We start from the raw sequence: 67,896 nt of genomic DNA on the forward strand, positions 1-67,896 counted from the left end.
GGGCCCAGCTGGACTCCAGGAAATGGGGTTTTAAGGTAACAGGAAACCAGAAATTCATTTCCACTGTCCTCATGGAGGTGAGATGAGCGTTGCTGAAGTTCAGACATTCTTCCACAGAGAACCTTCCCACAGGGAAGTCAAAACCACCGTAGTCAAAATTCACATCTCCCGGGTTCTGCTTCTGCAGGTCTTGGATTTCTTTCTAGCCTGTATCACTGTGTGCCTTACGGCGCCTGGTTGCTTTTGAAGAGCTTTGTAAGGATTTCTGTGTCTGTGGATGTAGTTTGGGCAATGCCTGGTGAGTGCAGCTGGTTCAACACAACCACTAGCAGCATTCTTGGTGACAGGTCAACTGTGGGATGAGATAGTCCCAAAGCGAGGACCGCAGAAGTCAGTCTCCTGTCTGTATCAGGTTTTGTAAATAACAGAGGATGATAGGAGGAAAACAAAACTTAATGTTCATGAAGGTAATCAAACACTTGTTTTTAATGAACACTTAAAAAAATGAAGACTTGCATACAGTTGTCTCATTGAAATAGAAACGTATGCTGTAAAAAACGAAACAATTATTCTTCTCCCCTGCTCCACCCCACCATCCAGCTCTTTTGTTAAGGAATCTTATTTTTTTTTGTCTCTGAAGCCCTATTAGGTATAAGTATTTCTGAGTGATCCAATAAAACTGTCATTCTTTGGTTATTGTTTCTAGGACTAGAAAGGAAATAATACAGCCAGCACACACACATACAAAAAAAAAAAAAAAAAAAAAAAAAAGAAATTGTTAATTTTTTACTGGTGTAATCTCTCTCTTCTATTCGATCTGTATCTGCACCAAAGGGAGGTATAGAACATCACCCTGAAGGTATCTCTTGCTGTCAGTGGATCATGAATGTCAGCCTTGACAAGCATCCTCTGGTGCTGTTATAAAGCATCTATGGCTTCCTGTAAGCAAAGCTGTCCGTACTTTTGTCTTGTTGGAGTATTCCTACTTTTTCCATAGCATCTCTCACTTGTCATCCTTACGCTGAGAAATGTCTTGTAAAATCTCATTAGCTGGTTTTAATTGTCTGCCCTCCTGCTAACTTTTAAAAGCCATTGCGTCTGCCTTAAAAGATACATGGTATTTTTACTCGTACTGTAGAAGAAAAGACTTTTTTTGTGATATGGTTCATAAATTCCAGTTCTTGCAGACTTTGCACTTTGGGTTTCGTGTATCTTTGTCTACATTGAGCCTGTACCTGGGGCTAAGCTGTAACAGTCACTCTGTCACCTGGTGAACCCTCACCAGCCAGGGAGGGGAATTGGGAAAAGGAGAGCAGACCTGGGGTAGAAGTGCAGCAGATTTAGTGAAAACACCACCAATACCAACAGAGACGTGCTTAGCCAAGGGAATATGCAGCTGTCCCCATTGGCCAGAGGGCAGTCCTGAGGAGAAGCCAGAGGAACCCCTCAGGAGCTCCCTCTCCTCAGCAAACCTTCCCCCTTTAGAATGACCATGCCATCATGGTGTGGGCTACCCCTGGAGCTAACTCGGGTCGGCTGCCCTGGCTGCCCTGGAACTGCACAGCCAAACCGGGACAAGCTTCTATACTTTTAAGCCCCAAATCCTGCAAAGACTGTGACTTTCCAGGGAACTATTTGATGGCCAAGCTTAAACCCATGCTTCGGTTCTGGTACAGTCCAGGTCCAGCTCTCTTTCCAAAAGCCTGCTGCTAGGGATGCTTGCCAGCACTCAGGGATTCCTGAGAGGGAGAGCAGGAGTCAGTATTTTGGCTTGCTTCTGTCTGCCAGCTTCCCATCTCCCGTACAAAACAAGCAACTAACATGGTACTGATGATGTGTTGAGGGGAAAAAAAATCAGGTAAATAAATAGAATCTGAAAAGTCCTCTAAATGGATTCCACTGATGTTTTGCCATTCAAAAAGTAAATAATGCCAGTAAAACTTGTGCTGTCATATAATCATATGTGCATTCACGTGACCATGGAGTGCCTTGTCTAAGTAGTTACGCTGTGTCTTGCCAAAATCTTCCATACAAAAAAAATGAATGAAAGTGTCCATGTTAGCTGTGTTTTGCATTTGATTTGATTTATTTTTTTTTTGATGGGACAGCTTCTCTCATAATTATATTAATAGTATGTGAATATATCAACAATTATGACAGAAGTGCCCATGAAGTGTGGTAGCAATATGGTAGATGAAGCAATCCAAAGGAAAACAAGTTCATCACACTATGTCAGCATCCCTTTTTTAAGAGGAAAAGACCTATGTGATGTAATAGAGAATCAGAACATTTTTCATTATGCCAATCCTACATTTGACTGAGAGAGGCATCAGCAACAAATGAATCCCCAAAAAGTCTCTGAAATGCAGGTCAAAACTTAGGAGAACTTGAATAAGTAAAAATGGGGGGAAAAGATTTGGAAACACAGATTTATTAAAATACAGGGGCTGAAATATTTTACCTGTTCATGTTATGAACGACCCCCTATATTATAGGAGAGAAGAGAGGGCACAGAGGATAGATTATGTAGCTCGACATACTTAAGGGGCTGGGGGCTTCCAGGCCATGCTGCAAAGGTGAAGTGTGAAGTCAGTCTGTGGCCTCAGTCCTTCCATCAGTGGGGCTAAATCCTGAGGATTTTTGTGGTTGACCATTGCAGAGATTCACTCCAAAGTTGAAGCAAAGAGCGACCGTGTGTCTTCCTGTAGTAAGTGGTGCCTGTGTAACAGCCAAGATCTGACTTACTCTGTGTCTCGGATCTCCTAAATGTGTGTTCATCCTAGAGGATGATGACCCATCTTGCTAAAAAGCCTCTTTAGAGTAGAACTGCTGCTTCAGGGTGATGACTCAGGTTAAATGGTTCACAATTTAAGAAAACAACCTCCTGAACACCACTTAAATTCTTGGAGCTGAGCATACATTTTTATTTCCGCACTAATGTGCAGTAAGCTTTGGTTCATTTATTTTAAGGGAGAGAGCGGCTTTGCAATGGCATCCGCCAGTTCCCTCAACACTTGTGGGTGCATCCCATCAGGGCCCATGGATTTGTGAGTGTCTAGTTTACCTAGAAGATCCCTAACCCAATCCTCCTCGACCAAGGGGTAGTCTTCCTTTCTTCTGACTTCTTCCCCTAGTGCCAGGGTCAGGGACTCCTGAGGGTCAGCTTTAGTAGTAAAGACTGAGGCAAAGGCAGCACTTAACAACTCCACCTTCTCCATATCCTCCGTCACCAGGGCACCCGCCTCATTCAGCAATGCGCCCACAGTTTCCCTCGTCTTTCTTTTACTGCCAATGTATTTGAAGAAGCCCTTCTTGTTGTTTTTGACATCTTTGGCTAGCTTTAATTCCAAGTGGGCCTTAGCTTTCCTGGTTGCATCCCTGCGTTCTCTGGCAGTGTTTCTATATCCCTTCCAAGTGACTCCTGTTTGCTCCCTGTGCTGCGTGCGCTGGTGTACAGGCATTTTGGGGAGGTAACTGAGCACGCAGGTTTCCCTGGAGGGACAGAGGAGGATCTACCATAGCTAGACATGCCCTGGAGGGAGCTGGCCTTCCGGTTTTCTTCTGGAGAGGCAGCTGTGGGACACTTGTTGCTGCTCTGCTTCGCCTGGTCTATTCCCCAGTCAAATGAAACTGCAAGGGCGTTGCCACCCTGGACCCCACTCCTGGGCACATTCAGTTTGAAGCCCTCCTTACCAAGCTGGCCGGTCTTTTACCAAAGATACCCTTGCCTCTGCCAGACAGGTGAACTCCACCCCTCCCCAATAGGTTAATGTCAAAGGATGCCCCACTGTCATAAACCCCAAACCCCTCACGATGGCACCAGCCGCAAAACCAAGAGTTGATGTGCATTATCTGTTGATTTGCGGCTGCCTCTTTCCCCTTAACTGGTAAAATGCAGGAAAAGGTAACTCGGGCACCTGAATTTTGCACTGTTGTCCCTAGGACTTTGTAGTCTTCTTTGATTCTACACAGGTTGTGACTTGTTAGGTCATTCATGCCCACATGAAAGAGCAACAGTGGATAGCAAGCCATGCTCTTGACAAGCTGCGGTACCTCCTGAGCTCCATCTCGGATCTCAGCTCCCAGAAGGCAGCAAACCTCCCGTGACTCTCTGTCGGGTCGGCAGATGGGCCCTTCAGTGCCTTTTAACAGAGTCACCCACTGCGAGCCCTCAGTGTTTCTTCCTCTGGTACCCACTGCTGGGATGGTTTCTCCTTTCGGTGCCCACTGGGCGCTGCTGGGGCAGGTTCTCTGTGCAGGCCTTGCTCACGAGTGTCTGGATCTGTTAAAGCTTCCCATTTGTTTTTTTGCTCTGATGCCAGAGGGCAGAGACTGTACCGGAGCTCTGCTTTTATAGGTCACCAGGGTCCGAGGTGCCTCCTTGTTCTCAGGGGTGTCCGCTATAGGAGCGTGGCCGTGAACCCACTGCCCTGTCTCTCCGCAGCGCTCCGCAGCCTCGGGCTGGCCCGCGGCTCGGCCGCCGCAGCCCGCGCACGCCCTGGGCAGGGGTTGACCTGGCCGCCGGGGGAGGCTCCGGGCGGGCACCGCGACCTGCCGCCCGACCGGGGCTCTCTGTCCGCGCCGGCTCTGCCTGAGGGGACGCGGCGGGCGGCTCCGGGGCGGGCCCCGCGGGAACGCTCCTTCTGCCGCCGAGGGAGCGCTCGCCGGCCCGGCAGCCGCCCGGACTGCTGTCCCGGGCCGGGACCGCCGGGCTGCTTGGAGCGCCCTCCCCGCCCGCGCGCCCTCCCGCGCCGCGCCCCTCTGACGCGTCACGTCCCGGTCGCCGCCGCTCCCCGGGGCCCTTTAAATCTCCCGCGGTCGCTCCTGGCAACGGCCAAGCCGCGCAGCCGCACTGGCGGAACCTGCCGGATCCCGGGGCTCCTCCTCGGGCTTCCCGGTCTCGGCGGGCGCCTGGTCCGGCTGTCCGCCCCGGCCCGCCGCTCGGCCGAGCTTCCCTCCGCGCTGCCGCCATCCCCGCCGGCCCACGCGTGACGTCAGGCTGCGACGAGCTGCCAGGCCGTCCTTCACTGCTGGGGGCAGCTGCTGCTGGCGAGGGGCAGGGACTCACCCCCCCCCCCCGGCAGATGCCGTTTGATGACGTAGGTTCCCATCTCTGAACCCACTTCGGTTCAGTTCTTCCCTCCAGCAGCGGGCTCTGAAGGTCCTTCCGCTTGGTTGTGCTGCTGGAGTCTGCAGGGGCAGCAACTGCTCACACACGTTTCTGCTGCATACAAGGGCGTGTCGCCAAAAGGCCACTGAGTTAACCAGCAAGAAACACACAGAGAAGAGATCAGCCAAAACCAGAATTAGTGATCACTGAAATGGGTGGGATACGTACAGGCATGGCTGGAGCTGTACGGCTGGAGCTGCTGTGTGAGATGGTTCTGGGGAGGCGCTTGCCCCAGTGTGGCTCCAGGGCTCAGGCAGCTGGTGTAAGTACAGGGGTCACAGCTTTCCCTTCTGCTGCTGCAGGCTGAAACCCTAGTGCTCTAGTAGGCATCTTCCAGAAAGCAGCGAGGCAGCCCTGCAGTGACAAGGCTAGACCTCTTTTCATGCCCTTCTCCTGAGAATCAACCACAGAGCTGCTTCTGGCTTTGCCTGTGGGACCAGCACTTAGCCCAGCTTCTTTCTCTTGCTGGCAAGAAGCCCCTGTGAGACTTCATCCATTATTTTTTTTTTTGCTTTATAAAGATCTAGCTGGGTAACCAGTCACAGGTTCAGTTTGTTTTGATGTTTGTGCTGTTTTCTTGGCAAGCCAGCCATGCTCCCGTTAGGATTATCATTGACATTGCACAGTGTAAACAGACGGCTGTGAGGGGCCAGACTGTGTGCGGGCAGCACTTGCTTGTGCAGCCTTCGGTCCTCAGATGTGATGTGCTGGTTTTATTTATTTATGTATTTCTTTGCCCCTTACTTAGGCGGTAGATCTCTTAAGCCATCCCCTGATTTGGCAGTTTGCATGTGTTAAGCATGTATTTTTACTGAGAGGCAGTTTTGAGGCATTTTTTAGGTGAGGATGCACACACAAGGTAGGTGTGTGAGTAAACATGATTTACCTTCTGCGTGCGCTTGGTTCGGCAGATCGTTTGTTTTGTTTGCTACGCGGTGGCCTTTGTTGATGAGTACTTTGGAAGTGTCAGGGTAATGACTTCCGGTTGTTTGCTTCAAATTTGTGTGTGAAAATTCACTTCTCTTGGGCAGGGAGTCAGATTTCCCTATTGCGCCCAGCAGTCCTAGCTCATAGTGTCAAGGAGGGGTTTTGACATGTTTTTTAAAATTTTTTATTGTAGACATGAAGTTCGCCTGTGCTTGGTATCTGCTTCTAGTGGCTGCGAGGACATGCCTAGCTAATAGTTTTCTTTCTTTTTTAAAGATTAAAAAAATACAAAGATTAAAATGGAAAAAGAAGAAAAAAGATGTCAACCATTTTTACTATCTTTGCGTGTGAAATTCAACTTATCCCGCAGAATATTGAAAGCACAGGTGGAATAATCTGTCTCTGGTTTGACACTTGGTATGGTTCAATGGCACCAGCCTTACCCGTTTTCCGTAAGGACCCGACGATGTGGCACCTCACAAATGTACAGTTAGACTCATCCTCTGTAACAAGTGGGAATGTGTTACGGAGATGGGATGTTTCAGTTGTGGGGATAACATTCCTATCTGCCTCTCCTGGGCGCCTTCCTAAGGCAGGAAGGGAGAGGTCAGTGCTGAGGAGACTGCCTCGAGCCACCTACTGATAAGGAAGAGTGACCTTGACAAGAATAAGGAGCTGCAAGGAGGAGCCTGATACTCTGACAGTTTTCTGTTGACCTTACAGGCCACTGTCACCATGTGGTATAAAATCACCGTGTTGCACTTAGGTAGGAGATGGTTTTCTGTCTCATCCAGTAAGGACTCATCTCCTGTGGTGCACCCCTTGTAGGAACAATGCACTGCCCCGTAAGCACAGAGAGCATATTTTGGCAGTGTGTTCCTTCAAGATTTGCCCTCTCTCTCTGACTGGGCAGCTGTGCGGTGGCTGCACTGCAGCACAGCTCCCAGGCTGAGTAGTGAAGGGCAGGAGGTGGGGAAACCACTGTTCCCTGTGCACTTTCCTTCCTGTGCGCTCTGCAGTTGCAAACACAGGTGGTTGGGATCCAAGGTAGCTCTGCTCACCTCATCCCACTGAAATGACTTCGAGGGTGTAGGGAGGGCACAGGAAGGATCTCCTCCCTCCAGGCCCTTTAGGACTGTTGCTAGAGAATGGTCCTCAGCTTAGAAATCTGCTCCACTTGCAAGTTGGAGTTTGAGTCTTGCAGAGAGCGTGAATGAACCTTGGACAGTCAGGTGAGGAGGTCTGGTGTAGAACTCCAGGTCTTCTGGAGGGAACTGGTGGCCTTTGGAAACAGCTGTGTGTCCACACGCAGCATACACAAGACTCTCAGTCTCCAGGAGAAGCATGGATAACTAGGTTTACACCCCTTCCCTTTTGTTTCTGCTAGGTGTCACTCCTTGGCGCGGATGGTTTAGAGCGGGATGCTGATGGAACCGAAGAGAAGTCCTCAGAGCAACGAGCTCGCTGACCAGTGAATGCGTTTTTCTTGTTCTGCAAACACCATCGCGCTCTCGTGCATAAAGAACACCCTTGGCTCAATAGCCGTGATGCAACCAAGGTCCTGGCGGGTCGGTGGGCTGTTGTAGAGACAAAAGAAAAGCAGAAATACACTAACATGGCCAAGGAGGTGTGTTCTGCCGGGATGTAATGGAGTTCATTACCTATTTGCCTGTTTTCTGTTTCTCTGTGTATTCAATGTGTGCTGTGAGGTCTTTCTCTTCCCTGAGTTCCTCAGCTTCCCCAGTGGGATTACGGTGCCCAGAGCAGCTGCTGTTCTTGCTTTGGACCAGAATGAAAAGAAATTGGTCTGTGTACACAAACTAACCTGGCTCTAGTAGTCATTGGCACAAATCTACGTATTTTGTGGTAGATATCACCTGGTAATTCCTGCGGTACGAGCATTAACACGGGGATAGTGCATGGGCAGGGGCCACTGAACACAGTAACATACAGTTCAGTGTCAGCTGACCAGTGATCCTTCGCTCAGGCTGTGCATTTGCTATCGGTAATACAGGTTGCTGTTATAATACAGGTGGACAAAAGAAAAAGCGTAGTCAACAAATGTAGTTGCTTTTTACTTTTGATGCTAAAGAATTTAAAAATTCTTAGTGTTTCATGAAATACTCTCCCTATGTATTGTTCCCCAGTTTCCGACAGAGCAACGTTTCGTGAGGCAGAATCCAGTGTCTGAATCAGAGAGCAACACATTGTCAGAGTCCTTTAACTGGGAGCAAGGAAAAGAGATTTATCCCCATATTTCACAAAGTATCTTTAGGTCAACTTCAAATTTAAATGAGGCCTTTTAAGAAATAGCTTGCTTGGTAAGCTGGCCCCAAGAAGGCTGCAGATCTCAATAGCAGAGTGAGTGGGACACAGCCAGGCACTCAGGCTGATAACATCACCCCAGAACAGATCCCTGTAGTTACCCGTGTGATGTAGATTGTGGGTAACCACTGAACTCGATCTTAGGAAAAATGATGGAGGGCCAGTCAGAAGGAAGGACATCTCTCATTTGTCCAGCAACGGTGGAGCGCTACAAGAAGCACAGAGAGCTGTGAAATGATGGAGAAACCATTCTCTGTACCTGTACCTGTCACCCGAAGATGTCTGTTACTGTTAACACACGGGTACAAGGTTTGGCGGTTCAGTACTTTGTGTGAGCACGGAAGAGCCCACAGGGAAATTGAAGTGTTCTGCATGGCAGGTCATTTTTGAAGCGGGGTCTGGAATGCCTCTGTAGTTCCCTGTCTGTGACACAGTGTAGAAATACCTGAGTATCAGCTTTGTCCAGCTGTTCCTGGTTTGTTCTGCATTCCCACTCACAAATTGGTGATGCTTCCTGAAAGGTGTGGGAAAAGGGCAGTTAGGAGATCCATCACTATTTTTCTTAGCCTTTTGTCTTGAATGAAGGAAACTCATTCATTAACAAGGAAAATAATTGCAGGACTTCTGCATGAAGTGGCAGATTTGAAACTATTAATGAAATTGCTGTAGAAATCATTGCTCCTGTAGCGATTTATTTCTTTTTCTTGTCATGAAGAACAAATTGCATACTCAAAGTCAAAGCAAAACAATAAATCTAAGTTGTTTGCATCATTACAACTGGTTCCAAGAATGTGTAGAAGAGAGTTAGCATATAATTTTTATTCTTTAAACAGGTCTATGTTGCAACAATAATTAGCAGCTATAATGTGCTATTGAATATATTTGGGCCTTCTTCACCACCAACCCTGTTCGTGTGTGTGGATCGGTTGCTTTGCTTTCACACTCCCTTTTGTAGTTGGGCTGACTGCTGAGACTGTCAAAAAGTTGTCAATGTCAGCTCTAGTGCAAACCCTTTATTGGTATTTTTCCTAAGGAGAGCTCATTTAAAAGCCAAGAAGGTTAATGCCTTTGGAAGGACATAAAATTACCATAGTACCAGTAATCTTCTGTTGGAGTACCTATATGTATAAGATCACTGAGGTTTAAAATATAGTGGATGAGTTTCTGTAGCTTAAACGTAGCTTTTCAGTGCCCTTTGACTTCCAGTTTTCAGTGCACAGCCACTAGCTGCCGTCCTGTCAGGGCACACATCTCCCACAGGACCCTGTGCCATATCTGCTACCCCTACAACATGTCTTGTGTACCCTGAGCATCCGAATTGCTCTTCCAGAGATACAAATGGGCCTGACAGAAGTGGTCTCTGCTCCAGTGGCTGCAACACCTGTTGGTTTACAGTCTCGAGAACATTTTTACTACTTGAAGCCATAGCTTACAAAGCCAGTGTCCTGGTTTGGGCTAAATCAGAACTAATTCTGTTTTAGTGCTTTAACTTTTTAGTTAAGTCTCCTCTCACTAACGGCAATTTCTGAAACAGCAGCAAGTTTTTCCAGACAGTGACTTCTCCCAGCAGTGCTAAGGCCTGATGTTTACAGTCAGTAACAAGGAATGGGATGCAGAGAGGCCCGTGCTTATCCTTGTTCTTAGAGCGACCAAGGTCACTGCTAAATCTCCGTGTTGGGGTGCTGGGAGTGAAAAGGGTCGCACCTGCAGGGAGGAGCGAACCAGCCAGGTGACCCATACCTGACCAACAGAGTATTCCATCCCATAGACATCATGTTCAGTGTAAAGCTGAGGGATCACGAGGGTCTCTCTCTCTCTCTTCTTCTTCGATGGCCAACATCTGAGGAGTCTCTGTTCTTCTGTCGTCGATCCCGATCCATGCATCCCAGAATCCAGTGCCTGAGTCCAGCTCCTGCATCCCGTCCCTGTCTGCTGCCCAGTCCAGCCTGGGACTGCCCCAGTGCCAGCCCTGCAGCATGGTGGGGACGTATCATCATCAGGGTGGGGGGAGTTGGGTTCGGTATTGGTTTTGTGTGTATTTGTACATATTCTATATATTTCATTATTTCTTTATTATTATTATTATGTTTTCTTTTATTGTTATTATTTCATTAAAGGTGTTTTAGTTTTCTTTTCCAAACCATAAAGTCTCTCTCCCTTGTTCTCTCTCCTTTTCCTTTTGGGAGGGGAGAGGGTTTGACAGAGAGCGTCTGTCATTTGTTAGTGGCCGGCCCAGCCTCAACCCGACAGATTTATTGATTATCCCAGCACCAGAGCCCGCAGGGAAGGGGCAGCCTGGCATCCCTCGTCCAGAGCTGGGGGTGTGGGTGAAGCAGAGCTGTGGAGGACCACCAGCCTCAGCTGCCCCATGGTGCTTCCTCCCACCCACCTCCTGCCCCGGCGTTCCCCCCTCGGGATGCCTGGTGATGGTCTCTGTTGTGCACAGATCTCGTGCTATCTCTCCATCCCCTGCTTCATCTCCTCCTTGGGAGAGTGTCTCTGGACAGACTGGGCGATGGACAAGAGCAATGTGGATGGGTGGGACGTGAAGCGCTACACTTGCGTCAAGAGAAGCGATGGCTCGTGTGCCTGATACTGAAGCATGCCCCCCCCCAAGCAAGAGTTTCTCGACATTGGGAACCCTAAGTCAAACGAGCGCATTCCAGCAGCCAGGAGAAAAAAAAACCTAACCTGAGATGTTAGTCTGGTCCATACTGGTATCAATTCTTGGAGAACATGAAAATCTGCCCGCCTGCGGGGGTCCCTGGGCTGCAGCGGCTGCCACGCGCTTGCAGAGGGCAAGGGCAGGGACCGCTCTGTCGCAGGCACCTGGCAGCTCCTGGCCATGCTGGGCATTCCCGCACTCGCGCCAGGGCTGAGCGGGGCACGGGGACACCCCCCTGCTGGGGCCACCTGCCTGCCTGGCCACACGCAGCCCTGGCGCCCTGGCAGCTGTGAAGGAATCGAACCCTCGTGAATGGTGGGAGCTGCCCCGACTGTGTAGCAGGTCTACCAGTGCCCCCGCCATGGGGGAGCCACCTCAGCAGCTCTTGCCAGGCAGCCCTCCCCACCGCAGAATCCCCGGCTGCCCTCCAGCACCAGGCACCCTGCTGTCCCCCTCCCCACCCACCACCCGTCCCCCTGTTCAGGGTGCAGGAAGGGTACAGGCCTCCAGGGGCTCTGGGGGGCTTTACAATGGGGCAGAGCCCCCCACTATGTGTGAGGGACTATGGCCTTTCGCGGGGCAGGACGGCTCCTGTGCAGGTGTCTTGTCCCAAAAAGCTGGAGGGGCACGTTAGCATGGCTGGGGTGACCCCCGGCATGCACACGGGCACTGCTGCCCCTATCTCCATCTGCTTCTCTCCCCATGGGGACATGCGGGTGACTGTGGGGTTCAACGCCTTCCCCAGCATCACAGGGGGTCCATTCCCACTGCTGGGAGGATGGCAGGAGCTGCTGCGGGGCCACTTTCAAAGCCCTCCCGTCAGGGCTGACTAAGGTGTAGAAAGGGCCGGGGCCAGGGGCGGGAGTGGGCCAGGGCCGGGTGCCCCTGCCATGGTACCCTGTGCTAGCACACAATGAACGTCACAGACCCCAAGCGGCCACGCCCTGACAGGCCCTGCCCCCTTGCCATTGCAGCCAAGGCGCAAGCACAGCTTCACCCTCAGTCCACATTGGGACGTGGAGCGTGGCAGACGTGAAGGGAAGGAGTGCAGTCAGGGGGTTGTGCCGAGGGAGTGCGGCTGCAGCAGAGAGCAGGAGCAGTGCTGTCCCCGTCCCTGTGCAGGGGAGGCGCGGCAGGAGTTTCCATTGCGCAGGCAAGTGGCAGTCTGCTCTTGAAGGCGGCTACACTTGGGCACAGCGGTGGGGACCCAGATGGTGACTGCGGTTGGACAGGATGGGATGGGATGGGAGGGGTGACGCCAAGGCCTGCATTCCTATTGCCCTGACAACACCACCCTGCATTGGGAACAGAGTGGAAAGGGCCGGTGCTCCCACTCAACTGGCCACCCCTTCCCCCCAGCTGGGGCCACTAGCCTCTGCCACATCGATCATGGAGAAGCTGAAGAAGGCAGCAAGGCTGGTGCTGAAGTGGACCTGGTGGGAGATGGCTGAGGATGGGAAGCTGGGCTGGCTGCTGGCCCCCTCAGCCAAGAAGATGCAGCTGCAGAAGAAGGAGGTTGAACCCACCAGCCATGGCTTCTCCTGCAAGCTGGAGCAGCTGCAGGAGACGTACGTGCTGCTCAACTCCGGGGCTGAGGCTGCCGAGGAGGAGCCACCAGGCAAGCAGGGTAGGTAGAGCGGGCGAGGGGGTTCCTCTCCACACTCCGCACTGCCACGGCTCACCGCCTCTCTCCCCGCAGGCAGCGGCCATGCCCCAGGGGGACGGGGGGACGGGGTCCCCATGCCCCAGAAGGTGCTCTTCCCCGTGGAGCGCCTCTCCATGAAGTGGGAGCGGATCTACCAGATCGGTGCCGGGCTGGAGAACCTGGGGAACACCTGCTTCCTCAACTCCACGGTGCAGTGCCTGACCCACACGCCGCCGCTCGCCAACTACCTGCTCTCCAAGGAGCACAGCCGCAGCTGTGAGTGGGGAGGCCCGGCTTGGCGGGCAGCAGGGCTGGGGCGGGGGTGCTGGTGGGAGGAGGAGCACCTGCCTGTCCTGCTGCCAGTGCTGTGCTCAGCACCTCTGCGTGTGGTTCCGGCGATTGGGTGCCATGTCCTGTCGTTAACGTCCTGTCTTCTCCTCTCCTGCTCCAGGTGACCAAGGAGGCTTCTGCATGATGTGCCTCATGGAGGAGCACACAATCGAGGCTTTTGCCAACAGCGGCAAGGCAATAAAGCCGGTATCCTTCGTCCGAAACCTCAAGAGTAAGGATGGCTGCCTTCCCCTCCCCCTGCTAGCCATGCAGGAGAGCAGTGGCTAATGCAGGAGCGTAACCTTTGCGATGGGGGCAGGTCTTGGCAAACGGCTCTTCTGAGATGACTCCCTGAGCCTGCCAGGGGCTGGCGCCTTCATGGGCCACGTGGGGCTTCCCCTGTGGCCGGGAAGAGTCTGACATCTGGTTTGGGTTGAGGGGGCTCAAACCCCACAGTCCCTGCCCCAAGGAAGGGAGGGAAGGCCTGCATCATGCAGCACGCGCTGGGGCTGATTCTTCCCTCTCCTGCAGATATTGCCCAGCACATCCGCTTCAGGAGACAGGAGGATGCACATGAGTTCCTGTGTTACACCGTCGATGCCATGCAGAAGGCCTGCTTGAAAGGCTGTACCACGTACGTGGGGCCTCTGATGGCCCGTCGCTGCTCTTCCCCGCTGTCCCCTTGCTGGTCCCCTGCACCCACAGGAGGGGTCTGTGGGATGGGTGAATGTGTCCCCCAGGCCAGACTCACAGAGGGAGCTGCTGATTCCAGGGGCCTCGGGCGGGTGGCCCAGCTCCCTGCCCCTCTGTGACACAGCTCTGGGCTGTTGTCTGCCTTTTCCCTTCTCCTGACTCCTCCACCATAGTAGAGCTGTGGTTCTGTCCCCAAATCCTGAGGCTGCTATGGGTTTGGATCCTGTCCCAGTTGCTGAGGAATACAGGCGTGCCTGCTAGTTCAGCCCCAGCGCTCGGGCTAGGGCTGAGCCGCTTTCCTGTGGGCCCTCCGTCCTGGGAAGCCTGTGTTGCCTCTGTCTGCTGTGCCCAGCTCTGAACTCCGGCCAGGAGTTTCTGCTCCTTCTCGAGGAAGGTGTCCATCGGAGCCTGGTGCCACCCCTCGAGCTGCGGCACCGGGAGAGCAGACTGGCAGAGGCTGTGACTTCCCTCTGCGCCTGGAGCTCTGCAGGAGCCCTGGCCAGAGCGCACAGGGGAGCTGTCTCGAGGACAGAGGGGTGGCCCGCAGGGGGTGGCCATTGCGGAGGGGCGGTGTGAGATCTGGTGCTGCTGTCTCCAGGTTGGATCGCGAGACCCAGGCCACGACGCTGGTTCACCAGATCTTTGGCGGTTACCTGCGGTCCCGTGGTGAGTGCTGGCTGCCAGGTCCTGGGCCTGTGACGCTCAGGGCTGCTGTTGCCCCGAGAGCCCTGCGGTAAAAATCTTTTGGGAAAGTTGCTAAGCATGTGTAAAGTACCCAGAGCTGCAGCTGGTCAGTCTGGCAGTGCCTGCAGCTCGTGACCCCCGTTGTGGCGATGGAAAAAGCTATTGGCCGTGGGTCTCCAGCTCATTGCCACCGGCAGAGGAACCCATGCTGCCAGCTCTCTAGCAACAGCTGCTGTCCCAGCACACAGCAGAACTGCCAGCCTTCCTCCTTGCCAGGCTGTGAATCCTGGTGCTCACCTCCCAGAGCCCAAACGCGGAGAGGGGGAATATTGCAGCTGCCTGCGCTGTGCTGGGGTGGTGGCGGGTACAGGTGTTGTACCAGGCTGTGCTCATCACTTGCTCTTTTGCAGTGAAGTGCTTGGCGTGCAAGAGCGTCTCGGACACTTACGACTCTTACCTGGACCTGCCGCTGGAGATCGGGGTACTGGGGCAGGGTCGGGGATGGGGAGGAGCTCTGCTCTCACAGGGGGACATTCCTGCACCCGCACCATTACTGCTTTTAAGGCTCCTTAACCGGCCAGCCTCAAGGCACGGTGTAGGCGAGAGGAAGCCGCTTCCATTGTGGCGCTGCCTTCTCTCTCTGGCAGAGCAGTGCCCGCTGCCTGAGCGTGGGCCACGACTCCTGCGTCGAGGCTCCGTGGTGCGGAGGGCAGTGCTGCCGTCCCTCGTGGCGTGCTGGCCAGAGTGCCTAGCTGGTGGCAGGCTCACGGGTGTGGTGTAGCCTGTGGCCCTGTGCTCATGCTCTGCGTTATCTCTCGGGGCCAGCGTCTCGGCAGGGAGCTGGGCTGTCGCATGGACAGGCCACTCGTGCCCTGACCTCTCCTCTGCCCTTGCAGGAAGCCACAAACCTAGTGCAGGCGCTGGAGCTGTTTGTGAAGCCAGACCTGCTGGGCGGGGAGAACGCCTACATGTGTGCCCAGTGAGTGTGTGGGGCTGTGGGCGGGAAGGGGCCCGTGGGTGTGCTGGTGGGAAGCAGGCGGAAAGCCTGCTCTGGTAAGGGAGGGCTTCTCTACCTGCTCCATGGCTAAACCGTGAGGCACGTGGCCACGGAAGCCTGCAATGAAGCCTGCTGCTCCTCAGCTCCCCCCTCTTGTGGGGAGGACCGGGGCCAGCAGACACGGCCACGAGCAGGTGCTCTGGAGCGGTGCTCGCTGTCAGCAGGGTCATCGCCGTGGGGTGTGCTGCTTGGCCAGGGCTGGCATCGTCTGGGTGGTGGAACAGCTTGAATAGCTCGAGCTCTTCCTGTGCAGGTGCGAGAAGAAAGTGACGGCCAGCAAGGGCTTCACCATCCACCGAGCCTCTAACGTTCTCACGGTCTCGCTGAAGCGCTTTGCTGACTTTGGTGGAGGCAAAATCACAAAGGTGAGTGCTCGGCCATCCAGAGCGGGGGCTGTCTCCTGGCCCAAGGCTCTGCTGCCCAGAGCAGGGTGGGAGGTGGTCCAGTGCGAGCTCTGCCACAGTCCTGCTGACCTTCCCCAGCTGTGCAGCACAGAGGGAGTTTTGCTCGTCCTGGCATCTTCCTCACTGTGCCCTCTGCCTGGTGAGAGCAGGTCCCCCTCCCTCGAGAGGCGGGATTTGTGGGACGGCTGAGCTGCTCTTGCTTTAGCAAGAAAGCCGTCTGCTGTGCAGGCTCCTGAGACATCCTCTCTCTGCAGGACGTGGGGTACCCTGAGTTCTTGAACCTTCGCCCTTACATGTCTCAGAAGAATGGGGACCCTGTCACGTATGGGCTCTACGCAGTGCTGGTGCACTCTGGGTACAGCTGCCATGCCGGGCACTACTATTGCTTCGTGAAGGTGAGCCCAGGGCGCTCCCTTGGCACCCCTTCTGGGCTGGGGGCTGGTGGGTGCTCACAGGTCCCTGTAGTGTGCAGAAAGGAGGGTGCTGAGCAGAGGTGCATGGTGTGGAGCACTGGATCGGGAGCACAGGCTATGCTCTGCTGCAGGAAGCGTGGAGGTCTGCTCTCACAGAGTGCCCTTGCCTGCCTTGGACTGCCTGTGGGTTTTGGGGAGAGGAGCTCTGCCGACAGGCACTGTTGCTGCTTCTTTTCAGGCCAGGAGCATCACCGGTCGCAGTCAGACCCCATTCTCTCTTCTCCTTCTGCAGGCCAGCAATGGGCAGTGGTATAAAATGAACGATGAGCGGGTCCACCCCAGCAGCATCAGAACAGTCCTCAAACAGCAGGCCTACATGCTGTTCTACCTGAGGTGAGAGCGCCCTGTGTCGCGCGGCCCCTCTTCCCCCTGCTCTCAGCATTTGGGACGGGGCTGGTAGCACGTGCCTGGGTGTGGGATGGAGCTTGGCCCAAGTAGCCCCAAAGCCTGTGTGCAGGCGCTGGCTCGGAGCAGGGTGGCAGGGAGAGGTCCAGCCCCTTGTCAGGGTTTTGCTGTAGATCAAGAGCAGTTCATCTCCTCGGAGCTTCTGGCTCCTGTTGCTTGTGTGCATCTCTGGCGAGAGCGTTCCCATCGCTCGATCCCTCGCAGTTAACACCTGCACTTCTTTGCCTTCACCAGAACCCCCAGCCCCAGGAAGAGCTCGCAGGGGCCCATGGCCAAAGCTGCCTCCAGCCTGCCTGGCTGCGCCAGAGGTGTCTCCGCTCAGGTCAAGACCACTGTGACCAACAGCGCCCTGTCTTCACCACTGATGGGCTGGGTGAGTCCTGAAGGCTGCTCTTGGCCACCGCTCCTGGGAGCTGGGAGCTGCTGCCCCTCTGTCTGCTCTGTGAGGGCGGGTGGGCTGCAGCTTCGCAGGGGGGCAGGCACACTGCTCCAAACGGGCAGGCGCAAGGGAGGATGGTTGGCAGGAGGGATCCTGCTGAGCCAAGGGCTCCTGAGCGTGCCTGGCGAGGGATGGGGAGGGACGTATCCCTCTGTGTCCTTGGCTCCTTGAACGCTCTCCTCCCTGAACCTCTGTCCTTCTATTTGTTTAGAGACCAGACACGCTGCTGGGGAAGAATCTGCCGGGGCCGAAGGAGGTTGGAGTCCCTGTGGCCCACAGTACATCCAGGGCAGGGCTGGAGCTGCCCAACAGAACCGTTCCACCAAAGCCACCTGCTGTGTCCCCGTCACCCAGACTGCCCCTCACAGACACCCCCATGGCCACAGCTCTGCCCGATGGTGCAGCACAGCGGCCCAAGCAGCCGCTCTCCTTCCTGCAGCTGCCTCCCGCGCCCAGAGCAGCTCAAGGCTTCTGCAGCACCAGCAGGGCAAGCGCGGCCAAAGCGGAGCTGCCCCGGCAGAGCTCCTGCGAGCGCAAGCAGCCACCTGTGTCACCCAAGGTGCTGCTGGAGCCCAGCCGCAGCCAGGAGCCTGGGGGCAGTGGGGACAACACCGGGACCCTCAAGAGGGTCTCTTGCGACAGCGGTGCTCCCAGGCCAGCGCAGGGCGCAGTGGGGAAGCTGGCCAAGGTGTCCCAGAAGGCCAAGAGCAGACCTGGCAGCTCCTGCAGCTCTTGGGAAACAGGCTGAGGCACAGACCTCCCTGCTGGCCCCGGCAGTGAGCCAGCTGCTCTCTTCTGTGTCCAAAGCCTCATTTTTAGGACCAAAAGGGTCAGGTTTACTTTGCAAAGTCTCACTTTCAGGCTCCAAAGCCTCATTTTGAGGATCCTGCCAGGCATCTTTAGCGTTACCTGGAGAGTCCAAACCCCCTGGTTCAGTGCCCAAAGCCTCATTTTTAGTCTCCAAAGCCTCACTTCTAGGGGTAAAAGCCTCCTTTTTAGAGTCTAAAACTTCCCTTTCAGGGCTCATAGCTGCATTTAGACTCCAGTGACTCAGCTTTAGGGTTTTAATCCCTCTTTCAGGTAGAAAGCCTCACCTTTAGTTTCCAAACCTGCACCTTTAAGGTACAACCCCTAATTTCTAGGGTCCAAAGTCTCAATTTTAAGGTCCAAAACTGATGACAGAGCCCAAATTCTGTTATTCAGGGCCCAAAGCCTCATTTTTAGGATCCAACCCTTTGTTTGATGGTCCAAATGCTCATTTTAAGGCCCAAAGCCTCATTTTTAAGGTCTGAAGCTGACAAATAAAAAACAGTCCCTAATGTTTACACTAGTTTTTTGGCCTTTAGAAGTTAATGTGAACCACACATGAAATAGGGAAAGAAGGGAAACTGCAGTTACCGCTTTTCTTAAATCAACGTCAGTCTGACTTGTCAGTCAGAGCACTCAAGGTCTGTAAAAACAGACAAAACCCTGGGAAGGGCGCATGTGACAAGACCGGCTGCTGGCACACACAGAGAATGACACCAAGTCACTTCTTGGCCTGATAGGTTATTGTTTGGTACGTTTTGATTTTGAGACATTTGGATGCGTTCAGCTGGGGGTGAGGTGACAAAACTCCCCACGCTGAGGCTGGCGTCACCTCTTGCGCCGCACACCAGAGGGTCTGGAAGCGTCTCCCAAAGAAGGCAGGACACGCTGCGGCGATGAGGCGCAGGGCTCAGGAAACAAGCAAACCGACCCCCAGTCTGCTTGGGCGCGACTGGCTCCTCCATCCCCCCTTCCCTCCATTCTCCAGGCTTATACATCCCCCTCATCTCCCTTGACACCCCCCCGCCCCCCCCTTGCTCCACCCTTGTCTCCTCCCAAACAGGGCCCCTACCCCCCCGGTTATTTTTCCCCCTTGCTCCCAGGTTTACCCCATCCGTGAACAGGTTTGGTGTTTCAGGAGCTGTTGGCTCAGTCCCCTTGGACTTCCACAGCATCACTGTTACGGTTTCCTGGTTACTGCTGGCCCTGCCAGACTCCTCTCCCCAAAACGACCCCAACCCTTCCGTCAGTCGTCTGTGCAGTGTGGCCACCTCGCCCATCCATCCCCTGGACTACCCGGGAAATCCAGCTCTTCCTCATGGCACTGTAACTCCGTCAGCTTCTCACCCGCTTTGCTACGGGCACCCAGTTCTCTCGCCACGCTCAGGAGTTTCCCACGGTCTGTTCCGTGAGCTAAGGCTTACGCCAGTGTCCTGGGTTTGCGGGGCAAGGTTTTGGTAGTGGGGGGATTACAGGGGTGGCTTCTGTGAGAAGCTGCTGGAAGCTTCCCCTGTGTCCGATACAGCCAGTGCCACCGGCTCCAAGACGGACCCACTGCTGGCCAAGGCTGAGCCCATCAGCGACGGTGGCAGCACCTCAGGGAGAGTGTGTTTAAGAGAGGAAAAAGTTACTGGGCAGCAGCAATCGCAGCGAGAGAGAGGAGTGAGAATATGGGAGAGAAACATCCTGCAGGCACCAAGGTCAGTGAAGAAGGAGGGGCAGGAGATGCTGCAGGCGCCGGAGCAGCAATTCCCCTGCGGCCTGTGGTGAAGACCACGTTGAGGCAGGCTGTCCCCCTGCAGCCCATGGGCGGTGGAGCAGATGACTGCCTACACCCCGTGGAGGACCCCGAACCGGAGCAGGTGGGTGCCTGAATGAGGCTGTGACCCCGTGGGAAGCCTGCACCAGAGCAGGCTCCTGGCAGGACCTGTGGCCCATGGAGAGAGAGAAGCCCACGCTGGAGCAGGTTTGCTGCTGGTGACCCCGTGAGGGGGCTGACGCTGGAGCAGTTGGTTCCTGAAGGACGGCAACCCATGGAGGAGAGCCACCCTGGAGCAGTTCGTGGAGAACAGAACCCGTGGGAAGACTCACGCTGGAGAAGTCATGGAGGACTTTCTCCCATGAGGGGGACCCCACATTGGAGCAGGGGAAACACGTGAGGAGTCCTCCCTCTGAGGAGGAAGGAGCGGCAGGAACAGCAGGGTGATGAGCTGACCCCAACCCCCATTCCCTGTCCCTCTGTGTCGCTCGGGGGGAGGAGGGAGAGAAATTGGGAACAAAGTTAAGCCTGGGAAGAAGGGAGGGGTGGGGGAAGGTGTTTTAAGATTTGTTTTTATTTCTCATTACTCCTCTCTCAGTTAATTGGCAATAAATTACATTTTTCCCAAGTCGAGTCTGTTCTGCTCATGACGGTAAATGCCGAGTGATCTCCCTGTCCTTATCTCAACCCCACAAGCCTGTTGTTACATTTTTCTCTCCCCTGTCCAGTTGAGGAGGGGGAGAGTGATAGAGTGGCTTTGGTGAGCACCTGCCATCTAACCAGGGTCAAACCACCCCAGCAGTACCATAAAACATGTCCTGTTGTTGTCACATCACTCTTGCCTTCTTTCTTCCACCTCCCTACTTCACTGTATCTTATTTTTCAAACTCTTTTACTAATGACAGTACTGTCAAATTCAGATACACACCCATACTGTGGCCCAATTCTGCAGCCATTAGTATTGCTAAACCAGTCATCTGGGAAAAGTTTTTTTTTTTTTTCTTTTTAGTTATTCATCATGCATTTTGAGAGATTGTAGCGTTCTTTTGAGAGGCAGGTAAAGGTGCAGCCACTATTTTAGGAACCTCAGTCTAAAGACTTAAAGCTAGTCAGCTGTTTTAAAGTTGTTAAAAAGTGAGAACTTTTTGGACTGCCCTAGTTTTGAAGTATGACTTCTTACTGTCATGGGGAGGTCTTCTCTCTTCGTACCTCTCAACATTATGGAAAGGTTTTTTTAATCTCTCAGATCTAATAATTCAGGACAGGAAGTGAAAATGCTGTGACTCATGTTACAGTTGTTAAATAGGGATAAACAGGGATGCTTGTAGATACTGTAAAATGTAATTACTAGCCTATTTTCTAAAGCAGGAAATCTTAGTCTCAAAATCTGCTCTTCTCTAATAACTTTGGATTCCTCTGGCCCTTTTCAAAGGGACTTGGGCTTTTAAGCTTCAACGATATTAAAATATCGTAATGAAGAGAGGCATCCTCTATCAGTAAGTGACAAATTTAGGTATAGGTACTGGTGACCCTTCTAGAATAAAATGCCCTTACTCGAGGGAAGAGTCAGGTGGATTCCTGAGTTTTAGCCACTAGCCACAAATCTGTAAGCAATTCAGCATTGTTAGTTCTTCTGTTCACGATGTAACATGTTAAAATCTCCAGAAAGTGTACAATGTGAATTATGTTACAATACTTCTCATTTTGTTTCCTTTTATACTTTTCTCTGTTGCTGCATTTATAAAAGGGTAAACTGCTAGTTTAGAAAGGTGTGGCCTTTTTTCACATTGTGGGTTGTTTTTTGTTTTTTTTTACTCTAGGATTTATGACTTAATCTAAACTTTGAAAATAAAACTAAGTTTAATGAAGCACTTGTATGCTATAGTTCAGTCTGTACAATCTAATGCAATAAACAGGTCTCTATCTTATTGCTTTGTAGGTGGCCTTGACAATGTAGAATATTACAACATCAAGATGAATGAATGGAAGATGGTGCCTCCGATGCCACGGCAAGGTGTAACAGTGAAGTGTGCTGCTGTGGGATCTGTAGTCTGTGTCCTGGCTGGTTTTCAGCGTGTTGGTCGATTTAGGCACATTCTTGAATACAATACCAAAACAGACAAGTGGATAGCCAGCTCCAAAGTCCGTGCTTTCCAGTGACAAGTCATTTAATCTGTGTGGTAGTCACTTGTGGGGCAAATGAAGAAACTCTAGAGTCCTGAAGACCTGTAGGAGGTGCTGAGACATTCTTCAAGGACTTGGAGAAAGATGGCTATGGGTGCTTCGCTTCCATGTTTTACTGAACCTTGTCACAACAAGTAATAGGAAAAACTGAGACGCAGTCTTTCAATTTGCGTGTACAGCATATTGTACAACACGGATTTTGTCAGACCCATTTCCTTGTCTGCTTTGAGAGATAGGGATGTGTTTTGGGACTCCAGCTATCTAGCTGAGATCATATGGCATCTTCCTGTAAAAGGAAGCGTGTGTGCGGCCTTGTCAAAAAGAGACCAAATCCAACGATTTAGAAGAAATCAAAGCGTTGGATGAAGGGAAGATTTCTGGTTAAGCGACACTTTCCTGAGCTCAGTTGCAGAGATTCTTCATTTAATAAAGATGAGGAAATGCAGCTTGGGTCATGAGAAAGATGAGCAAAAATGTTTCTCATCTATACCTACCTGCAGAATTCTTACTAGGATGCAATGCAGATTTTTCCTCAGGAAAGACTGAGGACAGCAGGATAATAAAGATTCCCATGGTGAACAGGGATAGGTTACACAGCTCTCCTGATCGTGACAACTGCCCTTTTCCAGAGATTTTCTTCCAGCACTGGCATGACTGCCTATCTCTTTGTAAAGTTAGACAGGCCCTATAGAAAGATTAGAGAAATACTTTGCTAGTGACATCTTTGGCATTTGGGGGAGCTTTCACAGAAAGCCTTCCCTTTTTTTTAGGATCCTCCAGTAGGGGGATGGTGGAGGAAGTCCACAGTAAGTGTGCACTATAATTAGCAAGTTGGAAACTTGGGATGAATTTTCACTCTTACCTTCCCAGGCATCAGACTGTACCTGCTGTGGATGCCAAACCGTTAGCAAAGCTGGGAACAGAAACGGGAAAGCCAAGTCAGTACAACAGATGTCTGGATTTTCTCCTGGAAAAGGACTGGTCTTAAGACGGCATGAACCAAGTCGTTAAAGAGACTCGCTAGAAGTCTTCTCCAGCCGCACACGGTCACTCATCTCTGCGGTGTCTAAGCGCGCAGCTCCGCCAATGTCTCCAGCCAACAGGACAGCGCCCTCCTCCCAGCAGAGGAGCTCACCTGGTCAAGCTCTCTCTCGGTCCTGCGCCCACCTTCCAGCTCCTGCCGAGCAGCACAGCCGAGGCCTGGCTGCCCGCCCCGCTCCCAGGCCGCTCCATCCCGCCCCGCTCCCGCCGCGAGAACTCGGTCCGGCTGCTCCCGCGGGGCTGCCCCCGCCCCCCCGCCCGCGGGACCCTCCTGCCCGCGCGAGCGGCGGCCGTTGGGTCCGTTGTGCCGGCGGCTGCTCCGGAGCGGCGATGGCGGCGGGGGCGCTCCTGGCGGCGGGGGCGCTCCTGGCGGCGCTGGGGGGGGCGGCGCTGGGGGCGCTGGGGGGGGCGGTGGCGCTGGGGGGGGCGGTGCTGGGGGCAGTGGCGGCGTGGAGGCGGGCAGCGCTGGGGCGGGCGGCGGCGCTGGGGGCGGTGGCGCTGGGCCGCGGCCGGCCGCCGGCTGCCAGTGCCTCCTCCTCCCGCTCCCCCGCCCCTCCGCCGCCGCAGCCCTGCCCCGCCGCGCAGCGCCCGCCTCCAACGCCTGCGGGGCGGGGCGGGGCGGCAGCGGGGCGGGCGGACGCCAGGGTTGTCTGTCACTTCTTCCTGCAGGGCCGCTGCCGCTTCGCCGAGAGGCGCTGGAATGAACATCCTGGCGCCCGGGGCGGTGGCGGCGGCCCCGGCGGCGACGACGACGACGGCGGCCCCTCCGCCCCGCACCATCAAGGTACCAGCGAGCGCGGCGGCCCCGCGGCGCGGAGGGCGGGGGCGGAGGCGCGGGGCCTCCCGGCGGCCCGGGCAGCCTCTGGCCCGGCGGGCGGGGGCTGGAGGCGGCGGCCGAGCGCCGGGCGGTGGGGCCGGGCCTGCCCCCGGGGCTCCGCGCAGGCCGCTGCCGGCGGGAGCTGCGCAGCCGAGCGACCCCGCTGCCGTGGCGCTGGCCTGGGGCTGCCGGCATCTGCTGTGGCGCGGGTGGAGTCGGGCTCCGGCGAAGGCGCTGCGAAATGGGCCCCAAGAACAGGGGACGAAGGAAAACAGCTCCGGGGACTTGGCTGCTCAGAGCAGCGAGCAGGCGTCAGGCACCCGCGGGCTGCACCTCTCTGAGGCTGCCGTGGTTGCGGTTGGAGGTGGCTCTTCGGAAGCTTTCGGCGCGCAGGAGCTGTGGTGGGGAAGGGGCAGATCCCGCTCTGGCAGGGCAGCAGTGCGGCCGCCGTCGCTCCTGCCCGCGGAAGGAGGGTCGGAGTTTGCTTGTCGCCCGCACAGACGCGCCCGAGGTCTTCAAGCTGAGCTGGGGCGGTCGGTGCTGTGCAGCAGAGCCTCTGCTGCAGCCGTGTAGGCAGGAGCCCCCAGCGTCGGTGTCCTGGGGGTTAAACTTCATGTGTTTCTGCTGGAGCAGCTACTTGGTGAAGCAACAGAAGCGAAACAGTCTCTTCTCTGGAGTGCCGGAGTTGTTGGTGTGGGGATGTGAGGAGGAGGTCACTGTGAGCTCTGATTCCAGAGCTGCCCTGGGTAACTCGCTGGGTTAAGCTTCCTAAATAATTAGTTAACTCCTGAGGAAAAAACCAACATTTTCTTTTGAAGCTGCTTATTGCCACCGTGGGAATCGTTATTCTATTCCTCTATTCAGAAAAATAGTGGTTTTGTTGATGTTGTATTCTTCAATATTTTAATGATTTAAGACTTGTGTTGGGGTTTTTTTTCATTGGAAGGCACTAGCAAAGGAGGAGAAGGAGGAGGAGGAGGATACACTAACGTCATCCAGCCATCTGCCTTGAAGAGGTAAGGCAGAGACCATGATCATGAGGAGAAATCTGGGACATGTAAGAACCCTAGAAAACACTGCTTCAAAAAAAAAACCTGTGTATTTTGGGATTTTTTTTTAAGATGGGGTTTGTGTTACTTGCAGTTCGATGATAAAGTGAAATGTTTTGAAGGGATGTTTACGTCTCTTGCCAAACAAGTGCATTTTTTTCCCCCAGAGAACCGAGTGCTTCTCTTGCTCGTTCCGACCACTGTCACACCTTGTTCATCTTCATGGAATCTGACTCTGGGTTCAAACTAGGCAATTGCTTCTGGGGGCTTTGTTTTGACCATATAATGTCACCTACATCTGTGGTTTGGTTTGGTTTTGTTTTCTAGCGAGTGTGTACTGAAGGACATGGAGATTTGGGAATCGTCAGGACAATGGATGTTTTCATGTTATTCCCCGATGAGAGAAGAGCCGAATGTCTCGGGTAGGTGATGTTTTCGGTGTTGCCGTGTCCTGCTGCTGTTTAGGATGTTTCTTGCGCTCGCCCACGCTGCTGTACCTCTGTGGAGCAATTTGCAAGGGGATGATTTGCCTTGTGGTGCCACAGAAAGGAATATTGGGTTGTGGCAAAGTCCTTTGGGACATTCCCATCCTTGAAGTTCTCTCCCGAATCCTTGTTGTGTCTCCAGCTGTTACTGACTTACCGGTGAGGTACTGAGGCCCGTTTCTTCATGACTATACAGGGCACTTGGGAGTAGGACTATGTTTTCTTGGAGGTTGTTGATGATTCCTCTCCTCGCAGGGTTTTCCGACTTGTCTCCAGAAGAGCTGCGCCTGGAGTATTACAACTGCAGAGCAAATTTCAACATTCAAAGCTATGTAAGTATTTAAAAAATGCTGACTTTTTCTGGGAACACCTTTCAAGACGGGACTTGTGTCTGTTCTTCAGGTGGTGACTCTGTACCCATTTAATGACCAAACTCTAGGAGATGATCAGAACGCCAAGATATTTTTAAGTTCCTGTGCACCAAATAGACTGCAAAAGTAGCTGCCAGTCTGTGTGCTCGGCCGTCACTTGCTCTTTCTGCCTGAGAACAGGGGCTAAAACTGTCCGATCTGGGCTTCCGAAACGGGTGGCAAGAGCCCTTGAGCGAGTCTCCGTTCAACGTGTGGGCTTCCTAAACCGAGACACACCTCGGCTTGGCCTTGGCCCCGCTCTTGTGCGTTGTTTGTAGAAGTTACTTGAATCCTGTCTCCACAGCCTCATCCTTTGTACGCTCTTCGTCTGTTGGGTTGCTCTAGCTGGAGATGGAGTGCTTTAGGTAGAACTCTGGGGAAGTTTATTTGACCTTGGGCTTTCACGTACCTTTGTTGCGGGGAATTAATGCTGAAAATAGCAGATACTGCTAAAGGAGTGTATACATTTCTAGAGAAGCAGCAATACATACGTTTTTATTTTTTTTGTATTGCGTATATATATTATATTCCCGAGAAGTAAATGATTTAATGACTTGCCAGTTCCTTGTTGAATACTTCAATCACAGTTATGGGACGGACACAGGCACTAGTTATTGCTGTGTATGTTCCCTGCAGTAATCTGTTGGATCACATTAAAGGGGCTGATTTGATTGAAGGAAGTTAATTTCTGCAAAGCTGAATGTTGTAGGATGATACTGTTAAAGGGCTCTGAATTATAGTAGTGTGAAAGGGGGCATTTTTCCTGAAAATGTGAGAGAAGCCAAGGCAAATCTTAGGACTTCAGCTTAATGAGTGAGCACATCAGTGGACAAGCCAGAAATAAAACAAAGACTGAAGAGTTTGTTCTCTTACCCTTAAAACTGACATATTTGGTGGGTGGTGGTTGTGTTGTGTTTTTTTTTTTTTTCCTAAGCACCTGATTCAGATAGTGATAGAACTTAGATTCAGAAAGGCCCAGGAAATAAAAAAGTTATTTAAGGGCAGTGGAAAGGAATTCTGTGTTAATAACAAACATTTCAGCTCCTGTCGTCTTGGCCTAATAAAGTTTCTTTTCTAACTGTAGAAATCTTTCACTTTAGTTGTCAGATCACTATTTTACTTTTTTTTTTAAGTCTTCGCCAATAATAAACCCAGGCTTTTCTTTTCCCCCTTTTTAGATATTTTCTGTCCAACAGTTAGCGGAACAATGGAAAAATCGTCTGTGCCAGCTGAAAGCTTCACAGGCATCGACAAAAGCAGCTTTGGTAAGTGCTAATGAAAGGTAAAATGTTTCCATTCCTGATGTAATTTTTTTCTTAGGTTCACATTTCTTTAGGCATATCCCACCAAACTGTGCTGCAGATGCCGACCTTAATTTCTGCTGCAAAGATCTCTAAGACGTGAGAACTGTAACGTGCCACCTCATTTTTAATGCAGAGATCTTGCAAATGTTCCCCAGAAGCGTCGGCTGTCACCAGCGTATTTAACTGCACTTCTGCTGACTTCACATCAGTAGGTGATCGGTGTTGCTTTGAAGATCGCAGGATGCTCTGTTTTACAGCCAGACAGACGTGATTCTTTTAGGGCATCCGTGTTTGCCCCTCAGTAGCTGAGATGTGGAAACATGCGGTTCCTGGATTCGTTGGCAATTTGACGCCAGCTCTGTGAACTGCTCTGAAAATCTCAGCTGGGATGTGTTCTGTTCTGGCACTGCAGCCTTGAAAAACATCTGGCGTGAAAGCGTTGGGCTGACTGGCGGCACGAAGACCTTGACCGTGACCCTGGCACGCCGCAGGACCCGTCAGAGAGAGCAGAAAGGGTGTCAGGAGCAATTGCAGAAGAGAGTAACGCTGGCAGTTTGCAAACTGCCCCGGCTCTGCCTCTCTGTGGTTTTCATAGGCAACAGAAACGGGACGGAATGTTCTGGCACTGCCTGAGGCCAGCGACCGTGAAAGTCTGTGAACACCATTGGGGGTCTTACCTCCACCTTTCTGTGGAGTCTTGAACTCAGTGACTTGCAAGCGGGTGTTGTAAAACCCTGTAGGTGACTCAGGAGAGCAGCTGGTCAGGACAGTTCCATGTCAGCGAGGCAGCCGCTGGGTCCCAGGTTTGGAATGCTGTCGTTGCCAGCCACGGGCAGGTCACCGCAGCTTGAGGCTGGGATCCAGTCGAGTGCCCGTCTAGGGAGAGGCGAATGTCCACCCCACCTTTTCTTCCACGTGCTGATGTTGACTCTTCCAAGGTGTCAGCAGCAGATGAGACCAGCAGTGTCCTCCAGGCCATCTTAGGATCAGTGGAGCATTTTGGTGGTGCCAGAAGGAGAAATGGGTAGAGAGGAGGGAGAGAAGCTCTTTGGCTACGTAGCTGTTCTGGGAAGGTGACAAACACTGCTGAATCTAGATGTGTCAGAACAGAATGCTGGAGTTCAAGCCAGTCAGGGAGACAGAGGCAGCTGATTGGAGCGGAGTCCGTGTGAGGCGCGTTCAAGTTTTAGTGCGATGATCCCAGCCCTTGGTGGGTTCCGTGCGGAAGGTGCAGGAGTGCCACTGGAGCTTTAGCACAGCAGGCTGGGTGTGCCAGGGTGAGGGAACAGACCCAGTCACAGCAGTGACAGGGAGAGGGTCCTGAAACACTGACTGAAACAGGGGAGAGAGGAGAACGAGAGCTGGAAGAGGCGTTCAGGCCAGTGCCTGACAGACCAAAACCTGTACCTTGTGATAGATCTGTGTTTGTGGAGTGTTTTACAGGGAACAGCGTGTGGCTTTACAGCGTTTTGTTTGTAGCTGCCAGAGCATGGGGTCATGATGAAAGCGATCTGTGTCTAACTCGGTCTGAGTTGTGTTCCCTTGCACTGGGCCGCTGTATTTTTGCTTCAAGTATTTATCGAAAGACATTTCCCTGTTTTGGAATCTAATTTTCCTTTATGCTTTTGGTATTTTTTTGCAGCTACCTGAATTGAAGAAGACTACCACTCGACCATTGCCTGTCTTTGGATTTGGAGGACAGCAAACATCAGGCTTTGGGTTGTCAGGTAAGTTCCTGCATGAAGAACCAACAGTGAAACATTTTCTTGAGTTTCTCTTCTACTGCATTATTGAAATACAGCAGTGGTTTAGCATCACAGGGGTGCACATTCTAAGATTTCTTACAAATGTTATAGTTGCAGGCTTTCCTGTGAAGAGCAGCAGTACTAGTGCCAGCGATTTCTCCTTTAAAACAAGTTCCAGTCGTGTTGGTCCTGCTCTGGGGAGCTCCTCTGCTGATTCTAATCCTCCCGCGTTTAGACTGATGTCCTCTCCTAGTGTACCCCCTTCTGCTGGTTTTGGCAGCTTGGCAACTCCATCTGCAGCCTCCTTCTCATTTCAAACTTCTGGAACCACCAGGAATTCCAACCCCACTGGTTTTTCAGGGTTTGGCAGTTCGGCTGTGGACCGTTCAGGCACCACTCCATTTCCAGCCTTTGGAGATTCGAATGCAGCAGGTACAGCTTCTCCCTCCCATTCAAGCAGCGCTGGTTTTGGACAGACTGCCAGTGCCTCTGGACATCACGTAACATCAACATCTTCTGCGGTCACAAGTAACAGCACATCAGAAAATTTATATACACCGATGAGCAAATTAACAGCTGAAGAGGTGGAACAATTCAAAGCCAAAAAGTTTACCTTGGGGAAGATTCCTCTTAATCCACCACCAGTAGAACTTTTACGTGTTTTATGACTTAAGTTTGCTTGAAATAACACGTTACTGTAACTCCTTTGGTAGCTCAACTACACAAGTTTGTGGTGGTTGTGGTCGAGTACTAAATTTTCCCGTTTGAGTGGAATTTTGTTTCATCTCTAAGTCTTCTGCATTAATAAACTTTGAACATCGTATTTTGTCATTTCTTTGTTATTTTGGAATGGAACTTTTACATCCCAGAAATGAGTTAATGAAGATAAAATGTAAAGTTCCCTTTTATCTTCTGTACTGTGAGATTCTGGGCAAAACCTGTGTTAAAAAGGCTTTGTCGAAAGTAAGAGTGCTTGGGTGAGGTGTTGACAGCCTGCTGCGAGTGCAAAGCCAGACGGACGCGGTTGCGGTGCACGACTGCTTGTTGTGGGACCTCCTTGTCTTTTGGCTCTTACTTGAAGGGGACGTGCAGCCCTGGACAGTTGGGGTGGGTGGAGGGCTCCTGTGTGGTCTGTACCCAGCTAATGCTTGTGTCGCCTGGGAGCTGGTTACCTCTCCCAGCTGATGCGATTCAGCTTTTGTTCGTTGATCTGTTGGAGGGCGTAATGCACCAATTCATGTCCTACAGCTGGGGGAGGACAGCCTTGAGAGCATTCATCATGAACAGGGAGCTTGTGGTTTGCTCTTCTGATACCTCTTGGATAAAACTTTGCCAGCAATTGCAAAACTGCTTACTGCAATGGTGTGAATTGGTGGCGTTTTGTTGTCTGCTTCTCCCAGCTTGATGGGCGCATACATTAGCAGTACCTGTTCTGAGTTAGTGGTATTGAGGAAGGTGTAGATTTTGCCCAAACGCTGTAAAGCAGGGGTCAGAAATCTTCTAGAGGAGGTACTAGAGTCAGGTGAAGAGAACATTTGCTCTTGACCAGGCCCTCCCATTACGGGTTTAAAATTACCAAACCAAAGTAGCAACAGTTGACTGCAGGCTGTCCATAGAGAAATTGATTGTGTGACACTTGAAGGTGACATTTCAGTTTGTGCTGTGGAGCCCAGAGTCCTCCTTCAGCCTAGAGCTGGCTTCCTCCCAAAGGCCCACGGCACCCTGGCTCGCTCAACCAGCGCGAACACACGGACCGTTGAGGCTGGCAGGCGCGGGGGAGGCGCTCTGCCGGCCTCCTGGAAACCCAGGTTCCTCGGCCGTGTGCTCAGTGCTCTGGAGACACCAGGAACTTGTGTCTGCGATGTCAGAGCGCTGGGCTGCTCCGGTGTATTTTTCTGGTGGCTGTTTTGTAGATGAAATGTGGTGTCTGGGGTTTGCTGCTGTTGATGACGACCCAGCGCAGCTTCCTGTAACTCGCCAACAAACTGCGGCTCCCTTGGCCCAGAGCTCAATGTCGTTCTCAGGATGGGTGTGTTTCCCCGGGGGTCTCCCGAGCCGTGCTATGACTTGTACCAGTGAAGACATGCACATCTGTCAGGGCTCACGGAGCTCTGGGCTGTTCATGCCAGTCAGTCCGACCTTGAGACAGGAACGTGCCCAAATCCTTTATGCCCCTGTAGCTGCAGACATCCCCCATCTTTACAGAAGTTGTTAAGCTCACTTTGTAAAAAGGTAGTATTTAATGAGAACCAAATGAAAACCGTGCTTGTGGTTCGTCAGATGAATGCCAGAACTGCCTCAACTCCCTCTTGATTCTGTTCTGGCCTGTTCAAAGGGACTCAGGCTTTGAAGCTTCAAGCTTTCAAGCTTCTGGGGACTCGTACCAGGGATGTCACCAAGAGGCTGCCAAGCCTCGGACAGCCCCCTGGCTCTTACCCACTGCTGCTGCTTCATGTGGGCACCAGGGATACAGCCAGGAGCCATCTGCAGAGTATCACGAAGGATTTCAGAGCCCTGGGAGCGATGGTAAAGGACTCTGGCGTGCAGGTGGTTTTCTCATCAGCTCTCCTGGTCAAAGGAAAGGGCTTTGAAAGGGCCAGTCGAATCTAAGAGGTCAGCAACTGCTGTTGGGAGCGGTGCCACAGCCAGGGGTTTGGCTGCTTAGACCATGGCGCTCACTCGGAGAAACCTGGTCTGTTGGGGGCTGAGGGGCTCCATCTGTCAAAGAAAGGGAAGAGGGTCTTTGGGCATAGGCTTGCTAAGCTGGTGAAGAGGGCTTGAAACTGGAGCCGGAGGGGGGGCCAAAATGATGCTCACAGCCCATAAAATCGGTCTCAGAACCTTTAAAAGTGTAAAACGTGGAACTTGTAAATGAGGCTGTCAAGCCTAACCGTGATGGATTGGAGCCTAAAACTGGCACTGTGGGTCCTATAAAAAGGCTATGGGTGCTAAAAGCCAGGCTTGGAGCCTAAACGTGAGGATTTGGGCCCTAGAAATGGGGCTTTCCAGCCTAGAAATGGGTTCAGGTGCTGAAAATGAGGCTTTGGACATAAAGAAAATGAGGCTTTGAGCCCCAAGGGGGGGAGTTTCTACACTAAAAGGAGGGTTTGCAGCCTGAAAGTAAGGTTTTGGGACCTCAAAGTGAGACTTTGAGCCCTAAAGGAGGGCTTTGGACCCACCAAATCAGGGTTTGGAACTTCACGATTTGGCTTGGACCCTCAAAATGCCTGCCTGGATCTGCAAAATGAGGTTTTGGAGCCTGAACTGAGCATTTAGAAGCCAAAACGAATAGTTTGGCAAGTAGGAATGAGGCTATGGACAGCACCTCAGAGGTTTGGGCTGTAGAAACGAGGATTTGGCGCTTCCAAATGAGACTTTGGGGCTTCAATATGATGCTTAGGGCCCCTAAAATGAGTCTCTGAACCTTTAAAAGTGTAAACCTGGGAACTTGCATATAATGTTTAGAGCCTACTCGTGAGGATTTGGAGCCTAAAAGTGGAACTGTGGGTCCTAAAAATAGGCCACGGGTGTGAAAAGAGAGGCTTGGACCTTAAAAATGAGGATTTGGGCCCTACAAATGGGGCTTTCCAGGCTAAAAATGGGTCTTTGGGTGCTTAAAATGAGAACTTGGACCTGGAGAAACTGAGGCTTTGAGCCCTAAGTGGGGAGTTTGCCCCTTGAAAGGAAGGTCTGGAGCATGAAAATGAAGCCTTCACGCCCGGAATCTGAGCTATGGACCCTAAAACTGGGATCACAAACTAAGGCTTTGAGGCCTAAAAGAGGGCTTTGGACTCTCCAAATTAGGATTTGGACACTCAAGATGTGGCTTCGGCCCTAGAAATTCCTGCCTGGATCCTAAAATTGATGCTTTGGGGCTTGAAAACGAAGCTTGAAAATTATGTGTGACTTTGCAAACTGAAATGGAGCCTTTGGTCCATAAAAGTGAGGCTTTGGAGCCTAAAATGAGGCTTTGGAATCCAAAACTAAGACTTTGGAAAGGAAAACTCAAGCTTTGGTTACTGTAAATGTAGCTCTGGACCCTGAGAAGAGGCTTTCTGCCCTAAATCTGAGGGTTTAAAACCCTGCAAATGAAACTGTGGGCGCTGAAAGTAAAGCAGTGGGTAATAAAAGACAGGTTTGGACCAGAAACATGAGAATTCTGGCCCTCAAAATGAGGCTTAGGGCAATAAAAAGGATGGGTTAGGTACATATGGCTCTTTGGACCTTGCACAGGAAGGGAACCTCTTGGTTCCTCTATGGCCCCTAGAAATGAAGCTTTGATCCCAAACACAGGGCTTTGGGCACTCCAGTGCAGGCCTAGAGCTGTAAAAGAGGGCATTGGACTCTCTGAAGGAGGGTCTGGGCCCTAAAAATAGGGCTTTGGACCCTAAAACAGGGCTTTGGAAATGAAAATGAGGGTTTCAAACCCGAGATTCAGTTTTGGTCCCTCAAACGGTACTTTGGTACCCGAGGCTTTGCATCCTAACAATGGGTCTTTGGAGGCTCAAAATGAGGATTTGGGCCCTCAAAACTGCAGCCAGAATCCTCAAAATGGGGCTAGATAGGGAATTCCTAGCATGTATCCTTGCTAAGTCCATGCTGCCTGTGTTTGGACACATTTTTCTCTTTCAGATGCCCAGGAACGTCACCCAAGAGGACTCTAATTGATGGCCCACTCCTCACCAAAGTGAGCTTTTAGAATCATAGAATCGTGAACAGTTTGGGTTGGAAGGGACCTTTAATGGTCGTCTAAAGACACTCAAATCATGTAGTCCAACCCTCAGGTGAGGCAGGCTCAGCTGGAGCAGGTTGCTGAGGACCGTGTCTAGGTGGGTGGATGGAGACTCCACCACCTCACTGGGGCACCCTGTTCCAGGGGTTGACCATCCTCACAGTCAAAAAGTGTTTACCTGTCCATCACCCCCTGTCTTGTTGCTGGGAACTACCAAGAAGAGTTTGGCTCCTCAGTCTTCATGCCCCCCCATCAGGTATTCATTCACAGTAACAGAATCCCTCCGAGCTTCCTTCTCCAGACTGAACAGTCCCACCTCTCTCAGCATTCCCTCCTATGGAAGGTATGGAAAGTCCCTTACACCACCTTTGTGGCCTTTACTGGGCTTCCTTTAGTAGGTCAACAGCTTCCCTGCCCTGGGCAGCCCAGCACTGGACACAGCACTGCAGGTGTGGCCTCACCAGCGCCGAGTCGAGGGGAAGGGTCACCTCCCTCCACCTGCCAGCATGTCCTTTCCTCATGCAGCCCAGGAGCTGTTGGCCTTGGCCACGCGGGTGCCATGTTGACTCAGGCTCAGCTGGTCCTCCGGAACCCCAAGGGCCTTCTCTGCAGAGCTGCTCTGGAGCTGACAAGCCTCCAGCAGGATGTCCGCTGTGCGGCTGGATCACAGGCTGTCCTCCCCCAGGGACATTCCAGCAGCATCACGGTCCTTCTTGGAGATGGGCTCCACCTCTGGCACAGGTCCCACCATGCTGCAGAGTCCCCTGGCACAGCCAACCCCTCTCCTGCCAGGGCTGCACAGCCCAGGTCTCTTTCTCTCTGCCCTCGGGCACTGCAGCTCTTGCTCTCGTGGTGGGAACCTCAGCCATCAGCACGTTGCCACCTGCCATCCCCTCCAGCGTGCCTCTGCTGGCAAGCAAAGCCTTCCCACACACGGCGTCCCATCTCTTGCCACCAGGTTTCTAGATGACAAGCCCGCCCTTGGCCCTGGTGCCACGTCTGAGGTGCTGCAGCCCAAATGGGCCCCACAGCCCGGGGCATAGAGAGCAGGAGCCCCATGTGCCACCACAGAGCTGTGACAGGAGTGGAAGAAGGGCTGGGGTGGGAAAGGACAGCTCCCACGGCTCTTGGGGTGGGTGGAGATGCAGGGTCTTTAGGAGAGACCAACGGGAATGATGCAGATCTGTTTGATGTCAGGGCAGCTCAGATATCTGAGCTCTTCTGTCGGACAGGCAAGAGTGTAGGTGAGAGCCTGCGTGTGGGTCAGAGGAGAGCCCAGAAAGGTCACTGTGGTAGGAACTAGTTGTGGTTTGGCCCTGGCTAAACACCCAGAATCAATTGCTTACTCCCCCCACACACCCCCAGAGCAATGGGGGAGAGAATCAGAAGTGACAAAAGCAGCAAAACTTGTGGGTCAAGACAAAGACAGCTGAAGAGGGGAAGCAAAAGCCGTGTGTGCAAGCAAAGCACTGCAGTGGAGAAGGCTGATGTCACAAAAAGTGATGCAGGTTCCAGGGGACAGTGAGGGAAATGGTGGGGTTGGGGAGGTGAGGAGCAAGGTTGTCCACACAGTGTCAGACCTCAAAAAACTGCTTTTCTGACCAGTCCAGACCTCCTGAGGAGACCCTCGGGATCATTAGCACTTAGAGAAGGCTGCTCTAACCCCTTCTCTGAAAGAAAAGGCAGAAGGTGTAACCCTGAAAATAAAAAATAAAGTTCTTAGAAGCACTTTGAAATCTTCCTCCTGAACTACGCTATGAAAAAGCTCCAATCAGCTGTGCAAGTCTTGAAGACTTGAAGGAAATGACACAAATAAACGGCTCATTCGGGCATTTGGGGCTCATTACATGACCCTCAGGTACTGAGAGAAGCCTGAAGAAAGCTCTCCAGAAGCCAAAGTCAGAAGCAAACCCCAGAAGTACCTTGAAGCCCTGACTGGCCCCCCTGAGGGCCCTTACTGACAAAGCCTCCCCAGGGCGTCGTTAGAGCAGATCACTGGAGGCCATGCTTGCAGGCAGGCCAAGGCCCTGTGCAGGTGGCTGGAATGCTGAGAAAACCCTTTGCTTTGCTTTAGGAAGCAGAAAGGCCGAGCCTTGACCCTCAGGCCCTGGGAAGGCACATCCTGAGACCCTCCATCTCATCAGCCTCGCTGGCAGAGGCAACTGCTCTAGCCAAGAGGACCAAGACCTCAGGCCTCTTGGACCTTTCAGCCTTGCTACAGCCCTTGGCCATCTCTACTGCAGGCTGTCGTACCCTGCCCCAAGCCTGCACCTCTTTCCCTTCAGGCTGTTGACACCCTGCTTGCTTTCCCACCTAGCTCTCACCCCACCATTTCTACACCTTCCCTCATGTCTCTCTACTCTCACTGGCCATTCCTTGAAACACAAAGCCAAGGGCTGATCCAGACTCCCCCTCCCCATGTCACAGGCACTGCAAGGCGACCCTCTGAGTGACATTTCTTTTGTTCTCACCTCAAGTCTGAACCTTCCAAGCTGCACTTTGTGGAGGTTTCCTTCCCTTCCCACTACCAAGAAAAGCTCCATCAGCTCTAAAACCACCTTCAAGCAGGTGCACGCTGCTACTGTAGCGCCCTGAGCCTCCACCTCAAAGAATCCTAGAAAGTATTGGGTTGGAAGGTACCTCTAAAGGCCACCTGGCCCAACCCCTCTGCAATAAGCAGGGACATCTATAACTAGGTCAGGTTGCTCAGAGCTCCATCAGGCCTGACCTTGAATGTCTCCAGGGATGGGGCTTCCAGTATCCCTCTGGGCAGCCTGTGCCAGTGACCCACTACCCTCATATTAAAGAACTTTTTCCTAATGTCCAACCTAAATCTACCCTTTTGTAGCTCAAAACCATTACCCCTTGTCCTATCGCTGCAAACCCTTGCGAACTGTTCTTCCCCTGCCTTCTTATAGGCCCCTGGCAGGTATTGGAAGGTCGCTACAAGGTCCTCCTGGAGCCTTCTCTTCTCCAGGCTGAACAACCCCAACTCTCTCAGCCTGTCCTCATAGGACAGGTGCTCCAGCCCCCTGAGCATTTTCGTGGCCCTCCTCTGGACACGCTCCGACAGGTCCACATCCTTCTTGTGCTGGGGGCTCCTGAGCTGGACACAGCACTGCAGGTGAGGTCTCACCAGGGCAGAGCAGAGGGGCAGAATCCCCTCTCTCGACCTGCTGCCGCACTTCTTTTGGTGCAGCCCAGGATGCGATTGGCCTTCTGGGCTGCAGTTGCGCACTGGTGGCTCATGTCCAGCTTCTCATCCACCAGCACCCCCAAGTCCTGTTCCACAGGGCTGCTCTCTGGCCTGTCTTCTCCCAGCCTGTGTTGGTACCAGCAGTTGCCCTGGCCTGGGTGCAGGACCCTGCCCTTGGCCTTGTTGAACCTCCTGAGGTTCACCTGGGCCCACCTCTCCAGCCTGTCCAGGTCCCTCTGGATGGCCTCCCGTCCCTTCTGGCATATCAACTGCACCACCCAGCTCAGTGTCATCAGTGAACCTGCAGAGGGTGCACTCGATGCCACTGTCAATATCATTGATGAAGGTATTAAACAACACTGGTCCCAGAGGGACACCACTTGTCACCCTTTTCCATCTGGACATTGAGCCATCGACCACTGCCCTCTGGATGCGTCCATCCATCCAAGTCCTTATCTTCTGAACAGTCCACCCATCGAACCCATATCTGTCCAACTTGGAGAGAAAATACTCTCTGAAATACTGACCTTACCCTGTGTGTGCCTCGCCCACACTCTGCCTGTCATGCTCTCTGTTTAATCTCCCAACCTTCCACCTGTTTCTGCCTGTCCTGGTTAAACTCACCTTGTCTGCAGGCATCTCTTCAGAAGCCTCTCTGGACATATGCACTTTCCACTGTTCCCCAGGGCTCCTCCTCCTCTTACTCTTTGACCATTCAGATCCCTCCCACCTCTCACCCTGCTTTGAGCTTCAGGGAGGTAAAGCTTCGCTGTCTTTCCATGTTCTCTCTCGTACCTCCTGTAAGCAACTGACCCCATAATGCCAGACCCATTCATCCCCCTCCTTATGGCCAGGACATGGCCAGACAAAAGTGTGCTTATTTTATACAATGTACGAAATATATTTCCTACTAACAATTTGAGTGGAGCAACATTCTTCACAGGAACTGATGCATTTATGTTGACAAATTTTATAGCTCCTCTTCTGACTTTTTTTTTTTTCTTTTCTTCTTCTTCCCCTACCTATTCTGTCTTCAAAAACCTCTCTGAGGGAAAGATTCATGGAATCACAGAATAACTGAGGTTGGAAGAGAGCCCTGAACAACATCGTGTCTCACTCTCGTGCTCCAGGCAGGGTGAACTAGGTGAGGTTGCTCAAGCCTCCACCCAGCTTTGCATCTTCCCCAAAGGTGCTGAAAGTGTGCTCTGTCCCATCATGCCGGGCGACAGTAAAGCTGTTCGAGCATGTTGTCACAAGCGCTGTTCTTTGAGGGACGCTGCTAGTAACTGGCTGCACGGAGGACTTTGTACCACATAACACTTGGCCTTGGTCATCCAGGCAACATCCCACCCACGACAACGTCCGCTTCTTCAGCCCAGAGAGCACCAATCTGGCTGTAAGGACATGACAGGAGACCATGTCACAGGCCTTGCAAAACTCCAGGTACACAACGTGCCCTTTGTTCCCCTTGGCATTTTGGTTCAGCAATCCCTTTCCTGTCCTTCAGCTACCTGGGAATGGCTGCAGGACGACATGTCCCATTGCCTTCCCAGGGACGGAGGTAATTCTGAAGCCTGTAATTCTCCCAAATGTCTTTCCTGCCCTTCCTGAAGATGGGTTTGATGGCTCCTTTACGTGGACCCCAGAACCTCTCTGATTGCTCTGGCACTTTTGAGGGCACATCCAGAACTACAGGCAAGGGTGACCCAGCAAACAGGAGCCCTTGCAATGAGCCTGTCCGAGGCGGCTGAGATGAATCTCACTGGGCCAGTGGGGCTTGTTCCTGGAGTCACACACAGAAATGTCAGGGCTCTGCCAGATCTCCACATCTGAGCTGGCCTCGTGCACTGATCTTGCCCACAGGGGTGTTCAGAGACACGAGTCCTTACACACACAGGCAGTGCAGGGAAGGAGTTGCAGTGCCTCTCTGGCCTCCTCTTCCCTCTCCCAGAGGCTGGCAGGCATCTCAGCCCTGCGTGTGTCACGTTGCTCTGCGCTCGCACGAGATGCCCCACAGCAAGAGAAATGGACTCAGAGATATTGGTTCAAGGAAGCCCACCCCAGTGCTGCATTCCGGTGGTTTCCCAGGGGACGCTACTTTCAACGTGAAGTGACCTTGAGACCCTGTCTGTCCCACTGGCCTTCATGACACCCCCAGAAGGGGCTGATGGTGTTTGTGCTCATTCAGGTTCATCTCACCTCGTGGGCGCGATGCGCATTCTTACAGCTCATCTGTACAATGCGAACATCGACGTCTGACCTGGTCATTCAGTGTCCCTCCATGGAGGGACAAAGGACCCCCCCGAGCTGTGGTGAGAGGCAGTGCTGGAAATGGTGGTTGTGAGGCGCTAGTCCATGAGGGTCGCCCTGGGGAAGTGTCGTGGTTTAACCCAGGCTGGCAGCTAAGCACCACACCGCCGCTCACTCACTCGCTGCCCCCCCAGAGGCATGTGGGAGAGAATCAGAAGGGCAAAAGTGAGCAAACTCGTGGGTCGAGATGAAGATGGTTTAACAGGTAAATCAAAAGGCACCCATGCAAAAGAAGGAATTCAGGCCCTGCTTCCCATCAGCAGGCAGGTGCTCAGCCATCCCCAGGAAAGCAGGGCTCCAACACACCTAACAGTTACGTGGGCAGGCAAACGCCATCCATCCAAAAGGCCCCCCTTCCTTCCCCTTCCCCCAGCGTTTTATTGCTGACCATGACATCAAACGGTATAGAATAACCCTTTGGTCAGCTGGGGTCAGCTGTCCCGGCTGCGTCTCCTCCCAACTCCTTGTGCACCCCCAGCCTGCTCGCTGCCGGGGTGGGCTGAGGAGCAGAAAAGGTCTTGACTCGGTGCAAGCGCTCTCTGGCAATAACTAAAACATCCCTGGGTCATCAACACTTTTTCCAGCATCAATCAAAACCACAGCCCCCTACCAGCTACGGTGAGGACAATTAACTCTATCCCAGCCCAAACCAGCGCAGGCAGCTTCCCCAGGGTGTCCAGTGAGCCCAGGCACAGACCAGACCCTGCTCTGCTAGTCCTTCAGGTCTCTCCCAGGAGGCCTGGCTGTGTGGGGACACTGCTGTTTGCCCCCACCCTGCACACTCACACTCTTCAGCTTTTCACTGGTGTTTTCATCTGTGGGATGCTTTCCTGGGCATGTTCTTGAGAGCCCCTTTGGAGGAAGAGCCAAGCCTGCAGGCCCTGCCCTGAGGAGATCCCCTTTCACGATGGAACCGCTCTTACAGAGGGCAGCTGTATGGCAGAGATGCCCGTTGCCTGTCCCTGCCTGCGGTCACGGGACCACCACACAGCAGGACTGTGACCGAGCTGCCAGAGCGATTGGGCCTTACAGCACACAAGGACTCAGAGGGAAAGTGTGGAAGTGGAAAGAGAAGAGCTCTGGGAGACCAAGAGCTCTCTCGCAGTGCTGCCATGTGGGAGCTCTCTTCCCCTCCACCTCTGCATGGAGGAATTCTCTCTGCAGCTCAAATGGTCTTGGAGGAAGGAGATCAGAAAAAAATTAAAAAGTCTTTGTAGGGTCCTTTATTTTGTTTAACCGCACAGAGAGCAGAGCTCCGCGTTTAGACAGCCACTCAGCTGGGAAAGGAAATCAGACAGCAAATTAGAAAGGGAATGGCAAGTAAAACACCGCCACCAACAGCAGGCTGGGCCTGTGCTGAGGTACATGGCAACTGCTACGCAGAAGCAGATGGGCAGTTTCTTGCTTCTGCATAGCAGCCAGTCATCAGCTTCCACACTGCATCCTTGAGCTCCTTGTTCCTCACACTGTAGGTGAGGGGGTTCACTGCTGGAGGCACCACCGAGTACAGCACTGCAATCAACAGATCCAGGGATGGGGAGGAGATGGAGGAGGGCTTCAGGTAGGCCGTGCTGAGAAAGAGGGAGACCACGGCCAGGTGAGGGAGGCAGGTGGAAAAGGCTTTGTGACGTCCCTGCTCCGAGGGGATCCTCAGCACGGCCCTGAAGATCTGCACGTAGGACACCACAATGAACACAAAACACCCAAATGCTAAACAAGCACTGACCACGAGAAGCCCGACCTCCCTGAGGTAGGAGTGTGAGCAGGAGAGCTTGAGGATCTGGGGGATTTCACAGAAGAACTGGTCCAGGGCATTGCCATGGCAGAGGGGCAGTGAAAATGTATTGGCCATGTGCAGCACAGCAGTGAGAAACCCACTGCCCCAGGCAGCTGCTGCCATGTGGATACAAGCTCTGCTGCCCAGGAGGGTCCTGTAGCGCAGAGGTTTGCAGATGGCCACGTAGCGGTCGTAGGCCATGACAGTGAGGAGACAATACTCTGCTCCAAGCAAGAAGGAAAACAGAAAGAGCTGAGCAGCACATTCCAGTTTGCCCACCGCAGCTGAGGAGGGTTCTGAAGGCAGAGATCCTCTTCTGCTGTGCTCCAAGTGAAACCTTGTGGGTCCTAAGAGACAAAGGGACTTCCCCTTAGTGCAGGGTGGGGACAGCCGGTCTGTCCGTCACTGCTGCTCTCAGCTGCCCTGTGCTGGCACCTCTTTGATTTGGAGGATGATCACACTCAGCCATTCCCCTGAGAAGAAACTGGACACTGCTGACAGCAGAGGAGTCAGATGGACGAGTGCACCTCTCCCACCCCCTCACCCAGTCTCCTCGTACCTGAGGAGGGTCTCAGCTCTGCTCTCCCAGCCAGGGACACACAGTGCTCATTGCAGCTGCCCACACCAGCCCTCCAGCAGGATTCTCATGGCCTTGGCACTGGCACGTCTTCTCCAAGGGGCTCCTGGAAAACACAGAGATGCCATGGGAGAGCTGTGCCCTTGTGGAGGGCAGCCTGCATCCCAGCAGGATCCTCCAGGGAAAGTCCTACAGTTGGGCACCCTGAAGCAGGGTCGGCTTACTCCCAGCCCCACACACTGCTGTCCCCAGAGTCCCAGATATTAGGGGATTTGGTGCTTTTCCTCCATGGCTACGCCTGCAGGAGAGGACATGCAGCATCAGTGTCTGAGCTGTACCTGGATCCTCACCCCCCCCACCACAGAGAGAAAAAGGGGAAGAAGAAGGTCAACAGAGGCAAGAGGAGAACATGCCAAAGTTCTGCTGCCGAGAGAGTCAGGATGGGGAGACCCGGTCAGACACTCAAGCATTTCTCCTCTTTGGTGGCTGGGCTGCTTGGAGGATAATGCAGGGCTATTTCCCCGTGATATTAAGGGGTGGGGGACTGTACTGTGTGTCAGAGGAGACCACGGAGTTGCTCCAGGAAGGCACCTGCACTGCAGGGGATGGCAGGGAGTTACTGGAATCCCCCCTCCCAAGACCTTTCAAGCAGCAGCTCCCTCTCCTTCCCTGCCCATCCCTCTGCTGCCTGGAGCTGCCCCTGCCGGGGGCTGTTCCTTTGTCCTCCCTTTCAGTGCTCAGAGCACCCTGCTGTGTTCTCAGCTCTGCCTTGCAGGCACCTTCTGCAGCAGGACACTGCCCAGCAGCATCTCTGTGCGGGCAAGGGCTAAGGAGTAGCGCAGACACGTGCCAACGAGACCTGGGCTCTCCATGTCTTCTACCCGAGGGAGAAAGAAATTCCCATCTCCTCCACCCACCCAGTCAGCCATGAGGAGAACACTGAAAGCACAGACTCCTTGTCTTTCAGGTGAATGCTTCCTCAATGCTCATCTGCAAATGGACACGCTGCAAATTTGCCAGGGGTGATCTGGAGCTGTGACCAGACCTGACCCACGCAGCACCCTCCCGATGGCAGAAGGACCCTGCCATGCCCTGCAAGGGTCACTCCTTCCATCCACAGCTTCTCCCCACAGTGCCATGGGGAAGTCCCCGGGCAGGCTGAGTGCTGACTGTGGCAGGCAGCAGGGTCCCTGCCCCCAGCACACAGCCCGCTGCAACACAGGGATCCTGCTTGGAGGAAGAGCCCTGGGCACTCCTGGCTGCACACCCAGCTTTGTACCCCTGAAGCCATGCCTGGGACAAGGAGCCATCATGTCCTGTCCCCTTGATGATGCGGTAGGGGTGCCCTGCTCTGGAGCACATCCTTCTCAGCCCTGAAGGATCCTTGGGAGCCTTCCTCACAGGTCATATGAGACGTGGGCTATGCCAGCGTTAGGACACTGTTCCAGGAAGCCTCTCTGCATTACCACGCACCCAGAGAGACACATTGTGCCCTGTCCCTCTGACGGGGCAGCAGGGAAGGCCTGCTCTCACAAGATGTCCTGCTCTACACTGGAGAAACTGGCAGAGTTGTACTTACAGATCCCATAGGCTGTAGGTTGCGCCAGCTTTTGGAGATCCCTCCAGCAACTGCAGATTCAGTGCCCTGCAGCCAGAGACTTACTGGGTCAGAGGCTGTGAAGAGTTCTCCTCCAGTGAGCTCTCAGCCATCCTCCCACCCCATGCTGCCTTTAACCTCTCTCTGCCTGGCTCCTCTCCCCTCCCTGCCTGCAGGCAGTGCCCCCAGCCCTGCTCCTGGGCAGAGCTGTCTCTCTGCAGCGCTGCCTGCTTGCCAGCAGCTCCCTCCATCCCAGGAGCCCAGCCCAGCTCAGCAGCAGGGGAGCAGCCCAAGGCAGCCCTTTCTCTGCCCCCTCTGGGCTCCCTCCAGGTGTCCCTGGGCCTCCAGGGGAACCTTCTGTCAAACACCCTGAAGCAACCACTGATGTTCTCTCTCTCTCATCCTGGGAGTGCTATTTCTGCTATTGGGAAAAGAGCTGGGCAGGAGAATCACCTTTCCTTCCCCTACCATCAGGCAGCACACCAGGAAGATGACAGGCAAGGCTCTAATTTCTCCCAGCAGGGGGATGTCTTCAGTTCAGTGAGCAGAGCCATTTCAGCCTCTGACGGCAGTCAGAGACCAAGGCAGACATCCAGCTGACTTTTGTCCATGCCGTGTCTCTGCCCTGAAGCAAACACAGGGTCTTGCAAGCAAGATTTCCTTATGGCAAGGGGGAGCCTGCCCGGTTCCCCAGCTGTGTTGCTTCAGCCCAAACGCACAGCAATACTCTCAGACAGGGGCACAGACAGGACAAGCTGGAGCTCTTCTTGTTGGAGAAGGAGCTGTGGCACTGGGGGATTAAACGGGTGAGGCATGGTGGCAGAGCTCTGCACAGCTGCTGTTCCAGGACACCATCCTCCAGGCACAGCGACAGCCCAGACTGAAAGTCACTCTGAGCTTGAAAGGCAATTCAAGGGCCCCACGGTGCCTGTTTACTGCTGTAAATGTCAGGGACAATTCAAGAAGGAACAAACACAATGTGTGGCCACTGCTGAATGGGAGAGCAGGTGCAGCTAGAGCTGAGATTCTCCATCCTCTTTGCCTCAGCCTTCCCCAGCAAGGTCTCACAGGCCTCTGTGACTTGAGACAGGACCGGTGAGAAGAAGAACCAGTGGCAAATGGGGATGAAGTCAGAGGTCACTTGAGCAAACACAAGCTTTTCCCAGGGACAGGAGGTGCGACATCCAAGGGAGCTGAGAGAGCAGGCTGGTGTCACCATGAAGCCACTCTCCATCATCTTGGAGAGGTCATGGAGGTGGAAGGAACTCCCTTCTTACTGGCAGCACACAGATGTTCAATGGGGCTTTCGAAAATGGCTAGTGGGTGAGCAGGGCAACCACGGCTGTGCCCTGGAGCATGTCCACTCAGATCCCACCTCTGTGTCTGTTGGACACAGGGGAGTGCAGGAGAGATGAGTGTAGGTGTAGCAGGGAGTGCGCTGAAGAAAGGAAGAAGACCCAAAATATTGAGGGTGTCAAGCTGAAGTGAAATAGGTTGTGTTTGTATTTCCAGGCAGCAGGAGAAGGACGCGCAATAGAGAAGTCACACCTGTCTGGGGACCGGAAACCTTGGGTGAAAATGGGCATTAGCAAGGTGTTGGGAGAAATGGGCTGGGTTGTGGGGAGCTCACAGGCACTGGCGAATGCTCAGCAAACCACAGCTTGGTGTTGGAAGCAAGGTAACGGGCACGGGCATGGGACAGTGTAGCTGTGGTGTGGATAGCCATGGGCCTTGAGGGGCTTTGACACCCCAACAGAACTGAGACCCTTTCTCTCTCAGCTCTGGCTTCTGTCTTTTCCACTGAGACCCGCTGGAGGACACAAGGTCCTTACAGCTCCAGCGCTTTGTTGTCTCCTCACCCACCCTCCATGGAGCCTGGGAGGGGTCCTACTGCTGACCTGGACCTGGCATCACACACCCCCACACCACATGGGTGTTAAGCCTGGTTGTTGTCAGCTATGAAGCTTAGTCTTCGAGGATCGTTTGATCTTACACCCTCTGTCTGTAGTTTACATTGTTTGTCAGAGAATGATATTTTTACCAGTTAAGATACAGGGAAATTGATTGTGTGTTTGTGTCAGGGAAGAACAGTTTGTGTGGCCTTTGGTGTCTGGAAGATATAAACACACCGCCATATGCAAATAACAGGAACTTTGAAAAACACCCAAGTAAAGCTCCAGACCAGGAGACACAAAAATACATTCAAAGGACAACTGAGCGTGTGTGGTGATTGGGGTTAAAGGAAGGACAACGTGAGGAAGACTACAGACGACCACCAGAGGGAGAAGAGACCCCTACCATAACTTAACTGCGCATCTTCCAAAATCATTAGCACACAGTAATGAGTTCCAGGAAAGTCCTGAATGTTACAATTAGTTCTGAGAACTGTAATGAAGAGGCACGAGTTAAACTGTCCTTAAGCTATTCTGTGAGACTGCTCCAGTGCAGCACTCGTGGTGGAGCGATCTCTGGTGCTGCCCAACGCTGCAACAAAGAATGCCTGCTTCATGACACCCTGTTGTTACTGAGCGTTCATCTCGAAACTCTCACCTGGCCGCACCAAGCCTCCCACCTCGGTGAGGAGCATGAGAAAGCAGGGGGGTTTGGAAGCTCCGGATTTTGTTTCAAGATCATGAATAGAGCTGTTTCCTTGTCAGAAAATCCTGTACTAGCTTGAGTGACCAAATCTGGAGATTCTTCCATGGATGGGGTCTGCATGCTTGGCTGCGTTAAGGTCAAAGGCCCGCTCGATGCTACACTCCCTGGGGTTGCCACTGTTAAAGGGACCTAAGATTATCTGCAAGATTCTCTCCTTATAGTCTTAGTGCTAATAAACAGGATCTGAGTGCCTTTCTTAGTGGAATTATAATGAACTGGTGCCTCCTGGGGAAAAACCACTCTCTCAGCACCTGTGGATGCAGCCCCTCCAAGTCCCATGGCCTGGGAAGAGCGCAGTTTGCTCAAGTAACCCCTGGCTTGATCCCCATCCACCACTGGTTGTTCTCCGTTTTGTAATGAATTATGCATATGTACGTATCCATTGCCAACTGACTAACCAGCCTTTAGAGAGAAGGAAGCCAAGTTAGCCAAATGAAGGACACCGGCTGGATTCCTCCAATCAGACTGTGGGGCTCAAGGAACACAAAGGATTGAGCAGGAGAGACAGGGAGGGCAGCTCGCATGAGCTGGTTCTGCAAATTGGAAAAAACCCGGGATGGTACAGGGCATGTGCCACAGGACAAGTTCAAAAGCTCAACCCTGAGGAAGGCTCGGACCTTCATCCCCAACGACCACCAAGGACCCCCGATGGGGGCGTAACTTGGGCGGACTGAGGCGGGACTATGGGAGGAACTTACGTTAACGAATTCCTGGAAATGTTTAGAATAACCCGACCTTTCCTTAGAAATGTAATAAATATGTATAAAAGCTGTAACTATAAGGCAAGAGTCCTAACGCTTGCGCACACACGGATGGAAGGAGCCATCCCTCGTGCTGCCTGGCACCGCAATAAAGAATCCCTGCTTGACAACACTGGGTTGTTATTGAGTTTTCTTCGATTCAGGAGGGAACTTTGCAAAAAATGGCACTCCAAGCAGGGCGGGAGCAGGGGCAAAATGAGATGCCCTGAGCAGGGAGCAGGGAGCAGGGAGCAGGGAGAAAACTCAGTGCCTCAAGTGGGGCAGGAGCAAAGTTAGCCACCCCGATTTGGGCAGGGGCATAAAGAGCCCCCAGAGCAGGGCTGAAGTAAATCCAGGCAGCCTGTGTGGAGAAGGGGCAAAAGGAGCCTCCCCAAGCAAGGGAGGGGAAGAACCGAGGGGGACATGATGAGCAAAAGGCACCCAAGCAAGGCTGTGGCCAAACGGGATGCCCCAGTGGGGGATAAAAAGAAGAAAGTCTCCCCGGGTGGAGCAGGGGCAGAACGAACTGCCCTGAGCTGAGCAGGAGGAAAACCAACTGCCCTGAGTGGACACTGGGAAAACTGGATGACCTGAGTTTGGGGCAGGGGCCAAACTGGCCAGTTCAAGTGGGGCAGGAATAGCAACCAGCTGCCTCATCTGGGCAGCCCAAAGCTATGCAGGCCAGGCCGGGCAGGAACAAAACTGCTTCCAGCCACCGCAAGCAGGGATCTGGCCAAGCTGTGGCTGACAGAGAGCTAACAATCCCTGGAGGCAGGAGAAATGGGAAGGTGGCAAAGAGCTGCCCATGAAGGAGTTTGGGCGAGAGCGCAGCTGGGCAGGGGCCTGGCAGCCAGCGAAGCTCAACCCCGTGCAGTTGCTGAAGGTGTTTCTCGGGCAGCGCTTGTTCGGCGTCAGCCCGTGGCTGTATCTTGGGGGCAGACGAAAGGCGTTGGAAATGACGCTGTGAGAGAGCAGGGGTTTTGCTACATGAGGCTCACAGACACAGCCCCGGATCTGGGACGAGTGGAAAAGAAACCCTCAGCAACCCGCCTGTGCCGGCCGAAGCTGGGGACAGGCGTGCTCACGGCCCTGGGCAGGTTTCCATTTGCCCGGCTGGGGCGGCCCAGGGCAGAGATGGGAGCTCTGCTGGCAGACGAACAGCCCTTGGCCAGCGGCGCCTGGGGAAGCCCAGCGGCTTGTGACATGGCCCCGTGTCACAAAGGGGCAGTGATGCAGTACCCGCCTGGCTATTGTGACCTCCCCTGGCCAAGGCTTGGTATCCCGAGAAGCAGCCCAGCGAAAGCCAGTCGGGCTGAGCTGGCCTTTGGGGCAGCAGCTTGGTCCTTCCTTTGCTGCTGGTGCGGCTACTTTGTTCCAGCCATTTCTCGTTTTCTGGCCGCTTGTCTGCAACGTCCATCCTCTGTCAAAGGTAATTATGGTTTGACTTTCGGGACAGACTGTAGGTGGGTAGGCACAGGAAAGAAGCACAGCCTGGTCTCTGCCTTCTGAGCTCGGGGCTGAGCTATTGCACCTGCATAGGCCGGCCAGAGGTGGGCTGTGGGTAGGGATCCTACTTGCCGATTCTGATTTCTTTACCATAGCCTAGGATAGGCAAGTGGGGGGGTGGCAGTCTAGCCTGAGGGGCTGGGCTCAGCCTGGAGTGACAAGGAGCCCACCCACCCTCACCGATGGGTCGGAAGGGAAACAGAAAAGGAGCCTGGCAAAGGCAGCCATTAAAGTCGTGGCCAAAAGCCGGTCGCTCCTGCCTACAAGGAGGAGAGGGCTCTGCTGCTAACACTGGCAACAGGTTCGCTTCTGAGAAGGTGGCACGCAATGCAGTCTTCCAAAGGGCCTTGGGAACTGCTGACAGTTGGAGTCCCGTGACAGGGACAGCAGGGCCACCAGCCTGCAGCTCTGCAGCAGTTACAAGTACCACCAAGACACTTTTGATGGCGGGGGCTGATCTGTGGGTTATCTTTGGGGCTTTTCTAAGTCATTTTGTTGATCTACAATTATTTCTTTGCCATCAGGTGACGAGATTGGCACTAATCTTCTCTTTCTGGAGCACGTCCCGACACCCTTGGTCATCCTGAGCTTTCCCCTCTGTTCCTGAGGAGCAATGGCCGCAATGGGGAACAACTCCTGTGAGTACGGGCTTCACCAGCAGCCTTGGCCTTTGTGAATCCCCACAGGCAATGGACGTGGCTGATGCTCCATCCCTGGCCGTCGATGCGCTGACCGCCCAGAGTGCATTCTGGGGGGTTTCCTGATAGCAGCCAGACTTACCCACGTGTTTTCGATTAGTCGCAGGAAAACAAATTTTTTCACTCCTCTGTCACTAGGAACCAGACTTTGAGAGATGACGTTGCTCCTGGGAAGATCTGACATCCGTAGGGTTACCCTCTCTGAGAAGTACTTGCTTGTCTCATTTCTTTTCAAATGTTGTTTCTCTGCAGTCGTTGCAGAAGGGATGGCTCCACCACGAAGAATCCTCTGTCCCCCGGAAAAGATTTGCCTGGACTGGCAGCAACGATGGGGCGCTGGAGCGGGACTCTACAACCTGGGCAACTCGTGCTTCCTCAACTCTGTCCTGCAGTGCCTGACCTACACCCCGCCTCTGGGCAACTACCTGCTCTCTCGGGAGCACAGCCAGTCATGTGAGTGCTTTCATGAACATCTCCGTGTCAATCTGTTGGGCACGCCCCAAGGGTTCCCAGAGTCTGGAATCTGATTTAGGAGAAAAGCAGCCCTTCTCTGTTGGCCCCCCAAGTGGGTGTTCTTAGAACACTCAAGCCTAGAAGCCGCTTGTCGTATCTAGGTGTGTCCACCTTTAGAAAGGCACCTCTTTCTAGCCCCGGCTCTCAGCATCCCTCCGAAGAAAGTTTTCTCCTGGGCTTGTTGGGACCTTGGGAGGAGAGGAGCGGAGACTGTTCTTAGAACGTCAAGATCACCATCAGATTTCCCATCCCTGCGGCTCTTTTGCTAACCTGAGGTGCTTCTTCCTTCCCTCCTCCCTCTTCAGGTCTCCAGCAAGACACCTGTGTGATGTGCGCAGTGGAAGAGCACGTCAACAAGGTCCTGAGTTGCTCAATCAGTGCCATCTATCCTACGGCCATCAGCAATGTCCTCAATCGTAAGTCGCTTCTGGTGCTTTTACAGGTTTTCTTCCCTTCTTGTAGGAGAGAACAACTAACTTCTTCTTTCTTAGTAATAGGAGAGCATTTCCAGCCTGATGAGCAGGAAGATGCCCACGAGTTCTTCCTCTGCACTCTGAATGCCATGCAGACAGCTTGTCTGCACGGAAGCAGCGAGTAAGCACAAGCAGTGACCTTTCCAATGTTCCTGAGCCCTTGGGGCTCCTTGACGTACTCCCGTCAAGGCAACCGTATGACCAGGGCTTTCAGACAAAGCAAAGCTCTCGGAGGAGATAACTAACCCTCTGCCTTACCATTGCTTTCCAGCTTGGACGCTTCTTCTCAATCGACCACCGCCATCCATCAAATATTCTGGGGCTCCCTGAGATCCAGAGGTACTTTTCCACAACTATTGCTCCCCCTGGGATTGCCGGTGCCCTTCTGTCTGCCTAGGGTAAACCACTGACACTGTGACTGGCGTGGTCGGCAAGAAGAGCGAAAGCCGGCACAGCCAGTCGACTTCCCCTGTCGCTGAGCATTTTGATTTGCCTTCCAGTCACGTGCCTGAGCTGTGGAGCGGTTTCTGATTCCTACGAGGCCTTCCTGGATGTCCCTTTGGATATCAGAGTAAGAGGCTCTCTAGTTGTGATTCCAGACTCCCTGTAGCTTTCCAGAATCCATGCAGTGGGCTTAAACGCCTCTAGTGCAAACCCAGGAGAGCTTGGTGGCGGGTGGGAGGTGGAACGAACAGTGTCCTGCTGGGGAGGCCATGGCACCACTCTCCCTGGAGGAGCTGCCTTTCAGCTGCACAAGCATGTGTTGTCCTCTCTGCACCCTCCATGTACTCTCGTCCTTCTTCCCTTTGCCCTCCCCCCGCACCCATCTGGCTTCCAGCCCAGGCTGATGGGTTGTGCTGGTTTCATTACGGATGACCCCGCACACTGTCGGGAGCTGAGCTGAGCGGTGCCACAGAGCCGTGGCTCTTGATGGCCCCGGGAATCCCTGGGAATTGAGGGACTCTTCAGCCAAATACCCTCATTCTGCCTCCTCCTGGGCACGGCTCATGGGCTCACGGTGGCTCTCCTTGGCACCACCGAGCTGGGTTTTGGCATAAACTCCTCGTGAGAGTTTGGGCAAGGATGTTTCCCAGAGCTCAGCGCTCTCTTTTCTCACTCCTCCAGGCAGCCTCATCTGTTGCCGCAGCCCTGGAGGCCTTTGTGGAACCCGAGCGGCTGGATGTCCAAAACTGCTTTAAATGTGCCAGGTAAGATGATCACTGACACCATTATTAATACCAGATCCGGCAGGAAGGTGCTGCACGGCATCAAGCACAAGTGACCTGTTCCCCTGGGTTTAATGCACAACGGTGAGACGCAGCTTCTCTTCCTATGGCCTCACGGTGCTGAGTAGCCTTGAAAGAGCGGAGGGGTGTGTGAGACAGGGAAGGCAGCCTGGCCTTCTGGCGGCAAGAGGGTGCATTTCAGCACCAGGCTCTGTGCTTGCTTTCCAGCTGCAACAAGATAGTTGCCGTCTCCAAGGGGTTCACTGTCCATCGCGAACCCAAGGTCCTCACACTGTGTCTGAAGAGGTACAACGTTTTCACCGGCAGGAAGATCTGCAAGGTGCGTAGGCAGCTGGAGTGCGACCGTCTCTTCCCGGAGCGGATTTCCCAAAGCAGCGCGCTCTTTCCCAAGCTGGTCACGTTGGGTTTTTCGTGTTCCCTTCTGGGGAGAGGAGGCTTCCTGTGGGAAGACCAGCCTGTGCTCTGCTGTGACAGAGCTGCTTTGGCCAAGAGCAGTTTCCCGCCACCCAAACCATGACATGTTGCTTTGGGGAAAAGCAAGCGTGTGCAGGACCCAGAGGTGTATTTATGAACCCCTGGCCCTTGGAAGGCTGTTTCACGCACTGTTTCAGGATGGTTTCTGAGCCCTCTTTCTCTCGCCGTAGGCTGTGCAGTACCCCGAGTACTTGGACCTTCGCCCATACACATCCGAGACAGCTGGAGAGCCTCTCCTCTACTCCTTGTATGCTGTCCTGGTGCACGCAGGTGGCAGCTGTGGTGCAGGACACTACTTCTGCTACATAAAGGTAAAGAGCAACTTCCTCCCCAGCCAGGGAGCAACGTGTGCTGGGGAAGACAAACTTTCCTGGCAGCATTCCTGGCAGCCAAGGTTTTGGGGAAGAAGGTCTCCTTAGGGGCTGGGCTGGATTTGCTTGGGGCGTCCTCTTGGTGCCGCAGCTTTCTGAACCTGTGTTTTTGTGGAGAAACCGTGCACTTCATCTCCAGATCTCGGTGCCTTTTTGTACAGGCCAGCGACGGACTGTGGTACCAGATGGATGACACGGCTGTGAATCCTTGTGACATCAGCACAGTTCTCAAGCAGCAAGCCTATTTACTCTTTTACATCAGGTAAGAGCAGTGTTAGAAGGTGCTCAGAATAGCTTTCCTTTTCCTGGCTTTGCTCCTTCCCTTCTCACCCTCCTGAGTGTTTCAATGATCTGAAGCTGGCTAAAGCAGAGAAGAGCATGTAAAGGGGGCCAGCAGGAGAGAAGGGGAGGGACTTGTCATGGGGGAGTGCAGTGATAGGACAAGGGGTAAGGGTTTTCAATGGGAAGAGGGTAAATTAGATCAGATATTAGGAAGAAGTTCTTCCCTGTGAAGGTGGTGAGGTGCTGGCACAGGCTGCCCAGAGCAGCTGTGGCTGCCCCCTCCCTGGCAGTGTTCAAGGCCAGGTTGGATGGGTCTGGGAGCAACTGGTCTGGTGGGAGGTGTCCCTGCCCATGGCAGGGCGTTGGACTAGATGGTCTTTAATGTCCCTTCCAACCCAAACCACTCTGTGATTCCATGATCCTATGAAATGGAGGCTGTAGGGGGTACGAAGACGAGGACTTGCCCCGGCAGGGGAGACCTGGTGGGAAGACGCCAGTCACGTTTCCCATCTGTGGTCCTGGTTACATCTTCTCTCTGTCATAGAAACCGCCCCAAGAAAATGGCTGAAGCCCAGAGGAGGCTGCGAGAACAGCCCTAACCAGAGATCACTCTTTTTGTCTCCAGGCGCCCTGACCTGGAAACTGAACCAAGGCGGCCTTCCTCACCGGCACCATCACACGCCCATTCCTTCCTCAGTCGGCAGGCGGCTGGCAGCAAGCAGGGGGGTGCTGCGGGACCAGGATTCAGCCCTTCATCCCCTTGCCAGAGGACTGGCGCCAGGGAGAGGGTCCGGAGCAGATCCCCGCGGCAGGGCTACGATCTCCGCAGCCAGGTTGTGGAGCACACAGATCACCAGTGCCCAGCAAGAAGGAGAGCAAGCAGAAAAGCCAAAGCCATGATTAAAAGCACGCACTGACCTTCCACATGTGATTTGCAGGGAGTTTTCTTCTGTGCAGGTTTTGGGGCTCTTGGTGCAAATGCCTAGCGCGGGAGGTTGATGTCTGGGGATTTTGGGAGCTCTGTGCTGGCACAGGCCCATCAGGGAGGCTGCAGCCCCGTTCCCCATCCCCCTGCGCCACTCAGGGAGCAGAGGGGGCCGAGGAGATGGGAAGGGAGGAGTGAGGCTGAGCCTGGGCCATGTGGGGCTGGGGAAGCCGCTGGGGTTGGGTTTGTGGCTGCTCTCCTGCTCCATGTTGAATTGGGAATGACTGCAACGGCCTGGGCCTGGTCAGGGCCCTCTGGCCCGAGAAGGGGCACGGGGCGTCTCTGAGAGGAGGGGCCATCGGCCACAGCTGAGCCAGTCAGCAGGGCCATAGCCTCAAACTGGAACTGTGGGTCCTAAAAAAAGTCAATGGGTGCGAAAAGCCGGGCTTGGAGCCTGAAAGTGAGGATTTGGGCCCTTGAAATAGGGCTTTCCAGCCTAAAAATGGGTCTTTGGGTGCTGAAAATTAGGCTTTGGACATGAGGCTTTGAGCCTCAAGTGAGGAATTTGCACCTTCAAAGGAGGATCTGGAGCATAAAAATGAGGCTTTCACCCCTGGAACCTGAGCTATGGACCCTAAAAATGAGCCTTTGGACGCTGAGACTTTGCAAAGTAAAGCTGACCCTTTGAACCCTCAAAATGAGCCTTTGGAGCCTGAAATGAGGCTTCAGAAGCAAAATCTAGGACTTCAGAAAGTGAAAATGAGGCTGTGCGGGCTGCGAGCGGGGCCGGGCAGAGACCTGCAGCCCTGTGCCCCGAGCGGGCCGGGGCTCGGCGGCTCCGGCGGGGCTGAGGCACCGGCCGTTCCCGCCCGGCCGGGCGCTCGGAAGGGGTCATTAAGGACACAGAGTCATTAGGGACACAGAGTCATTAAGGACACAGAGTCATTAAGGCGACACAACGACCAAGGCGACCCTATCCCGCCACCACCAAAGTGCCGACGCCCGCTGCTGTGGCCGGGCCGCCGCGCATGCGCCGTGGCAGCACTGTGCCGCGGGGCGGTGCCTCGCGCTCGCCGCCCCCTCCCGCTCGGGCCGCGCCGCCGCCGCGTGGCCGAAGCGCGGTCCTGCAGCCCCGCGGTCGCGCGCCGGCTCTGGCCCCTGCGCCGCGCCGTCGGGACCGGCGCATGCGCGGTGCCACGGCAGGAGCAGCGTGGCGGCGCGGCGGGCGCGGGTGGCAGCGGCGGCGGCGGGTGAGGGCCGAGGCCAGCGGTGAGGCGAGCGAGCCCCTTGGGCGGGCGCGGGGATGTCTGCTGCCCGCGGGGCGCCCGGGGGTGGCGGCACGGGAAGCGCCGACCCCCCCCGCTGCGGCGGCTGCCGGTCCGCGGGAGGCGAGCCGGGCCGGGGCAGCCCCGGGGAGCTGCCGAGAGCGGAGAGCCCCCGCTCCCACCCCGGGCGCAGACCCCGGCCGCCTCCGCGGGTCGCCGGAGCCGCCCCTGAGCGTCCCCGGCCCCGCTCGCCCCGTGCAGCTGCCCCCAGCGCCGGCACCTCCTCCACAGCCTGTCCCGAAGCCCCGGGCCGCTCCCAGCCCCGTCGTGCTGGCGGCAAGACGGACGTGGACAGTGCCTCCAGGAGCCCCTGACGTTCTCTCGTTCCAGGGTCCTGTCCCTGTGTTTTCATTCTTCCCCCTCTGTCCCGTAGCCCGTTCTTGCCTTCGCTGGTCTCTGCCTGGCTCCCTGTCCCTGGTCTTTAATTGCTCTGTCTCCCCCCTTGAGGTCATCGAGGCTTTCTGGTATTTTGGAGTCTCTCTCTGCCCCCCTTACTGGGCCCTTTCTTAAATCCTCCGTCTCTGCTCTGTGACTCGCCAATCTGCACTGGTAAGGAAAACTTCTCTGCACACAGTCAGATGAGTAGAGATGTCCTTTATTAACGGTGCGCACCAGGGACATGAGATCCTTCCCAAAGATGTCCACCTGCCCATTGCAGTCAACAAATATTTATACATTAAATTCATACAGATTCAGTCTATACAATGCATATTCATTATCATCCTCTCAATGATTGGTTCTTCTTTCCTCACTTCTGATGCAAATTAGCACACAGCCTCTGTCGTAGTCTTGTATTGTTCCCTTGTGAGTAGGGGGTATGATTTGGGTAGGTGGTCTGTGAGTGGGAGGTCTCGACCATTCCTCGAATTGACTGTGTGTGGTCAAGGAACATGTCCTTGGCTCGCAGGCTTGCTCTTGCTTTCATCCTTGGCAGAGAGAGGTTGCTCAAATCAAACCTGCACCCTCTGGAGCTGCTCCTGTAACAGACCTGGTAAGGGGAAACAAGAACTCTGCAGTGAGGCTGGCAGCTCTGCATCGGGTGGGTCTGTCTGAGCCTTGAAACGCAGAGGTGCTTGTGCTGACGGTCACAGAGATGCAAACCTGGCTGTTTCTGCACCCACTGGGGTGCTCGTCTTTTAATGTTCTTATCCTCATCTTTGTTTTTTTAGTGTGGCTACTGTCTTGTCTTCTGCAATCCCAGCTGTTTTAAATGACATCAGCGACTTGACACGTTCATTTTTTAGGCCTTTGGTGCTCTCTGCACAGACCTATTTGCTTTTTTGATCAACCACGCTTAATTTCCTGAGTGGCTCCCCTTCTGCTTTGTGTTTGGAAGGATTTTCCCCTCTGCTTTTGAGTCCGTATATTTATTCCAAAGCTGGGCTTTCATGAGTGTGGAAGTTTCTCTCAAGGACAATCTGCAGGAGATGTTTGGGGCTGGTTTTGTTGCTGGCTCTTTGATTCATGGTAGTTCTTAGGACATGTGAAGGATGGGAATAAGTTCAAAGGCAGAACCCGAGGAACTCATTTAACAGTTCAGCTTGGACAATCTCGATGTGGAAAGTGAAAACCTGCCCCTCTGACCCCACTGCCAAAATGTGATGTGCTGGAGTCAGCATGGAGACCTGGGTCACGTAAAAGCTGTAGAGACTGATGGTACCTGCATGGCAGAGAGCAGAGGCTCTTCGAAGGGATGGAGTAGGTGCCCTGTTTAAAAAACAGAAAGCCCTGGCTCAGGTTCCAGCCCAGGACAGCCTCTGCGTAGCTACTCTTTAACAAAACTCCCAGTCTTTTTGGCAAAAAACTTGGACACAAATGCAGCCAAATACTTGCCTAAGCAAAAGGGGATCCAGCAGTCCCTCCTTGAGCAAATGGGGAATTGCTTCAGGATTTTGCTCGAGTTCAAACTCAGCCGCTGTGGCTGTTGCACGGCTGGATTTGGCCTGTGAAGGCAACTGCCTGGAGCAGGTAAAGCCACGTTCGGCTTTGACATTTTTTTCCTTAGTGCCTCCTTCAGTCTGTCACTTCCTTGCACAGCAGGGCTGGTGCCTGCAGGCTGTCCCAGCACCTCTCAGCACAGCCCTGTGTGCTGCAGGGAGCTGCCCCAGCTGGCCTGGCAGTGTCAAGGGGACCAGCTTGTCCCTTTGGTGCTTCCCAAGTGATAAATAAAACCAGCTACTCCTTTCCCAGCACTGCTGCTGAACACCCTGTGGTGCTTCGTAGCTGCTGGGATTGTGCCAGGGGCTCCTGTGGGCTCGTGTTGGAACCCGTGTCATGGGCTGGGTTTGTTTGTCCCTTCCCTGTGTCCCACTGACAGCTGTTGTTTTTTCTAATCTTCCTCTGCCAGGCTTCAAATCACAGACGCAGATGTTAGTGTTTGAAAGTCCCCTGCAGGAGAGGGGTGAGACCTGCTGGGGCTGTGAACGCCCGACTTGCTGTGAAGCCAGGAGCCAAGGAGCCTCTTCCTGCTGCAAATGGAGCTAAGTGATGCCAGAAGCTGCAAATGCCAGCCAAGCTGCTGTGGCCTGGATTCAGCAGGTGAAGGTGTTTTTCTTGGCCTGGAGCAGTTGGAAGGAAGGACCGCTTGTGGCGTTCAGCGTGGCCCTTGGAGCTGCCCACCGAAGGGTCTTGCTGGGCTGGGGGTGCTCAGGTATCGCTGCGGTTTTAAATGCGCGTGGTGCCGAGGAGCAGAGAGCTGCCGTGTGCTCAGGCTCTGAAGGATGTCCTGTGCCTTGGGTGGAGGAAAGGAGGGCCTGGTGCTCCCCAGCCTGTGGTGCCCCATGGCGCTGGGTGGGATGGAGACTGCCCTGGCAGGACCCTGCCAGATGAAAAGAGCTGGGTGTGAAGGAGGAGAGACTGACCCCTGCTTTGCCTCTGTGACTGTGAAAGACCACTAAGCCCTCGTCCTGCCGCGTGGTGGTACTGCAGCGTGTTTCTGTCCTCAATATTGTGGGGGTTTAGATGGTTTTTAGCTGCCAGGGGAAACACGAGGCCCAGACAGTTGGGATCAGCCCCAGGAACAACTATCGAACCATCCGGTAACTGCGTAGGTGATCAGTGCCCTTGGCATCTGTCAGCTTTCCTGTTTAGGCTGAGATGTTACTGCTGAGTCAGGCCTGAACCTCCATCCAAAATCTACCTGTCTTCCTGTGACATTGTCTCCTGGCAATCACAGCCTCAGTTACTGCCTTGCTAACCTCCGTGTGAGAGATTCCCCTTGAACTGTGATTAACATCTTGAGGCTTATAAATTTCCTTCTGCATTTACACAAAGACAGCTGGCTGGATTAAATGATTTAATAGTATTAAGGGAAAAGAAAACCTAGGAGGCATTACACTTGCTGGGGCCAAGGGCTTTGCTTTGTTTTAAAAAGCAGTGGGAAAAAAACAATTGACGCTTTTTGGATTTCATGGCTGCACAGCTAATGTCAGTGTCTCCAAAATGTGGGTATTTGAAATATTGTCTTGATTTAGAAAAGGAGTAGAGAAACAGTTCAGGATTTGGAAATGAGATATAAAATAAGCAAAAAGTGAGGAAATAAAATTCATTCCTGACATGGGAATAAAAAGGGAGAAAGCAAACCCAGGGCTGTTTGTGGAGGTCTGTGCTATCCAAAAAATCACTGTTCTCCCCTGCAATATGGGATTGCATTGCTCAGAGGAAGGCAGGGGAAACATGGTTAAATGGAGCCAACTTTCCTTTCCTTATTTCTCAGAAGAAAACCAATACGAACCCTGCCTGGATTGAAGAGGGTTATGGGCCGCCTGTTGTGACTTCATGATTGTGACTTCATCAAGGTGCAGGTGGGTGAGTGATCTCGACGCAGTCACTCGATGGGAAATGTTCTGATAGCAGCTCAAGTGATTGGAGTGTCACTGTCAGTCCCTTCTTTAACCGAGCGCTGGGTTAACCTGGGAGTAGTGAATGCTCCCATCTGCTCGTGTGAGCTGTCTGTGCCAGCGCTTCCCTCCTCTCCCTGGATCCTTGCTGCAGCCCTTGTCTCTGCCTTTGCTGCAGCTCCGTGTCCTCTGCAAGACCCAGTGAGTCCAGTTACTCTATGGCTTTGATCTGGTGAGTGACAGTGTTGACAGGAAAGATGTTTGTGATGGGCTTGTTTCAACCCCCCCCCGGGGGCTCTGGTTTTGGTGTTCAGAAGCTGGACAGTGCCTGTGCTGTCAGGTCTCACCTCAGAGCCTGCAGCAGGGCTTTTGAGGACGCTGGCTGATAGTGCTCTGTGTCCTTCTAGCACTGCAGCAAAGGAGAGGTTAATAATGCAACGTGCCTGCCTGCTGCCCTGGGCTGTATGCTCCTTGGGGTCTGCAGGGGGATGGGAGTTGAGTAAACTGCCTTTCCCAGGGGAAGGGGGAGGGATTTTCAGCCCCGAAGAGCAGCTCCCTGCATGAACTAGCAGTACCTGTGCCTCTGAAGAGAGCAGGGCCAACAGCCTGGGTTGGTCAGACCTGCTCGGGTGGAGAAGGGTGGCTTGTCTGAAGTGCTGCGGTGGCTGGCTAGCTTCTGCCTGGGCTGTGTGCAAGTGTGGTCCCCTCTGCGCTTCCCGGGGCCTGGCCGCAGGCTGTGCTGCTTGGAATGTGTCCTTGGAGTCAGAAGTGCAGGCAGCCAGGTGAGAGCGGGTGTGATGGGGCGTGATGGCTCCGAGCTGGGCTTGATGGTGACCGTTGGACGTGGTGAAGGAAACCAGAGGGGGGCTCTTGGGGCAGAGAGGGTGTTGGCGAGGGAACTTGTTGGTCCCTGAGGAGGGTGCAGGGGTGGGTACGTACAGCCCCAGGAATGGAGAGGGCGCAGTGATGTGAACTCTGTACCTCCCCTGAGCCCGTGGTCCCGAGCATCTGTGATGGTGTGAAATTGGGCTCCTGGGCTCACTTTTGGAAAGTGTGGGTCTGCCCTGGGGCGGTGGGTGATGCTTCCTTTTGTGGCTGGCTTGCAAGCTGCCTTTGGGCTGATCAGCCCTGTCCTGAGGAAGAAGCCTGGAAGAGGCTTGGTCTTTCCTCCTCTGCCCTGTCTCAGCTACACCTGTGTACCTGGGCAGCAAGCTCTGTGAGAGGGACGGTCTGTCTTACGACTTCCATCTCCAAGCAGGGTGAAGCCCAGAACTGGGTTAGAAAGTGGTGGCTGCAGTCCTCTGCATCCTGCAGGGTGTCCTGAGCTGTGTGTGTAGACCTGCAAATTATGTGCACCCATGTTGATTTTAATTTTGGGTCCATTGCTGTTCCAAAAGGGCAGTTTGGCAGGGCTGCCTCGTGTCTGTGGCCATCAAGAGCCATGGTTGTGGTGAAGAAGCTACAGGACAAGCTGGCTGTGGCCTCCCTCTGCAGTCTGGCTGGTAGCATCCACCTGCAGTGACATCTCCCTGCTGTGTTCCCTGGGAATGCAGTGTATTCCTGTCCCTCAAAATCCCCATTAGCTGGAAAAAAGTAATAATCTGCAGTGTTTGCCTTCCCTGCCATCAGAAATCAAGCAGCTTTGGCAGAACGTGTGTGTTTCGCAAAGCACTGGAGCCCCCCAAGAGCTTTGTGTGCAAAAGCTGAGAGAATCGAACAGAGCTGCTTTTTGCAGAGCCCATCGGTGCCCTTCTGCTTGGTCATCAGGGTCTCTGCAGCTCTGGCAGAGGGAGTTTGCCTCCTGTGGGGCTGGGAGTAGGTTTTGCAAGGGTTACCCAGGCCTCTAGCAATGGGCACTGCAGGGAGGCTGAAGAGCCTGGCTGAGCCAGGGATGGAGCTGGGGCCCTCTGGGTGCTGTGCTTCTCTAGCCTGGGTGGCCAAAACGAGCTCTTGCAGGCTGTCTTGGTGTGCTCTTACCAAGGGGTGACCTCTTCAGGGCTGCCATTTGGAGTTTCCGCAGTGATAACTGTGTTGCCGTGCGTGCTGGAGTTGCCCTCCAGTCGATGGGCTTGGATATGTCCAGCCCAGGGTCTGGCAATAGCAGGTGGAGATTTGCCTGGAGCTGAAATAAGGGACTTATGTCTGGGAGTTGGGATGAGGGAGGAGGAGTCGGGGAGAAAAAGGCTTTGGAGTGAAGGCATACACATACAGAAATCTCAGCATATGTTTTTCCCTGTCCAGCATGTTTGAGCTCCCCCATCCCAGGCTTCTCTTGCACTGTGAGCTCTGCTTTACTCTGGAATGAACCTGTCTGGGGAAAAGAACCTGCCTAAACTTTCTGCAACATCTGTAAGATCTTGGTGGGTCTTAATCTGTGTGAGAAAATAGAGTGCAATAACCAATCGCAATGTCCCCCAGGTCAGATGGGGGTGAGTAAGCTGACCTTGGCTGCTCGAGGCTGGTGAAGGAAAGCAGGGGCTGGGAAGAGCTGCGGGTCACGTCTTGCCCCACTTAGCTGCCCTCAGAGCCCTGCATTTCCCCGTGCCAGGTAACGACTGGCTCGTCTCTGTAGCAGCGTAGGGAACATAAGGAGCAAAGAATTGACCCGTAGGTAGCTCATAACTCCGCGGCCAAAGTGTGATGAGAGGAGGATGAGCCCAGGCTGTGCTCCTGCTGAGGGCACCAGAGGGGGATGTGCTGCCTACCAAGGTGACTTTTGATTGCTCTCCTTTACATTTTTTTGCTCGGTCTTTGGAAGAGACTGAGCATCAGGCATTCTGCTGTGTCCCTTCCTGTGGCACAGGGTGAGCCTTGCCCGAAGGCTTGCTCTTGCCCAGGAACACAATGCACACGCTCCCGGGTGAAGCACGTGGTTGGAGTTTGAGGTGTCCTGGACTGATTCTTAATGCAATGCTGGTGATGCTCACTACGAAGCAGGAATTAATCTCCAGATAATCTGGTTTGGAAATGCTCTTGTTTGCCATCTTAGGCAACTTCATTTTTCCCCTGTGGTGGGATCAGCCGGCTGTTTTCCTCCTTGCAGCAGCATCTCTGGCCTTGAAATGAACATGAGGGATCTGAGCAAACCTCAGCAAGCACTGACTCGCTTTAGTGTCAGGCCCTGCACAAGAGCCCTGGGCAGAGGCACTCAGGTGGAATCCGTCTGGGTGAGCAGAGCAGAGGTGGCTGGAGCTCAGAGCCCATCGGGAGCTCCTCAGTGAGGGCAGGAGGGGGAATCTGGGCTCAGGGAAGAGGTTAGAGCTGTGTCTGCTGGGCTGTGCTGATCAGGGTTTATTTATTGCAGTGCTTCCCTGGGAATGACAAGGTCGGTTGTGCTGGTTTGTGCATCGGTGTCAGCCTGTGCTGAGAGCCCCGCCAGGGGCAGGCTGGGAGGTGGGGGGTGCCAGCAAAGCAGTGAGCTGGTTGAACTGGGATCCAGGTTACGACAAAGTGTGCAGGAGAGGAAAGCAGACGGTCCCTTTGAGGGCAGTGCTGGCATCTGTGGGTTGTGTGTGACTCGATTTTTAGGTTCCGTGGACATAGTGGGTGTTTCCCGGCGGTGTGCGGGTCTTTCCTGACCAGTCCAGGGTGCTGGCTCGCTTTCTGGGAGCTGGGAGACCCCCTGCGGGTTCTGCCGGGAGTTTCTCCGCCGCTGCTCGGTGTCGGGCTGCCCGGGCAGGGCTGTGGCTGGGCTGCAGCCGCAGGGTGTGTTGGAGGCAGTGTCCTCGCTGGGCGCTTCCCCCGCGCTGCTGGGAGTGCTGGGAGGGGAGGCCCTGCTGGGCGGCCGTCCACAGTGCCCGTGCCCCGACAGCCAGGAGGGGGGCAGCTGGTTGGGGGGCCCGGGGCAGCCCCGAGGGGGCAGGAGCTCCCTGCTGAGGCTGTCGGGGGCCGTTGGGCAGCCTGGGCTCCTGCCGCGCTCCCGGGTCTGCCCCTCCGCCGAGCTGGGGCAGGGGGACCGCCGGCAGCCCCCGCTCCTCTGCGGGCCGGAGCAGCCCTGTCCCCGCTGCCGCCGGGGCCGCCGGCGCCTCCCGGAGCCCCCGCTGCGCGCGCCCCCCGCGCGCCCCCGCCGGCGCCCCGGCGGTGTTGCCATGGGAACGGGGGCAGCGGCCTGGCCGGCTGCGGGGCCCGGCGTGAGTGTGCCCGGGCGGACTGGGGAAGGGGGGGGGGGGGGGGGGGGGGCACTGGGGAGACCACCGCTGGGGTGACGGGGGCTGTGTCCGCGCCGCGGCCGAACTACGGGGGGCGGTGAGCCCCGGGCCGCTCGGGTTGGGGAGCGGGGCTGAGCAGAGCCCGGCGCTGCGGGGCTGTTGCCCAGCCAGGCAGCCGCTCTGCGGGGAGGGTTTTAGGGTTGAGGCTGCCCGTGGAGCCAAGGGGGGCTCTTGTGCTGGGTGAGGGGCCCCTGGAGGCTGCAGCGCCCAGGTGCAGCTCCCAGCAGCTCCCCAGTGCTGGGGCCTGGGAGCTGGAGCTGCTTCTCCCCTCAGCAGAGCTGGACAGGGAGCCAGCTTTGCTCCAGGGAACTTCCTAAATTTCCTCCTTGCTTCCCATGGGATGCAGCGGTGACTGCTTCCAGGCTGTGGGATAAACATGGCAGGGACAGAGGCTGCCTGCCCGGCTGCTGCTGGTTTTGCCCTCCTGGTCTTGCATGTGGGCTTTTGGACATTTTGGCCTTAAGTTTTTGTCTGGGTTGCCCAGCCTGTAAGTGAGGGATGAGATTAGTCTTGCTGTGTCTATCAAATGGTGTGAAGGCTTATGAAAAAATGCCACAGATGGCCTAGGCAGAAGTGACTGCAAAGCTAACTCACCCCGGCTATCTATCCTTTTCTTGCACTTTAAATTCATAGGTGGCTTTCTAAGAAGCAGTTCCTGTCTACATCTAGGGAAAAGAGAAAGGCTGGGCTCCTCCAGGAGGGTGCGGGCTGCTCGTAACAGGTTGTCCAGCCTTGCTCCTTGAAGGTGAGAAATAACTGGGTGAAGCCAAAGCTCCCTCTGTAACACCTTGGGGTTCCAGCCGGTGCTGTAGTGTTACGGTAGCAATCCAGTAAGTACAGAATATTTACTGTTGTGGCAGGCAGTACTGTGTGTGTGCTGGGTAATGGGGTATGAGGCTGGAGCCGGCCAAGGTGAGGTTGGGGGTTTACATTCTGAAGCTACAAGGCCTGGGGAGGAGTGGCTGGGAAGCTGCCCGGCAGAGAGGGACCTGGGGGTGCTGGTCGGCAGCCGGCTGAACGTGAGCCAGCAGTGTGCCCAGGGGGGTAAGGCGGCCAACAGCATCCTGGCCTGCGTCAGCCATGGTGTGGCCAGCAGGAGCAGGGAGGTGATCGTGCCCCTGTACTGGGCACTGGTGAGGCCGCCCCTCGAATGCTGGGTGCGGTTTTGGGCGCCTCACTGCAAGACAGACACGGAGGTGCTGGAGCATGTCCAGAGAAGGGCAGCGAAGCTGGTGAGGGGTCTGGAGAGCAGGTCTGATGGGGAGCAGCTGAGGGAGCTGGGGTGGTTTAGTCTGGAGAAGAGGAGGCTGAGGGGAGACCTTACTGCTCTCTGCAACTGCCTGAAAGGAGGCTGGAGTGAGGTGGGGGTCGGTCTCTTGTCCCAAGTGGCAAGCGATAGGACAAGAGGAAATGTCCTCAAGTTGTGCCAGGGGAGGCTTAGACTGCACATGAGGAAAAGTCTCTTTACCGAAAGGGTTGTCAAGCATCGGAACAGGCTGCCCAGGGAAGTGGTGGAGTCACTGTGGTGTTTGAGGCTCATAAATGTGGCACTTAGGGACGTGGTTCAGGGGTGGACTTGGCAGTGTTAGGTGAGTAGTTGGACTCAATGATGTTAAAGTTCTTTTCCAACCTAAATGATTTTATGAAATGTGATCCAGATGCCAGAAAAAGAGTAAATAAAAAAGGAGTTGCAAAGCTGCAAAGCCAGGACAGCAGAGAGCAGATGCTGGAGGAGGCAGTTGGGAAAGGGAAAATAGTAATAGTAAACTGTGAATACTTAAGGCGGGAGCCACAGTTGTAAATTGTAGTGTGTAGAAGTGAGGAATCTCCATCAGACCCTTGGAGGGGAGCTTGGTCCATCTCACTGTCAGCTGAAGTTCATTAAAAGAAATATCAGGAAGGTGTAACACCAGGCTCCTATTAATTTTCTCAGCTATGGTAGAGCTTTTGTATTAAAGTGCAGGATGACAGTACCTAAGTGATAAAACACAGAGGGACTGGAATATCAAGATGACAGGTGAGACTTCCTGGGTAGCAAGAGTTGATTTAGAAAGTCCTCAGCCACTTAGCAGTGGGCTGGAGGGGCAAGAGATTAGTCCTGGAAATTCTGCTTCTCCTTTCGTGGCTTCCTTGAGATGCTGTTTATATGGTAATTATAGCTAAGCAGGTGATTTCTAGGCAAGAAATGTGATCTTGCTACTTAAGCCTGAACAGGGCAAAATGATTTAACTGAACAAAATGGGTGAAATAGCATCCTGATTCTCCCTTTTAACAGATCTCCTGTTTTAGTCTTCCGGCAAAGTGCAGTAGAAAGGCAAATTAACCAGTCAGTCCAGAGAGAGATGGTTTCTCTTTGTGGAAGGAAGAAGGAAGAGGGTTTATGGTGTACACTGAGGCAAGATTCAGCCACCAGCCTGTGCTCCTACAGAAAAGTCGGGTAGATTGTACTGTGGTGCAGAGTGTGCCGATACACGCCCAGCCTTTAAGTTCGGAGGGCAGTCGGTTGGTATCAGAGTAGCTCTAAGGTTGGTGCTGCTGCTTCAGCCCAAGTGACGTGGGGTCCCTTGAAATGAGGGCACTGGCATGTGGCATAGTGAAAGCCACAGGATCTGTATAGACACGAATTTTTTCCTTAATGTCTGTTAAGAAATTTGCTGTTTATTCTTGATATCCTGTCTTTTTCAGCCCAGTGTCCTCAGAGAGCTGCTCAGTTGTATTTTACAGAAGGAAGCTGTTGGACATGTGCACAAAGGGATTGGGATGCTGTAGGGCCATATCCAAGTGCTCCTGTCAACTTCTTCCCCGGCCGCCAGCCCAGTGACAGTTATTGCTGCACTGGTGGGTGCACAGTCACACCCGTGGTTCGCTGGCCTGCTCCTGTCCCTCCCGGCTGTTCACAGCCCCCAAATAGCCCCTGGGGGTTCAGGAAGCAGTGCTGGGCACTACACAAAGTGTGTCCTCCCAGAGAAGCATGGATTACGTGTCCTGAGGTGGTGCGTGGCCACTGGGCAGGATGGAGGCAGTTTTGTTGGCAGGAGGGCCAACAGCCGGGGGGCAGCAGCTCTGTGATACTCGGCAGGATTTAACTATGTACCTGGTCTAAGAGCAGGTCTGGGGAGGTACAAGGGCTTTTAATGCATTCTAAAATTGCTGTGTAGCTTGCAGGGATGGTAGAGGCTTCTAGCTGAGCTGTGGATACTGGGATAAAGGGAGCCTTGGGGAGGAGGCTGAAGCTTGGATGGCCTTGGTGATCTTCAGCTTGGCACCCTGCTCTGCCGCATCTGGGTTTCTGCAACATGTCAGGAATTTCTGCCCCAGCCCTGGGCATATTTCTTCATTGCTTTTCTAGGTGGTGTTAGCTGTTGTGTCCTGGCCCAGCTGGTTCTCTGCCCAGGCTCAGGGCATTCGTGCTCTGAACCCAAACGTGAGGTGCCAGAGCTGTCTGTGCCCTGAGCCTGGAGCAGAGGGGGGATTCTAGTCCTTCCTTAATTTTGGGGGGGGGGGGGGGGGTGGAGGGCTGTCTGAGGTGGGGAAGATGGAGATCTCCCCCCACCAGACAGGGGTGCTGGGCTGGAGGCATGCCGTGTTGTGGGTGCTGCTTTGTCCTGCCTCTGCAGGGAGATGGGGCTGACTTGGTAGTTCTGCTCCTTTCCTCCTAATGTGGGAGGCTGATCCCTGCAGGCTCTAGGGCAGTGGGGCTGTGGGAGAGCCTTACTCCAGGACTAGAGGGTAGGGGAAGCTGTAAGACTGGGATGGGGGCTGTGGAGGCTGGAAACCCTCTGGAAATAAGCATTGTGGGCATGATGAACAGGGTTAATTTCAAGTGAAGTGAAATTGCAGGTAGAAGATTGGAACAAATAATCCAGTTATTCTCAAGACCCAGTAATAAAGCACTGAAATCCAGATAAATGTTGTATCATCCCCATTAGATTTCTCTCTTGAAAAACAGTCATTTCCAGCTTTAAATCCTAGCTCTTGCTGGAGCAAGTCCTAGTGTCCGTAGGACAGTGCTGTGCTCCTGTTTCTTGCAAGAACAAAAGGAACAACCTTGTTGTTCCCTGAAACTGTAAAGGCCCAGTGCCACAACCATGTGCAATGCTGTGGCTGCTTTGGGAGTAAAGGAGTGAAGTTGCTGCTTTGCGTGCAGGATGTGGGTGAAACTCGAGGGGAAGGGAATGGTCATCTCTGTGTAGGTGATGTCTTGCTGTATACAGCACGTCCACAGAAAAAATGATGTGGAATGAATGGAAGCAGGAGGGAATGTGATCTGTGATTGTACTCAATGTCAGGATCTAAAAAAGCTTCAGAGTAGAGCTGGGATTGAGAGCACTGGTCTTTCAAGTCCCAGAAAAGCGGGCAAATCCATCTGTTCCCTGGTCCAGTTAGCCAGAAGGGGAGGGGAAATGATTTCTCGTCCAAAGCAGTGCTTAGTAAATGCTGAACATGTTTATCTTTGGGTTTTGGTGCTTGAGACCTGCTTTCTGGGGTTGTTTTCTCTTCTTGCCCTTTCTTGTACACCCACTTTGTGTGACACAACAAAGGGAGGCGGTCTGCAGGCTGGTGGTTGGAAGAAGAGTGGCCCATGGCCCTGTTAGCCCATGCTACTTGTAGGATAAGAATGCTGGAGAACTGCCATTAGGATAAAGTCTGAAGTGGCCCTGCTTTCACATGTATTGCATTTATATTTGAGCTAATTGCTCAAGTTCCTTTAGTGGTTTAATGCTTTTTATTTCTGCTGTTACAGCCTCTGTAATGCCTGTAGGGAGCCTTGAGTTTAGGTGTTAATAAGGGAAAATTAGGGCCCTTATTCTCCATGGAGAAATGCTCTTGGGCACTGTGGTGATTTCATGCCTGGAAGGAGCCATGTTTGCTGGATAACTTTTGTAACTTTAAACAACCAAATTAGCCTTGAGAAACTCTAGTTCTTAATCAGAGTGTTGAACTCTGCGCTCCGTGAGTTAGAAACATCAGGAGGCTTCTTGCACAAAGGGTGGACGTTCTGGTTGGCAAAGCAGGAAAGCAGTCTGATTTTGTTAGTGCTCGGGGCAGCAGCAACTGCTGGGTTAAGGCTGTTCACAATAGTCTGAGCACTTAGTAGGGTCAGGCACAAAGTCAGGTCAGCTGCTCTTGCAAAGTGAAGCAGCTGAGTGACACCTTCCTTCTGTTCCCACCAAAAAACTTTTCAAGAGTAATAAAGGACAGTGTGGACGTTAGAGATTTGGATAATAATTTCAGTAAATGGGGTTCCAAAAGTAATGAAAGTGTGGGGAGAAATGCCAGCAGACCCTGGGGTGTGTCTGTGTCTCGTGGGACTGCACACACAGCAACAGGCTGTTTTGGCTCGGAACGTTTGTTCTGGGCTTTTACCTGTATGAATCTTAACTCTGCCACTTCAGTATGGTCTGATCATGAAGCAGGGTGGGGAGGCCTGAACGTTCTGCCCTTGTGAAGGATGCCCCAGCGTGGAGACACGGGTGTATCCTTTGGGTCTGCCATGAATGGGGCTCTGGATTTTCAAAGTCCCTTTGCTGCTTCTTCCAGGTGAGCTGAGACATGGCTGCTGCCCAGATCCATCGGCCCATGGGGTCCTCCAGAATGCTGGGTGGGGTGGCTGTGACCTCACAATGCGC

General features: G+C 53.7%; 4 protein-coding genes across 4 annotated transcripts; 3 read left to right on the forward strand and 1 right to left on the reverse strand.

Annotated features, from left to right (window-relative positions):
* Positions 1-12,476: 12,476 nt before the first annotated feature.
* Positions 12,477-22,955, forward strand: LOC147412528 (ubiquitin carboxyl-terminal hydrolase 36-like). Its single transcript, XM_086481290.1, has 14 exons — positions 12,477-12,714; positions 12,787-13,008; positions 13,184-13,294; positions 13,594-13,696; positions 14,354-14,421; positions 14,850-14,920; positions 15,336-15,418; positions 15,750-15,861; positions 16,155-16,295; positions 16,606-16,706; positions 17,013-17,151; positions 17,429-17,615; positions 21,723-21,792; positions 22,838-22,955. Exons 1-14 carry the CDS (start codon positions 12,477-12,479, stop codon positions 22,953-22,955), a joined length of 1,764 nt encoding a protein of 587 aa, XP_086337416.1.
* A 383-nt stretch (positions 22,956-23,338) lies between these two features.
* On the forward strand, positions 23,339-29,486 carry LOC147412529 (uncharacterized). Its single transcript, XM_086481291.1, has 10 exons — positions 23,339-23,530; positions 23,678-23,916; positions 23,951-24,358; positions 24,459-24,571; positions 24,772-24,841; positions 25,202-25,296; positions 25,615-25,691; positions 26,948-27,034; positions 28,716-28,800; positions 28,936-29,486. The coding sequence occupies exons 1-10, from the start codon at positions 23,339-23,341 to the stop codon at positions 29,484-29,486; spliced, it is 1,917 nt and encodes a 638-aa protein (XP_086337417.1).
* Positions 29,487-40,431: 10,945 nt separating this feature from the next.
* On the reverse strand, positions 40,432-41,034 carry LOC147412530 (olfactory receptor 14J1-like). Its single transcript, XM_086481292.1, has one exon. The coding sequence runs from the start codon at positions 41,032-41,034 to the stop codon at positions 40,432-40,434; it is 603 nt and encodes a 200-aa protein (XP_086337418.1).
* A 7,499-nt stretch (positions 41,035-48,533) lies between these two features.
* LOC147412531 (ubiquitin carboxyl-terminal hydrolase 42-like) lies at positions 48,534-52,886 on the forward strand. The gene is made up of 9 exons (XM_086481293.1): positions 48,534-48,549; positions 48,862-49,062; positions 49,428-49,538; positions 50,096-50,166; positions 50,721-50,803; positions 51,050-51,236; positions 51,487-51,627; positions 51,849-51,949; positions 52,667-52,886. The coding sequence occupies exons 1-9, from the start codon at positions 48,534-48,536 to the stop codon at positions 52,884-52,886; spliced, it is 1,131 nt and encodes a 376-aa protein (XP_086337419.1).
* The last annotated feature ends 15,010 nt before the right edge of the window (positions 52,887-67,896 follow it).

Source organism: Leptosomus discolor, unplaced genomic scaffold (assembly GCF_034619465.1).
Source record: "Leptosomus discolor isolate bLepDis1 unplaced genomic scaffold, bLepDis1.hap2 HAP2_SCAFFOLD_85, whole genome shotgun sequence".
NCBI lineage: Eukaryota > Metazoa > Chordata > Aves > Leptosomiformes > Leptosomidae > Leptosomus > Leptosomus discolor.

Excerpts from the sequence above, each read along its gene's own strand:
- LOC147412531 (XM_086481293.1), top strand. Across the intron at positions 49,063-49,427 it reads TCGGGAGCACAGCCAGTCAT|GTCTCCAGCAAGACACCTGT; the intron begins GTGAGTGCTTTC and ends CTCCCTCTTCAG. Across the intron at positions 51,950-52,666 it reads TATTTACTCTTTTACATCAG|TCGGCAGGCGGCTGGCAGCA; the intron begins GTAAGAGCAGTG and ends TTCCTTCCTCAG.
- LOC147412530 (XM_086481292.1), bottom strand. The coding sequence starts at position 41,034 with ATGGCCTACGACCGCTACGTGGCCATCTGCAAACCTCTGCGCTACAGG.
- LOC147412528 (XM_086481290.1), top strand. The coding sequence starts at position 12,477 with ATGGAGAAGCTGAAGAAGGCAGCAAGGCTGGTGCTGAAGTGGACCTGG. Across the intron at positions 13,697-14,353 it reads TGCTTGAAAGGCTGTACCAC|GTTGGATCGCGAGACCCAGG; the intron begins GTACGTGGGGCC and ends TGCTGTCTCCAG. Across the intron at positions 15,419-15,749 it reads AACGCCTACATGTGTGCCCA|GTGCGAGAAGAAAGTGACGG; the intron begins GTGAGTGTGTGG and ends CTTCCTGTGCAG.
- LOC147412529 (XM_086481291.1), top strand. The coding sequence starts at position 23,339 with ATGGCGGCGGGGGCGCTCCTGGCGGCGGGGGCGCTCCTGGCGGCGCTG. Across the intron at positions 24,359-24,458 it reads CTTCAAGCTGAGCTGGGGCG|CTACTTGGTGAAGCAACAGA; the intron begins GTCGGTGCTGTG and ends CTGCTGGAGCAG. Across the intron at positions 28,801-28,935 it reads ATCAGGCTTTGGGTTGTCAG|GCTTTCCTGTGAAGAGCAGC; the intron begins GTAAGTTCCTGC and ends TTATAGTTGCAG.